Genomic DNA, 72089 nt, shown 5'->3' on the forward strand with positions numbered 1-72089 from the left:
TTTTTGGCCCAAACCTTTTATTTATTTTTATTTAATTCTTTTCTTATTTTAGCCCGAATAATAAAAGCCAGAAAAGGCCTGAAATTATCAATCGACACTTAAAAAGCCGAAAGAAATTAGGGTTAAAAATGAATTTAGACGGAAAATGGACTGGAAATTCCCGCGCCACGGCAGACTGCCACCGTGTCACGGGAATCCTTCCCGTCTGACGGTGGGACTTCCCGTGACACAGGAGGTCTGCCGTGACACGGGACATTCCGTGTCTTTTCCGCGTAAACCCTTGACGCATTTTATATCCCGTTTTCTGAAAAATTTCCCGCGTCACGCCAAAAGTATACCGTGTCACGGGAAAGTGTACCGTCTGACGGTGGGGCTTCCCGTGTCACGGTATAGTCTGACCGTGTCATGGGATACGTTTTTAGGGTTTTTATCATTTTAGGGTTCCGTGTGCTCCCTCAGCACATTTTCCCTATAAATACCCCCTCATTTCTGATGAACGGGGCACCGAGTAATTCTCTGATTTAATTTTCTCTCTTCTATGCTTTAGCCTAAACACTAGCCTACCCTTTTCACTTCAAAATTCCTTATTCAAGTACTCAAAGGAGTCCATACTTTACTCGTGGTTCTATCCTTAAGCCAAGGCGTGAAAGGTAGAATTGTTTGAGGGTTTGGCCCCAAAATCAACTTTACTTTATTTAATTTAATTTAATCGTCGTTTTATTATTTCCTTGAAGATACTAACTCGTTTATTATTTTGTAGTTGCAAACAAACAGAATCAAAGTAAGAGTCATGCTCCTTTTATTTTTATTATTTTTCTAACGATTTTATGTTGTTGGAATTGTGATTAAATGGTTTTAATATTAATGTTATTCTATTATTGATCACCATATTGCATGTTTAAAGGGAATATGTAATTGAAAATCACGCCTAAGAAGATAATTTGGACAACCGATTTAGGATCCTTTTTAATCTTGTTGTTTAATCAAGTGATCACCAATATTTTAGAATTATGTGTGCATTAATATTAAACCAATTTAGTTAAATAATAGTTTGGAGCGAATTGAATTATTGTTTGTATGCCTTTGAGATCACAGGAATGCTTTTCAATATAAGAATCGAGTAGAGGCCAATACGGGCGAATGTGACTCCATGACTCACTTCGTACCATCATCCCCGATCCTCCTTTTGTGGTTCTGAACCATATGGAGTTAGTAATCTCATGGATTATGAATGGGGTGTAACCTTCACGGGTCAATCGTTCTTGCCTTCGTTGTCCCTTATTCGTGGTTGCCTTTTATGATCCGTGAACGGTTTACAAGTTCCTTAAAAACTTGTTGGCGGCTCCCTACTTTATTTGTCCCTAATCGTAATGTCAATTCCCACTTCCTATGAGTGCCAAGCATATTCACCACATGCTTTTAACGTAGGCGCACTTCGAGCGACGCCTACAATAGTGAAGATTCTTTTCCCAAAATCCCAAGTGGTCGTGGTTTTTCTCCTTGTCATGGCCAAGGAGTTTTCCACGTAAAATCTCTCTTGCATTCTTTAGTTCCTTTAGTTAATCTTTCAGTTCCTTTAGCTAACTTAATTTTAATTCCGCAAAAAGTTTGGCTAAATTCTCATACTATAATTCAACCCCCCCTTCTTGTAGTATTCTTTAAAACAACACCTAGTCATATCATAACTTTTGTTTCTTATCAATTTCAGTCATCCAAAATTTAGTGTAGTAAAATATGGTTACATAGGAAACAATTGAGGATTGAAGTAGTTTCATGGAGTTAATTCTATTACAAATAAGAGAAATAACTCCATTTACTAACAGCACTTTTTCGTGCAGCAAGCCTCACCATGCAGGAGAGGTTAACTTAGGGCTTGTTCTCATTGACTGAACTGAACTGAAATGAGTTGAGCTGAACTGAACTGAATATTTTATAAGAGAAGGAAATTAGGAGCTGAACTGAGCTGAACTGAACTGAGCTGAACTGAACTGAATTGAACTGAGTTGAATTTCAACGTAAGAGAACAGGCCTTTAGTTTTTTTTTTACTAGGGGTTATCTGAGTTTTTCAATCAAGGATTACCTGAGTTTTTCAGTCAGGAGTTATTCGTTCAGGGGTTAGTGGATTATTAGAGATGATCGGACAGGGGTTACTTGAGGGGTTCACTCGGTTAAGGGTTACTCAGTCAAGGATTACTCGAGTTTCTCAGTCAGGGGTTACTCGATGTTCTCAGTCAGGCCGCATTTAAAAAATTGTGACTCGAGTAACCCCTGACCAAGAAACTCGAGTAACCCGTGAGAGAAACTCAAGTAACCCCTGACTGAGAAACTCAAGTAGTCCCGGAAACTCGAGTAACCCCTTACTGAGAAAACAAATAACCATGTTAAACTCAAGTAAGCCCTCACAGAGAAGCTCAAATAACCCCTGCCGCACAATACAACATGCCACATATAAAAATTTGTGATTTACTAATTTATAGACCTAGAAAAGCAAACTCATATCAAATTCCAAATATTCAACATGAAACTTGAAATCATCTAATTCAATTTAAACTAATCAAATTCGGCTTGATAATAATTTTTTTTAATTATGATTGATTCAGTAAAATAAGCGTTGTATTGGTAATTAAATGGAAAATTACACGACCCAACCTAAACTGAACGTCTTGTTAGAAAATGACCTGACCCAAATTGATCATATTCAAAATCAATCTGAATGACTTAAGTCATTGTTATTTGCTACAGTTAGTATAATCTAAGAGCATGTGTGGTTTGAGTATTTTTTAGGGTGGAAATGTTTTCAATTAAACCATTACCATTATTAAGTGTTTGGTTAGAAGATTTAGGTAACAATTACTATTATCTAGAGGTAAAGGGGAATTTTTTTGTGTTGTTGGCCACATCGTGTAACCGTGGTTACTCGGTTATGAGTTATTACCATCGTGTGTTGTTGGCCACATCCTGGCCGAGTAACCCATAACTGAGTATCTCGAGTAGCCCCTGACCGAATAACTCGAGTAGCCCCTGACCGAATAACTCGAGTAACCTCTGACCGAGTAACCCCTGACCGAGTAAACCCTCAACCCTCGAGTAACCCTGATTGTGTAAGCACTAATCAAACCCCTCGAGCAGCCCCTGATCATACCCCTCAGGTAACCTCAAACCAAAAAAAAATTCGAGTAATCTTGAATCGGAGAACTCGAGTAACCCCTAACTGAGCAACTTATGTAACACCTAACCGATTAACTTGAGTAACGCCTGTCATACGGTGTGACCAACCACATATAAAAATTAATGAGTAACTTATGTAATAACTAACCGATTAACTTGAGTAACGCCTGTCATACGATGTGGCCAACCACGTATAAAAATTTTCAAGTATTTCCTTTCTCCCTTTCATTTATTTCCTTTCAAGCTTGATTAACAAAAACTAAACTGATGATTGGTGGGGTGCGCCAGGCCCGTGCAGTAGTGCAACGCATGGGCGACGCTCGAAGACCCCAATAGCAAGCTATTGTGATGGGACTTCCCCCTTAAAAAATAAATTTAATATCGTTGTGGGCCATTGGCCCACGTATCAGATATTAAACTGATAAGAACAGATACTACACTTGATCTTAGCCAAAAGGCCGAGAAAGGTATGTTTGCAACGATGGTTCACTTCTTTTTTTATAATCTGACAACTTCTCCATCTTATTTTCTTAGCCGATGTGGGATTCATTTATATTCCGGAAATCAACATATAGCATACTGTTCTAGGTAGGCTTGCTTTGAAATAAAAATTAGTTATGTTTGCTTGATTAAGTAAAAGTACAAAGAATAGTTGTTTACACTGCCTAAGTTTTGAGTTTCGAATTGTAGATAAATGGATTATTTGATCCTCAAATTTTAGTTTTAAGTTTTCACCTCGAACGGTTATATATATTTTATCACTATATAAGCTTATTAAAATTTATTTTAGTTGTATTTTAAACTTATTAGACTTATAAGTAAAAATAAGGTGAATAAAATAGGTCTTGACATTAATGTTTTAAATCTAATTTAAAATAGGAGCTTAAGTTGGGTGCATAAAAACTTAATACACACCCTGATATAAGTGGCTAAAAAAATATTGAGAACGTAAGAAATTACGAAGTATAATTGAATTTCAGCTCAAAAAAAAAAAAAAAAAAAAAAAAAAAAAAAAAAAAAAAAAAAAACTCTATTACTCCCGTAGTATTACTGTATTAGAACTTAACAAATACTCTGTAACTATTATACATTTCAGATTCCTGTCAAATAAGCAAAAAAATTTAAAAATACATTAAATTCCCTCATCTCTCATAACAAGTTCATAACAATAGGAGAAGCACCACATTTTGTGCACCGTCCATAGTTACATAACCAATTCCGCAATGCAGAACTCAGATAGAATTGACCGAGTCACCATCACTGCTATCACTTTCACTGCTGCTACTGCCGCTACCACTTCCACTGCTGCTTCCGCTACTATCACTCCCACTGCTGCCACTTGAGCTGGAGGTGTGGTCTACCCTATCCACTGCATTTACCTGGGCTCTTAAGACCGCAGCAGCATCAACCCCGTCATCATCATTGACGTCCACATCAGCAATCTCGACATCCATGTCACTTTGCTGCGGGATGTTGATATCAATGCCAGTATGGGGTACTGCTTTTTCTTCAGCACTATCTTTGACAGGCCCTAATGCATCATCGTCATCATCATCATTCATTATGTCTAAATGCTCTTCCAGATCAAAGTCCTTTGAGTCCGGCGATGCCATAACATTTGATTGCTGAGGAGGGGTAGTGGCTGACTTGTCAACTCCAGGTTTTCCCCCTGCACCAAGACACCAGAAAATACATATGATTGAACATTGGCAAAAATGTAGCATACACGTGTCCCAATGCACAGAAAAGTGAAGCTGGGAAAAGCCTGCAATGCATCTAAACTTTTATTTCTATTTCTATTTAGTTGACACGTTCAATTTAGGCACACATATTGAGGAGAGGAGAGGAGAGGGAGTGAGAGAATGATAACGCAAGTGGGGTAGCTAGTAAATGCAAGGTATAAAACTTACCCAAAAAGGAAACGTGTCAACTAAAAAAAACTTCCTAAAAGGGAATACATGTCAACTAAAAAAAACTTCCTAAAAGGGAAAACACGTCAACTAAAAAAATGGAGGTAAGTAGTAGAGAAAGATGGTAGGAAGAGAGAGAGAGAGAGAGAGAGAGTATTTCTTCTTACCTGAATTTCCAGCATCACCAATATCGATTCGCTCAACTTCAACCTGAAGCATTGATAGACAAACACATAAAAGAAGAAGTCAGAACCTCTTAAAGGCATTCATAAATGCAGAAAGATGAACACTTAAATCTTTTTGTGAAATTTTAAATAAATGTAGATAATATAAAAACACTTCGTATAGTGAAAGAATAATTTCATTAACTCTAGGTAATCCTCAAGCAGAGCCTATCTTTGCAGAGACATTACCAAATATCAGGAGCTTATGACCCTAGACATAAAAACTGTTATGTAGTTCACTATGGCCACTCAGCAGCAAACTCCTTTTCACAATGCAGCCAAAAGAACACCCACTAAATCAATGACTCCTGAAAGCCCAATCCTCAGGGTGTTTGACCAAGCTTCTAAGGCAGTTTCTACTTTCTAGGACCCAAAAGCTAAAACTAGGCCAAACACCATGTTTTAGGGAGGTAGTTTCTAGTTTCTACTTCTTCAAAAACTCAAAATAGTTTCTAGGAGGGCTTAGAAGTAGAAGCTCCAAATTGGAGCTTCTCAAAACAAATTCCCAGGGAGCAGTTTTGCTCATTTAATGAAACTTTTACAGAGTCAATTCTACCCTCAAACAATTCATGAAATCCTCAATTACCCAAATTACAATCACCTCATGTCCTCTCTCATCTTCTTCCTCAAGTGTAAACACTCCCAAATTCCCAATTACTTCTTTTAGTGATAAGAAAAAGGAAAACTCACTAAATTCACAAAAGCACAGACTTGCTAACCCAAAACCAAATTAAACATAAGAGAAGGAAACACAGATCTACAGTCTTTGTCATTCACCGAAAGAAACCACTCTTTAGTAAAGCCACAAGCAATTTAATTGAATTACAAGCTAGATATTTGATTAAACTCCTTTTGGTGGTCATGCATGTATTCAGCGTTGTAATAGATCAAGACTGTCGATGGCAGAACATTGTTGGAGGAGAGAGGCGGAAGTGGTAATGGCGTCATGGCTGAGTTTCTTCAATAGTGAATGAAGATTTTTTTTTTTTTTTTTTTTTTTTTTGAGGGGATTGTGAATGAAGATTTCGAGCGCAAAGATATTAAAAAGAATAAACAATAGGCGAAAAAGTTAAACTGCTATTAACAAAAATGAGCCAAACAAGGTTTCTAATTTCTATTATTCAGAATCAGTTCTAGATTTATGTGGCCAAACAATTTTATTTCTCAGAAGTGTTTCTCCAAAAAACAGTTTCTAGAAAACTATTTCAAAGAAACAGAAACTGTTTTCTAAAAGCTAGGCCAAACAGACCCTTAGTCCCCATCTCCCTTCAAATCCTAGCCATGAATGGGAAAGAAAGGTAGACAACATGATAGCCAACAGACAGAGGAAATGGATCAGGCATGACCTAGAAATGTTTAGGCAACAGTTCTACAGGCACTAGCCCAACTACCTAAAAGAGGCTCTCACCCAGGAGACAGGGAAGAATGGAAGGGTGTCAGCAACATTAATATAGTGATAACATAGAGGTTTTTTCCCATCAGGAATAATTTTTTATGCACGAGACCGATGATCACAGATACAGAATAAAACTTTTTCCTATACAAGTAGATCAGTATACTTCCTTACTGCTTCTATTCTTCAGGTCAGTCCGCCATGGTTGCATCATCTATGCTATGTTTGGGTTAATAAAAAAGTTGCAGCTTTTATTCAAAAAAAATGAAATTTGCAGCTTGGTTATGCAGCCCTATTGTTTTTAAGATTTCTATTCAATGGGATATTATTGATGATTGATAGGATAATTCTAGTGTTGTTGAGGTTTATCATACAATAAAGCAATAATTAACATATAGTAGTCACTAAATTAGAGAGAAATGAATCAGAGAAATTTTCTTCCCTTATCATGGCCTTCAGGAGAAGGAGGTGTACGGTGGGGGGAAGGAGGGGATATGCTAATACCCTTCCACTTAATCAGTTGATGCTTCAAAATTATGAGTGTTCCATCCCACAACCTTATTTACATCTGTAATGTATTAACACCAATACATCCTAAGGGAGTAAGGGGGGAACTTCACTACTATGGAGTACCATATTTGTCCTACAATGTTTTGGAAATGTGGTAGCTATGAATTAGAATGGAAAATATACATAGTATCCTGGTGAATAAAAGGATTATGGTTGCCTCCTAGGACAATAGTTTGACGAGGACAAAACGATCATACAAGGGCAACAACGTTTGACAATTGATAATCCGGAATCCTCCATTGGCCCACTTAACCTTGATTACTAACTAGTACCATAGTAATTTAACAATAATTTTGGCGTATAAATATCTGGAAGCTACCAATTATACTAATGCATGTCCTTAGAAATTGATCCTAAGTCCACTTTATAGTTTATACGTCATTATATTCAGCAACTTATGATCAGCAGCAATTCAACAACGTAACACATCAAACGACCACTAATCAATCAACAAATGGCAAGAAGGGTGTTTGGGCTATCAGCATTACTAAACTCGCAAAGTCCTATACAAATTACTCCAAAATGAGAAGAACCAAAACCAGCACCTAATTGAAAGCGCACTTCAAATACATACCCCCAATCAAACATGGTCATAAAGCCTAATGATTCAGTATATAACTCATCCTCTAAATTACTAAGCACTAAACTAAACACCATTCCTTGATGGATGAAGCTAATTAAAATAGAACTGGCTTTCTTTTTAACAATGCAATTATCAATCAACCATCAATATCCCCCAACAAGCACTATGCATACGCCTCCACCATCATATTTGCACTAATTGAACACATTATCACCACACACAATATAATAATTCAACATTATAATAATTCACAACATAATTAAGCTGAAAATGGATGTTATGAGACAGAAAACTGACCGCAACAGGCGGTGCCGGAGGCGGCCGAGGAGGCGTAAACGCAGGCCGGCTAGTATACGCTTGAGGCTGATGCTGAGGCAGCACCTGAGGCTGAGCCTGAGGTTTACCTCCTCTGACTACCGGCGACGAACCACCGTCCGCGGCGGAAGATGCGGCCAACGACGCGGCGGAGGATTCGCCAGGCAAGCGATTATGGCGCAAACGCTGGACAGCATGATGAAGGCGTTCAAGGCGGAAACTATAGCCGTCAAAGAACAAAACGCCGTCGTTTTCCTTGTAATCTTCGCCAGCATTACCTTCGAAGGTAACCTTAGGTTTACCGGGTTGATTGTTGTTGAATTCTACGCTAACTTTGTTGTCCTTCGTCTTGTGCAATGCTCCTGGTTGAGTTTTATCGATCGATGCCGGCTTAAAGTCATCTGAAAAATCAAACAAATTAATTTGATTGAATCAGTAATGGAAAATGAAATTTGAAGAATAAAATTGCAGAATAAAAATTGAAGAGAGAGAAAATTGAAGAAGAAGAAGAAGATTACAGCGTAAAGTGCAGAATTTGGAAGAAGGTTGATGATCTTTGAAGGAAGAACCTAGGGTTAAAGTATACCATTGATCTGGATTTGGGGATGTGCTTGGTTCTTCTATTTTGTTCATCGACATTGAATTTTAATTATTTCAACCAATAATTTTTGCGATTTTATTACAAGTTCTTGATAATTTTATTTGTTTGAGATTTGCAGAAATTGCTTGGAGTGGAAATAGAGCTGAGCTGCTACAGAATTCAGTCATGTGTTATACACTTTTATACGAATGGATTCTGCTTTCGGCTTTGAAAGCGGTTTTGAGTTAGGATATGTTCTCTTCATCTAATTTTCAGTTTAATTCAGTTTAATTTTAATAATTTCAATTTAGTTCAATTCAACTCCAATAATTTAAGTTTAGTTCTTAACTAGATTAATCTCATACGTTGCACGGTTTAAATAGACTTTACTCCGTATTTATTTAAAATAGTTGTCAATATTCTTTATTCGATATAGTGTAATCATAATCTTATTTATTAATTTTGAAAGACATATTGTAATTGTTTAGTTTTAGAACTTAGGAGAAAAAAATGATGATGTCAAAAATAGCTTTGGCGGGAAAAATTTTCATAAGAAATTGACAAGTGTCCTCTAATGATGTCAGTATGTTTTGTTTTAGTAATAGTTAATAGATTTCATTCTCTCATAAAATATTCAGTTCGATTCAGCTCTTATAAGTTCAATTCTATTCGGCTCAATTCAGTCAATTCTATTCGGAATGTTTTTATTTGATTCAATTATTATGTATTCATTATATCTAAATCTCTTTGTAGATGTCGTATGACTTTATTTATGAATCCATTTTATTTCAAAAAAAAAAACAAGCCCTTAGGGTCGGGCTAGTGGTGAGCATAACAAGATACCTCGTTAAAATTCCTAAAATCGAAACTTGTTGAACAAGTTTTTAGAAATTGGGAACAAGAACCGATGTAACCATGTAGGTTCCGGTTCCGGTTCCGGTTTCGATTCAGGGTACCCTGTCTTGTAATATACTTACTAATTTTTTGCAAATCTTTTTGACAAAAAAATTGGTTGGCCACTAATTTATAATGTTTACAACTCGCAATAAAACAAACTAATAGTAGTTGTCTAACAAATTTAATACATATTTATAATTGTAATTTTGATATTTATTGGAATTGGTGTATAATTTGAAATTTAGTGATACTTTTATCAGGTTACATGGTACCCTACATGTTCCGGTTCCAAAAAATTTAGAATTGGAACATGTTGCATTAGGTTCTTCATTTTGCTACCTGAAACCGAAACCGAAATCTCTTGTACAGGTTTAGGTTTCGATTCTGGGTACTCTGATTTTTTTGCTCACCCCTAGTCCGGCACGTCAGTTGTATTGGGTTGTATTCATTGTGGGTACAGCGACGGTTGTTTTATTTTGTATGAAACATATACTCCCTCCTTTTTTAAATACTTGCTCCATTTCTATTTTTTGCACTATTCATTTGCGCTACTGTGACTAAAGTTTGTGATATATAAATAAGAAAAAATATAGTCTTGTGGGTATTTGTTACACTCATCTCAATGAATAGATTATTAATTTTCAATTGTTAGAAATTATACTTATTGATAATTAAAGATATTATTGACCAAAAATTAGCATCAGCATACGTGCCCACGAAAGATAGATCAAGTATTTAAAAACGAAGGGAGTAATAACTAGTACTTCCTCCGTTTTTATTTTATTGCACCATTAAGACTTTTACACAATTCACTTAATCTTCTTTGACCATCATTTGTGATTTATCCATTAGGAAAAATATAGTCATGTGGGATCTAGTTAGATTCGTCTTGAAATCTTCTTTTCAAATATCAAATTTTTATAATTTTTACAAAAGTATAATTAAAGATATTAATAGCTAAAATAATGCATTGAAAAGCGTGAAATCCCTCATGGTGCAATAAAAAAATAATGGAGGAAGTACAATATATTCATAGGGTGGCAATTTGATTAACCATATGAAAATTGGGTTGACAACAACAGATCTAGTCTGTTTAATTCGGGTATGCATGTTTGGTTAAGATTACTCTTTTAACCTATCTATCTCGGTTTGAGTTGGGTAATTTTGGGCCAAGATCTATTGCGTTAGTGTCGTTTGGATTAGGACAACTTTATATACGATTCGAATAAATTCATATTGGGTCCAAAACGGATTTGATTGGGTTAATTATTATTAGGAAGACCTTGGGTTAGGTTGATTCTGAATTGGCTAATTTCAGTTCGATTAAGTCCAATTTAGTTTTAGATCAATTCTAATTTAAATCCTTTTCAGGTTTGGATAAATTGGTCAACTTGGATGAATTTGGGTCAAGTTGACCAAATTCAATATTCAGAAAAGGTCATTTTAAAACCAAAGTAATTATTGAGTTTTTAACTTATTTTTCTCACTATCAGATCATTCATAAGTCATTTTTCATATCGTAACGCTTGTTAGTGTTCTCATTAGATTAGTTCTTGTATCAGTTTTATCTTTTGTTTAATATAGATAGTAATCTATCAATATGTCATTAGCTTCAAAACTTATCGTCTCACTTATATTGCTATATTAAGTTAGCGACAATTTAATTTTAATTATTTGGGTTATATAAAGATAAATACAAGAGCTAATCTAATGAGAAAACTAATAAGTGTTTAGATTAGGTCAACTTTAAATCAAGTACCCACTCAGGGTCTTATAAACTAAATTTATAATTCATATAATTTTGGAAATTTTCACTTTTGCTACCGGCAAAACACACGTACTTCACTTTTGTTACCGAGGAAAATTTTAATTTTATTATACTACCATACAAAAACAAGTTTGGTAAAAATTGCTACCACTTAACGGAATCCATTAGGGTTCCGTTAAGTTTATTCAAAAAATTAAAAAAAATATTTTTTTTAAATAAAGAAAAACCCAGCGACCATCCCACCACCTTCAACAGCCAGCCCCCTCCCGGTAGCCACCCTCCCCTTTCCCCCCTGCAGGTGAACGGTGCCCAAAGCGTCGCTCGGCGGCCGACGACTCCACTCCCCCTCCCCCTCCTCCACCTACACAGCCCACCCCTCCCTTACCCCTTCTCGTTGCCCCAACCCCCACCCCGAAACTGAAAAACAACCCCCTCCCCATCTCCCCACCGGAATTGGCCCCCTCCCCTTCCCCCACCCTAGATCGATCCCCCCCTTCCCCCACCCAAAATCACCACCCTTAACCCTTAAACACCAGCCTGAAACCACCCTAAACGGGATTTAGGTTTCGTTTATGGTGGTTTGGACTGGTGTTTAAGGGTTAGGGGTGGCTGTTTTGGGTGGGGGAAGGGGAGGGGGGCCGATTCCGGTGGGGGGTAGGGAGGGGGTTGTTTTCTAGTTTCGAGCTGGGGGTTGGGGCAGCGAGAAGGGGATAAGGAGGGTGGGCTGTCGCCGGCACCAATAGGGGGGCCGGGGTTCCTGGGCAGCGATGGTGGCTGGGTGTCTTTTTTTTCTTAAAAAAAAAAAAGAATTCATGGTGGGTTGAAGGTGACTGACGGGGAGGCAGTGAGGGTGTCCGCGGAGGGAGGGGTGGCAGTGAGGGTTGTTGATCTCACTAACGGAAATTGTAACTGAAAGTGTTAAGTGGTAGCAAAATTAAAATTATGTGATTTGTGTGGTAGCAAAATAAAATAAAACGTTTGATGAGTAGCAAAAGTGAAGTAGGGGTGTTTGAGTGGTAGCAAAAGTGAAATTAACCTATAATTTTTGCATTGGAAATTTATAACCTTTTTTTTTCTAATGAGTGTGCACTTGTTATACTCATTTTTACTCTATAGAATAAAAGAAAAGAGGAAAAATATATGCAAAGTCAAGGATTGAACGTAGAATTTGAGATACAAAAGATGTAATTTGAATTGTAAATTTGTAATCCAAAAGGTTAAAATAGTTTTCACCGGATACTCTAGAAAATGCTTGAATTCTGAAATGCAATTGAAAATCAATTGAAAACTACCTTAATAGATGATATTTGACCTAAAATTTAAGTCAACATGCTTACTCCCTTCGTTTCATAATACATGACACAATTTCTATTTTTATCCGTCCCATAAAACTTTACATGTTACTATGGAATGGGACCACTAATAAAAAAATATTTTCCCACATTTTCTCTCTCATCACCTATCCCACCTCACTTGTTGTTTTCTTATACTACGGAGTATAAAAATACAAAAGAAAATCTTTTATATAATAAATAAATATTTTAAATAGATCCACTTGTAATTTTCTTACACTACGTGTCCACCCCGACGTCCCAAGCATTGTAGGACGGAGTGAGTACTAATGTAGTAATGTACTATGGATGCCCAAATTAGCAAATTCTTTTGTTAGGGTGTTTGGTTAATGGGTTATTTTACCTTCTATTTTAATTTTTGTTGTCTTTTATATTACATGCATTTTACAAATTGCTTGACTAAAGATTTACACTAGAAATTGCTTGGGTAATAACTTAGATTTACAGTACATAATAGGGTTAAAACAAAAAACATACGGAGTATCAAAGTTTTTGGTTTTTTGAAACCTTTTGGGATTTGCACAAATTGATGTTGTGGTGCCCAAAATGTGTTAAAGGATAGACGTATAAAATAAATCAAGCTATATTCTTGGTATGATACTAATATCTAAGCTGCGTACATTGTACGTTACAGGATTCAGTGCCAAGCAAACTTAACCATCATCACATCGTGATGAGCGCGCCCCAGTTAACATTCCATATTGACAAAGTTGTCAATATTGATGGCAATTTCGCAATTTTGAAGCATCTTCAATTATTTTAATGTTTTTATGTGTTGTAGCTGACATGGCAGTTAACTTAACATTAGAACAAGGTTAACGGTAAGTCTGAACACCCCGTTTTCTAGAAATCACATGCTCTTTCCCACCCCGTTGAATTTGAGAACACGATCCTCATTTGCTCCTAGAAATCAATTTGGTCCTGTGATCCTCATTTGCAACACTTTAAAATTTGGCGGAGTTTGAGACAGTGAGTTACGCAATTCATGTTTTGACTTCGGAGCCCTCAACCCAGATGATGTGAGCTAACCTTACGAAACCCTAGCCTGACCTCTTACAAACAACACTGAATTTGCCGCCCGACCTCCAACTGCAACTTCAGTGTTGCAATTCGACTGATACTGCAATTTAACTCCACAACATTTGATGCTTGCTCAACCAATTAGCGCTACTAGGATCTGGAGACTCCAGGATCTGCAATTGGAATGGGGGGGGGGGGGGAGATGGAATGGGGGGAAAGCTGAAGTTGAAAGAGGGGAATTGCCAACGGGGTCAACAAAATCAGGAACGGGATGTCAGACAGTTAAGAATTGACGTTGCTACAGAATCGTTAAGGGGCAAATTCACGTTGACGAGTGTACCCTTACTTTAGCTGGGAAAATGACGCTATTGGCTTCATATAAACGACCTCTGTTAACATGACATATTAACAGAGATTTTCTCCATAGTGATATTGTCTAATTGAGCCTTAAATTATGAGTGGTAGCTGTTTGGCGAAAAATCTCCTAAGCCAGTCATTACACATATGACATATCAGTACATATTACTTGTACAAAATAACAACGTACCAAAAAAAATAGTCATTTTTAAGAAGTTACTTAGGCCAAGAATCAAAATCTTATACCAAAGGTCAATATTACAAGACAAAATGATAAGCAGAGAACGACTAATTAATCACATTAACTCAATTTCAATATACACTGCTAATAAAAAAAATACAATTACATACCAAAACATGTTACATATTTCCACACAAGCCTGCTGGAGGATCAAAGGAGAATAAATTGAAGAATCGTGCAATTGCAAAAGCAGAGAAAACCTCTTTAGAACACACAAGACACAGCAGTAAATCAGAAGAAGTTGCTGAATTGATCAGAGAGAGACTTCCGTAAATTGGAATACAAGCCAAATAGTGAATATTGCCGTAGGTTCTGCACTTCATACCAAGAATTAAGAACTGAATAATGCTTATCTGTACCAGAAAAGGCTAATTGTATGCCAAGGCTGCAATCCATAGATCCACCTCGATTCTTGCAGTCGCTCATTCTGATTGCACAATCCACATTGTTCAGGCAGACAAACTTAGACTTGCCTTTACATGATGCACAACCATCCCTTTTCCAAAACAAATTTTGTAGTCGGCCTTGCTTAAATTCTAGAATCTGCTTCCACAAGAGCAATATATAAGCCGTTTAAAGAGGAATAAGAAACAGAAAAAGAAAACCATGTGATTTATTCAAAAAAAAAAAAGAAAACCATGTGATCTCTGATATCCTTACCAGAGTAAAACTTGTCACTATGTGGGTGCTATTTGCAACAAATGTAGGAATGGATCTTGCAGCATATTTTGAGCCAGCAAACGCCACCATATAACCACCGGCTGAATCCTGAAAATTCAACATCCCACCAAAGTTTAGGATAGTCCTATTTAGAAACAGGTATCTCACTCGGCAAAAGAAAGAAATAAGATTATGTAGATGTAGGACCATTTTGCTTAACATCTCTGTCACTACAAAGTCAAGCAGCTCCAACAGATGATATCATCAACGAACACTTGAATGACTATTAATTATTAGATACACAGCAACAAAAGTTGAGTACTAACATGCCAGTAGAGGATATATGGCACAATCATCTTAAGTTAGAGAAGAAGATTAACATGTCAGGATCAACTAGCATAATCAGAAGTCGAGCAAGTTTATGAGATGAAGCAGGATGAAACTAATATATTAATAAAGTGGTCACCACATTTACGCTTGAATTAAGACCTGTAGAAGTGTAGATATCTAGTCTGAATCTAATTGATCACATACAAATACACAATGCCCTTGCATTGGGAATTGGGAACCTTGATGTATATACTATACTGTGAAAGAAAAAGGTACCTGAACCTGGGAAGTATATAAATTATAAAGTGAAGATTAGGGAAGAGTTTCTGCATGATTTGATTCAATCAGAGGCCAGAGCTACCAAATTTTCATTTCTCCAAAAGGACTTACAGGTATAAGGTGTACATATACAGTGCTAGGAGAAAGATGTCCATGAAAGCCCAAAAGAGAGGCAAATGGATCATGAGAGATTAGTTTAGCCGTTTAGGGGAAAGAAGTAAGAGTTATAATAATTATATATGCAAGCATTGAAGCCTCTATAGAAGGATTAAGATAAATAAATAAAAAATTGTTTCATAGACGTGGGAGAAACCCACCTAATGCAACGGAGGGCTTGGAACTTTTTTCTGCTTCAGAGAAAATTTCAAGGCATTAGTTCCTTTCAAAGATTTGTGGAGGCCAATGTGCCACAAAGGAAAATGCATTTCATATGCACTAAGCTCACTCCTCTTTATCCCCTCTCTCCTTTGATCTTAATAAAATAATAAAGGGCAGGGCATTTAGTCCTTGTCAAAACGCTAGCATATGTAGGCTGACAAGTCAAAGTCGGTAAACAATCATTCTTACATGTGCTAGCTCTCTTTTTCTAAATTCTAGTCTTGGACGCCTTGGTATATATACATATATATATATATATATGGCCAATTCTAAACTAGTAAACTACAGGAAGTGCAAACACTACACAATAACTGAAAGAGCAAAACAGCACTTGCAACCTTAGTTGCAGAAGGCCATATAAAGCAACTTTTCAGCAGCCTGCCCATTCAGAAGTATGCATCCCTCTCTAACACAAACTTAAAATAGCTAAAATAGCATTTCTCGAGGCAGTTTATTGACTTTATTCTCCTTAATACCCCAAAGACTTAAGTACCAAATACTTGGTCAAACTCGTGCCCTTAAATATTAGGCGGCTATCATGTAGCTACATTTCCACTCTCCACGTATCAGTCATCAGAAAAACTCATTCAGCAGAAGTTTGGTTCACAAGCTACTTTAGGTTTTGAATAAGGACTTTAGGGCAGTATGGGTTGTGTCTAATTTTGTTTGATGATGAACTTTTCTCTTTAAACCCCATAACTTGGAGGATGAATATAGTGGGATAAATTATAATTAGTAATTTTTCTAAAACAAACACAAGGTATGGGTTAAACAAACCAACACCTCATACCTGAATTGCAGAAAGCAAGCACCCTGAAGCTAAGGCCTAAATTCCAACAAGAGAGAACTGTAAAAAATCATCTTTTGTATATCACAACTAGATCACGGACCAAATTCTTGTCCACCAAAACATCCATCCAGGCATGTGAGTGATGAGACATACATAAGGCTTGGTGTTTAAAAAAAAAAAACACTAGGAAAAAAGCTAAGAAAACAACATACATTAAAAGTGCATGCCTAAGGAAATTGGGGAGCGGGAGAGAGCACGATAATTTTACATGTGGGGGTGTTCTGAAATTCCAAGCTCAATAAGCTGAACAGTCTATGTTGACTTTCCCTAAATCAAAATTCATGGGGATGAGAGCTTCAATTCACTATGTTGTGGATCTATGGAATTTCTGAAACAGAAAATGTACTAATGCAACAATGTAGCTTAGATTTTGGACGATGAATCTCGAAATACTTGCTCCTCTTATATGGTTTTTAGATGTAACACAAGGGGGTGACACAGATTTATGCAATTTCAATGACTTGCCTTTGCTTTAATGAGAATAATACGACTAAAGAAAGGAATTAAAAATATATCTTTCATCAGCCACCAAAACTTCCAACGCAACTAATCCACCTCCACGGCTCTGCCGTACATTGTCCAACCACCACCACCACTGAAATTGCACTACTTGGTGGGCGCCTGAAAACAGTATCCAGAAACTCTTTTGGCACCTGATTTTCTGGCTTCTAGTGATGCTTGATTTTCTGGTACCATTGAAGGTGGGTGCTTTATTGAATTTTATAAGTTGTTCTCTTTTAAAACTCTCTTATTTTTCTTGAATGTTCTCTCTTTTTATCACTTTACTCAACCTTTTTTTCAAACTCATTTAACAGATTATCTTGTTATGTCCCTTTTTATATCATACGGTTCCTTACGACAATTCATGTTAGCCGACCCCCCCCCCCCCCCCTTTTTTTTCTTTTTTTTTTTTGTTGTTGTTGTTGTTGTACTAAAGGTGGGTGCTGATGGTGGGCAGCGAGTGGAGGTGGTGGGTTTTCATGAAGGTGAAGGTAGGGATTGGCAGATGCTTGATAATAGAAAGGATGACAATGGTGGATGGCCATGGCTTGCAAAGAAAACCGGAAGCTTGGAGATGATAAAGATCATGGTGGGCTGGACACTGTGGACAAGAGGATCGGGGGAACAAAAGCTGGTAGGGACACAGGGTATTACTACAGTATTTATTTGAGGAACCAGTATAGCGAATCCAAATATCCAATAATAAAGAAAACTAAGGATATTTGATACTTCTTTCACAAGAATGCTTTTGTTACGGCTTGTCAACTAGTCCACTATCATACTTGTACAGCAATTAATATACTGGGTAATACTATGAAAGCCACCACCACCATCCCCCTTCCCTGGAGCGTCATCGAGGACTATTTAGGAGAGCTAGAGCGCGTAAAACAATACTTATAATAAAATTGAAATAATGAGCATATGAGAGCTATTGCATTTCTTGATCAACTTAAAAGATAACATAGTCAAACGAGCACCCAATAGCAAGTATTGGACGCATAATGGTCTTACCAAGTGTTAGGAAAGGAGTTACTAAAAGTCAAAGGAAATATATAAACTCTAGGTACAGCTTAACTGGTGACAGAATCATACAGCTCAAACAATAGAACGACATCACCTAGACAAACCAATTGAACTACAGAATCCAAGTCCCAAACTAAAAAATCTCAAGCCTTGCAGAGTATGAATGGCTTAGTGCCACAAAAATCACAATAAGTGGCTGTTGAACAACGGTAAGACTACAGCATTAAGAACAAACATGTTAGCTTGTGGGTCTATAGACTACCTTAAGTAAGGACATGACTATAATGCCCACTCTCACTGAACAAGAATCTTCAAACACATCAAAAGAGAAGAGAAAAAAGGTTTGGGGGGGGGGGGGGGGGGGAAGGTGGGTCATTTGTAGTACATCAGCATGAAAAAAGACCAAAATTTGCATTTAATCATTGTAGAATACAAAGTAAACAATGTGTTTCAAGATCTTCTTTTCCACCTTAATAAAATACGTTTCAGGAATAATAAGTTTAGATAAAGAGCACTAAGCCCAAGTAAGGAAAATTAGTTTAGAAAAATTCATATAAGGGCCAGTGTACTAAGTTTACATAAACTCATACCAGGGAATACAAGGTGCAAAGAAAATACACCAATTAAATAAATATCAAATGAATCGAACCACCAAACTGAAAATCTAAGACAAACATGAACCGAGCTGAATTATTGGGACGAAACCTACTAGAATGGACCTGAATGGACTGAACAAAAAAATATGCTCAAAATAACAATCCTAACTCTAGCCACAACACCAAGGTCATGTCTTTCAATGCCAATAAATTCAAGAGACAACTCAGCGTCCTTTTGATTTACAAAGAACTTCTCAATCTATCACCGGTCACCTATACATAAGGTTCAAATATAAAACATACAAAGCACCTAGTTTGACCTATAATAAGACAATAAGTACACTCTAGTCGAGCAAAAGAACACCCCATATCTTTCAATAACATATGGCCCATGAACATCTAGCAATTGAAAGGATCCCAAAACATCAACTGCTGTCACAAAATATAGAAAAATTCTCTCACAGCTTACGATAGCTCTCACTCACTTCACATTTAATAATCAAAATCCTATTGCCTTGTATTTGGAGGAGAAAGAGAACTTTGGAGCACCAGAAACTTTGTGAAATGTTTTCAGTGATACATGGCTCGAGAAACACTCAGTACCATAGTAAAATAAGCAAGCTTAGATTCTGATGCATTGGCAATATTGCTGATGGGGGCATCAAGATTGCTAAAGGATCCTTTCTCAGTAACTTCAACAGGAAATTGGCACGGCCCATAATATACAGTGTGCCCAAGTTGCAAAGATGACTACAGAATGAAACAACAGTGATTTAAAGGCATAATACCCGATAATCTTTGTTCCAGCTGAAATGTTTTTGATGAATCCAACCAATCATAGAGTACAGATCCCAAGGTTTACTCATTTTTTACATCCTAAATCCCTACAAAACGCCTTCCAACAGCATTTTGGCACTAAATTATTAAATCACATTCATCGCTTGATATCGCTACATCAATACAAGCCAAGATTAAATAAAAACCACAGTCGACAACCCGTTCCTTAGATTATAATACATTAATCCAATGACACCACATATCATATAGACAACCTTATCCCAGTAACTAAAGATATACAATCTGCTCAACAATTAGGTTAAGCACTCAAATGTATGTCTACCAAAACAAAACCCAAAAAATAGAAAATTTTCATAGTTCAAACAAATTGAAATACACTAGCCATACTCAAATCAATACGATCCGATCTCACAATAAAATCAAACAACACTTCCGAATTCAACCAAACAAATTCAAAACCCCAATAAAAACAAGCCCTAATTCAACAGCTATAAACGATAATCAAAACCCTAATTTCAAAAATCGGGGAAAAAGAAAGAAGGAAGAGTAACATACCGGGCTGAAAGAAGAAGCATTGATGGTGAGAAGAGAGATCTCATCAACCTTAGGTCGGAAAAGCGCGATTTGAGAGCTACTGGAGGAGAGAGAAAGTCGTCGATCGCAAGGAGAAAGCTGAAGCGAGGCATTATTGTTGAAGAAGAAAGAAGTTTTGGAAGAGAAAGCAAGGCCGAAGGTGAAGCCATCGTCGCGCTGAACTGTAGTGTCACGGCAAGGGGAGTAGACATGGTTGTTGTCGCCTGCTTGAACTGAGATTGTTGTAATGGCGAGGATGAAGATGGCGAAGGTGAAGGTCCACCTTGAAGGTCCTCCCATGGCGGAAGAATGTTCTGGAAACTGGAGTTTGTGGGGTTTGTTTTTCCGGTGAGAGGGTGATGGAAGAAGTGGAAATAACGTGGGTGATGTGATAAAAATTGGTGGAGTATCCAACTTTGGACAGTTGGATTTACAAGTTTGAATTAGGATTTTTGAATTACCATTTGTTTATACTCTCTCCGTATTTTTTTAAGTGTTACACCTATTAAATCTAGTCGTGTTTTAATAAGTATTACACTATCCTTTTTAGCAAAAATTTATCTTAAAATATTATATCTCTCTGCTCTCATGTTCCCCACTCAAACCCACTACTACATCAATTTCGGCCGTCTTTTAATAAGTATTACACTTTCTTTTTTAGCAAAAACCTACATTAAAATATTACTTCATCCGTTTTCTTTTAGATGTAACACACCCTTTAGTGCGGTAATTAAGAAAGGTGGGGTTTACAACTTTACATGATATAATAAACTTTAAAATAGGATGAGTGGTTGTTAAGAGTGTAATTTTGTGGGTCATGTGCTTTAATAAGGGATATAGTATAGTTTTTTTTTAAAGTACTTTCCTTTTATAGTGTATTGCAAGTATTGTGACATTTTCTCTTTAGGAAAGTGTTGCAAGTAAAAGAAAACGGAGAAAGTATATATCTCTCCTCTCATGGTCCCCACTCAAACCCACTACTACATTTTTTATTATATCTCTCCCCTCATATTCATTACTTTTCAATGAACTATTAACCCCACTATTTTTCTTTTACAGTTTTTTGATACTCCAACTACTCCACTTACCTCTTATTTTATTTAAGCCAACTAAATTGTCTACAACTATGTACCAGTCAAAGTGTAACACTTAAAAAACACAAAGGGAGTATTTAATGAACTGATTTGAACTAAATTGATTGGAGCTGAATTGAACTGAATATAGCTGAAATGAATATTTTATGAGAGAAGAAAATTAGGAGTTGAACTAAACTAAATCGAACTGAACTGAACTGAAATTAAAATCTCAATTTTCTTAGTAAAAATTGCAGATAATAATACGTAGTACAATATTTGGCCCATTATTTATTTTAATAATACAACTTCTGAATTATGTATTAACTAGGGAAGCCTACGCGTGTGATGCGCACGATAACCTAGCCATCGTAGGAGAGTTATAAATTCAAACCTCAAAGTTTACGTACTTTGAGTTGCTGTTGAATTATACTTGTCTTAGGTCGATTATATCTTAATTTATTTAATTGTAGAAACATGTTTTGTGTTATGATTATTTATTTTGAAAATGATCATATATATTATAACTCGTCAATATACATATTACTATATAAAAAGGCAATCAAAGCTATTGCATCATTCTATAACAACAATAGGAGTGTTATGGAGAGGACAAAACCCTCATTGAACACCCTGGCACAAAGGATATGAGAATTAGTACATTTCCCTGCAATTAGATAGTGTTTGGACCATATAATGGAGGAGATAGCATTTATGACCTACGAGTATTTAATTGATGATGTATGAGTACATCTTAACTCTTTCCTATAATCATAAACTATAAGCTTTTCCTAGGATAAAAATCGAGTCAATAACACAGTAACTAAAGCAAAATACATCTTCAAATAGGCTCTTAATCAAAAGCATAAGACCATAGTACCTCCTATGTGAGACATAACTGCTACATTCCGTAGAAGACTCATCAAAAGAGTTGCTTTGTTTGACTCCCCTGTAAACACAACTAAAAGAGATTACAGCAAAAGTATTACTCTTATTTTTATCAATCATTTTAATGGTATCCAAGCAATTACACTCCACCACTACGAAGGTACCATTATTGCATTCACCGGTCAACTCCGCCAATCTTGAGTTGTCCCCAACTCCAACTGGATTCGGGCGTCTTCGAATAGCATGCTTATTCACCTCTTCGTATAACATAACCAAATAGATGGCACAAACTTTACATTTCCTTTAGTATAAAATAAACAACCAGCGGGGTCATCATCTTTATAGAATTATCGTGGTGGTGGGTGGTCGTGTCCGGGGGTACCAGAATGGAAACTGACATGTTAGCAGTATTTTCCAGCAACCATAAAAGGAGTTCGTGAGAAAAGAGGAAATTGAGAAATGAGGAGTTTTGGCCTTTTCGGTGGAATGATAAGGAGGAAGATAAACAAAAGAAATATAGCACAAAAATATGAAAGGTTAAATACTTAAAGGAAAAATACACTTAAATAATCCCAACTATGGGCGATTTACCTACAATAATCCCAACTATCGTTTATTCTACAATAATCCCAACTATTAGGTGAGTTTTCCTCCAGCAGTCCCAAAAACCGGTTACCTGCTGAAAAGGTAAACTTTTTTTTTTGTTTCTTAAATGACACATGTCAATGCATGAGTAGCCTAATATTACAATAAAAAAAAAAGGGAAAAAAAAAAACAAAAACCATCCCAACCACCCCTAGCCCACCGGAAACCACCACCAACCCTTAGCCAAACCTCCAGACCAACGGAAAATGGTCGGCAAATCCGCAGACCACCGGAAAACAGCCGGCGGGCCCTCCCAATCCCCAACAGCACCAACCAAGATCCACCCCAACCCCAATTGCTCCTCCCGCACGACCAGCGATGCCAATTACTCCGATCCTCCCGCACGGCTCTACGCAACCACGACCCCTCCTCTCTCCTTCTCGTGCCTCTTTCTCTCTCCTCCGCTGACGAACACCCACAAACACCCACGAACACCGACGAACAACCACCGAATTCTCACGAACACCCACGAATACCCACCGGATTCTCACGAACACCCACGCTGACGATTTGGGTGTGATTTTGGTGCGATTTGGGGCTGCGATTTTGGTGCCTTTTGGTGCAATTTGGGGCTGGTGGTGGTTTCTCGGGCAAGGGTTAGGTGTTTAGGTCTATTTCGGGGGTGCGGCTGGTCGTGGGAGTCGTTTCCGACTTGGGTGGCTGGTGAAGGTGGTGTTTTAGGGTTGTGGCAGGAGGTGGAGGTGGTGGTTATGGGCTTATGGCTGGCATGGTGGCTGTCAGAATTTCCTTTTTGGTTTTTTTTTTTTTTATTTTTTTTATTATTTTGGAACCACTCACATAGTGACATGTGTCAAACAACCTACAATAACAGGTTATTGACTTTTGTTGACCGGTTTGGAACTGTCGGAGGAAAACTCACCTAATAGTTGGGATTATTGTAGAATAAACGATAGTTGGGATTATTGTAGGTAAATCGCCCATAGTTGGGATTATTGAAGTGTATTTTTCCATACTTAAATGCATCAAAATTAATTTTAATTAGGGGTAAATATGTCAATTAAATTTTTTAAGGGCATAATAGTCTTCACACTATTCATAAGAGTATTCTCCCACTTTTTATAAGGTAGGGATATTACAACATTGGAAGGGTGTTTTGGAGGGTTATCATAACACGTGTCGTTGTTTTATTGGTTTTGTCAATTTAGGAAATTTTGACTTTTACCACCAAAAAATTTGGACAAATTGTTTTTTACCACCTACTATTTTAAAAGTTGTATTTTACCACCAAATAAAACTCAAAAAATTGTTTTTTACCACCTACCGTTTAGAAAACCGTTAAATCTAACGGAATTTTTTAAAATTCTTCAATTTTCGTGCCCAAAATATGTTCTTCATAGGTTTAGGGGGGCATTTTGGCCCTACGGGTCCATTTTGAGGTCAAAATTGATATAAAAATGATCGGAAATACCTCGTTTTGCGTGTTTAAAAATACATCGAATTGCGTGAACACGCAAAATGAGGTATTTCCGATCATTTTTTTTATCAATTTTGACCTCAAATTGGACCCGTAGGGCCAAAATGCCCCCCTAAACCTATAAAAAACATATTTCGGGCACGAAAATCAAAGAATGTTTTTTAACACCATTAGATTTAACGGTTTTCTTAACGGTAGGTGGTGAAAAACAATTTTTAGAACATTATTTGTTGGTAAAATACAACTTTTAAAATAGTAGGTGGTAAAAAACAATTTGTCCAAATTTTTTGGTGGTAAAAGTCAAAATTTCCGTCAATTTAATTTGATTTTTAAAAATTTAATTAACGTTTTTATTAATAAATGTAAAAATATATAAATTATTGCTATTATTATTATTATTACTAAAAATGATCACCCAACCACCTCCCATACCGGTGGTAATCTACATGCCCCTACACTGAACCTGATATCTTCGTGGATCCTGCCGAAGCTCGGCCGCGGCCACGGCCAACAGCGCAGCCATGCAAAGCGCCCAACCACGTCAACCATCTTGGGCAGCAACTAAACCGCAGCCTTTGCACGTTTCAACCACCGCCCATGAAGGAGTTGTGTCTTCGATAAGTGCAATTACTAGATATATCAAGGATCACTATTATGGAGATAATAAGTTCATTCTCTTGGGGTGTCATCATCTGTTGCTAGACTATGAGAGATGATATTTGGACTAGTCAAATAGTCCAAAGCCCGCTAGAATGGATCCTATGAGGTCACACACAAGGGTATTGGGTTAAGCAAGTTAGAGGGCCATTAATGGGTCTCATGAGCATTTAACTAATCATGAAATGGATTGGTCTAGCATAGTTAGATTGGAATTAGGTTTTGGGATTTTGACATGGGCTCTTATTTAGAGATGAGATCTATAAATAAAATTCATGCCTAGGGTTGCAAGTAAGCAGTCATAATTCACACACAGTGTATTTTGACATGAAGGCAACCAATCCCAAAACCCTAATTCCTCTCTCTATCTCACGGCTATCTCTCTCCTCCCCTCGTCCGTACAGCCGCTCATCCTTGGTGGCGCGTGTGGTTGGTTCGTTGCTCGCTCTTATCCATAGAAGGTCAATTGAAGGGTTTAATTGCAACTAACTAGCATTAGTGGAGGTCTTAATCTGTACCCGTGGACCAAGTAGAGGAATCACGCTTGAGGTTCTTTATCTCCCATTGTTCTTGCTCGATCGCACGTGGAATCACGCTTCAAAGGTACGATTATATGTTCTTTATGTGTTATGCATTAGATCTTGGGATTATGTACTGTACGAATTGATTCATGTTTTTCCGCTGCGTAGTACCTATAAACTCCTACAGCGGTATCAGTTAGCCTATTGCATTTACGCATATTGACTATAATTTTTTGATAGTCCACAATTTTAATTCAATTAGGAGGGAGATTAATTTAATTATGGGTCAATTGTTATATTAAATGTGATTTAACTCTTGGAATTGATTAAATGCAATTTAATAATGCTCAAAGTAGCCATGAAGAGATCCGAATTTTTCCCTATATCACTCAAAAATTTCGACCCCCAAACCCTAATTTCGAAAATTTCAAAACCCTAACCCTAAATTATGAATTTTTTGTTTTGGTTTTGATTTAATTCGTTTACTATGTAATTAATGATTTTAATCTATTTGATTTCATGACAAATTATGAATTTTTCATGATCAAATCATTTAATTTAAGAGTTAAATTAAATTGGGGATTAATTTCATGAAGAACCCTAATTTCAAGATTGAATATGATTTAATTATGAAATTGATTGGACCACATTAACATTAATTTAATTTTACAAAATATGTTTTGTTTTATTTAAATAAGGTTTTTAGCAGCGGCAACCGCGGCTAGGTGGCGCAGCCACGACGACTGCCGCTGTAGGTGGTCCGGAGGGAGGGGCGGGTGGGACAGGAGGACGGGTCAGCAAAGGCAGCAACAACAGCACCGTGAAAGGGTTGCGCGGCACTGCTGTGCACCGCTGCAGTGCAGCGTACACCTCACGGTGTACGACCACACCACGGTGGCTGGTGCACGGTTTTAAAAAATATATATTTTATTTTAAAAATATTTCAAGATAAATATGATTTATTTTGAATAAGATAAAATATTTTAAAAATATGATCTTTTATTTTGAAAGATATATTCGGTTTTATTTGGATAAAATCTTTTATTTTAAGGTAAAATCAAATCTTTCTGAGAGGTTGGTAAAATATTTGATATTATCCATATTTGATATTATCTATATTTAAAATATTTTATATTTAAGGTAAAATATTTGATATTATCCATATTTAAAGTTGTTAAATTGGTAATTATCCATAATTAAAGTGGTTAATTTTGGATAATATTGATTAGGTTATTCTGAGCATATTGCAAACGAATAATAATTGATTTAAATAATGTGATTATCCCATAATTAATTTTGGGTATAATTGATTTAAAATTTTGTGATTGGCTAGTAATTAGGATAGAATTTCCTAACATTGTTAGGATAATCTTTGAGGATAAATATGATTTATCTTTTAAGATTAAAATAAGATTTGATTCTATCTCATGACTAATTTAAAATATATGATATTTTATTGATGTCCATGAATAATAAATGATATTATCTAATTGCATTAATTATAATATGAGATATTTAGATGCCATGTTTCCTTAATTGTGAACATTCGATGTTGTAGTTTAGGAAAGCATGATGAGTGATTTATTATGTGGCAATTTTATAATATATGATGTTGTTTATTGCTATATAATGACTAGTGTGGCCTAGTAGATTGCTAAATACGATCTGCGCATCGTGATGTATTTTTGTAATCTTAGTACGGTGTACGTACCGATAAAGTATTTTTGTAATTTTATTTCATTTTATTTAAGTAGTAGATAGAATAGAGTAAAATTACAAGTTGCGGTTAATCCAAGAAGCCCATGAATTGAAGGCCCGAAGGAGCAAGGTGGATGAGATCCATGATGATTCAAGTGGGAGCATTTACTTTATTAGTTTTTCTTAGGATTAGGGGTCATGCTATGTCTTGTTTATGCATTTAGTATTTTATACATGTTAGATTTTATTGATGTTTTGTGATGATGCGCTAGAGTTCACTATTTAATCACAACATAATAAATCTAGGTCCCAGTAATATTGAGGTTGCTTTTCCAATCAAAAACCCGATGAAACCTTCGATATTTATGATGGGATCATGCCAAAGCAGGGTGTCATATTATATCTTAGGGGAGTGGGGGTAAAACAAATTTTACACTTTTGATTGGTTATACTCAACAAGGTTACCTAAAGAGTTTAGAACCTTGAAGCTAAGGGTAATAATTAAACATGTGATGGTTAATTATTCAACCAAGAATTACAAAGAGTTGTAATCAGTAAAGAGTTTACTCACCTTGAAAATGTAATGGTTGATGGTAGGGTCAAAGTTCGGTCAATCATTGCACAAATAAAGGATCTTGGAATCATTTTATTCAATAGAGATCAATTAAAATTGAATAAATGCTTTAAAGTTACCAGTTTTAAAACCGCTTATGGTGCTTTAAATTTTTTATTAAACATAATTGAATTTTGCGTTTACTTTTAAGTAACATGTCGTTCTAATTTTATTATTATATATAATATCCTCGATTGAAAATAAAGTTGAGAAACGTTCTAAAAAAGGTTTAAAGATAATCCATAAACCTATATTCCAATTTTGCTAAGATGGTTCTAAAAGTAAAGTTTTAGAAACCCATGTCACATGTCTAAGTTGGTTTTATTCAAAATGTTTGAGTAAAATACCAACACATTTTCATTTTGAAAAGTGTTTCAAGGGATATAATGAGATGAGAGGTACAAACCCTCTAAAAGACAAGTATAGAAGTCCAATAAAATCTCTTGTCTTCAATATGATTGAATATAAGAAAGTGATTGAAAATCTCTGTGATCAAAAGTTGATTAAATGACGTTATTCTTCATCCATTTTATATATGAGTTAAATAGTTGATTAAACTCTAACATGAATGATGATTGAATAGACTTAGCAAAATCATGAAATGTGCTTAAAGTAGTTAAGCAAAGCATCATTTTGAACCTAAGAGAAGTGTTCTAAGTAGCTCAAATGGGAAAGGTTTAGGAATATATGAGGATTGCATTAAGAAGTTATAGGCCAAAATATGCAAACAAGTTGCTACTTCTCAAACCTAGAACTACTTATATGCTAAAAGTTGTTATGAACGACAAATGTTTCTAATTAAATGAACCAATTCCAATTGATTAGAAACTAGCTCATATAGTTGGAAGGTAAAAGAATGGAAATGTTCCAATTTAAGAAGTACATTATAGAAATTGATTTAGCACATTGCTACTTCTTGGACATATGATGTATTGTTTAGTTCTCTCTCATTGAGAATGAGGATTAACTAAAGGAAGAAGTGATAGCTAAGGGAGAAATAAATCTACAAGTCTAGAAGCAAATGTTGCTACTTCACAAGTAGAATCTACAAGTTTGGAAGCAAAAGTTGCAACTTTACAAGTAGGACCTATATTTCACCTTACCTAGTTATTGGCTAGAATTAAATAAATGTTATTCATTCTTGCCATTATCAAAACACCATTCAATGTTAGTAATGACTAAGCATCGAAGATTCAAAAACGTAGAATAAATATTATTCCATGTTTTATTGAGCCGCGGTGTGTTTTGAATTGCTAAATAGATTTAAAGTTCTATATGATAGAAATTATTTAACCATTTCTATATATATAAATTGTCTCTAATATGTCAATTAATTCGAATGAAAAATGAACATTGCATGCGCAAGATCCAAATTGGTGGACTTTCAATATCATTGGATTATGAATCTATTGATATATGTAAATATCATTCTAATTTGAAAGTATTGACAAAGTCACCATTTAGAGAAATGATGATGCAAACTCAAGGTTGAATACGTATCGATGTAAGAAAACCAAAGGTTCAAAGGCTAGAGACGGAAAATGAAACTTCATTTGTGATATGATCACTATTTATGCTTAGTTGAAGCATGGAAGTGAAAATTTTGAAAAGTTCAAAATGTTCAGTATGAAGTTCAGTATCAACTTGACAAGATAATGATTACATTACAATATGATTGTAATTGTGAAAATTTAAGTCAAGACATATACTTGGCAACACATTCAAAGTAGTGCGATATGATCGTAATAATGAGAATTTAAGTCAAGACCTTGATGAACATCCAAGAGTTGTGAAATCGTTTTACGACAAACTCCGAAAGAAAACCTTGTGAAGTGTTTATGACGGGAGCTATCAATCTATATAAGATATATTTTGATAATGGATGAAAATTACCTATCTTCCAACCATTGTTCAAGGGATATACTTTTAAGATAAGCTACAAAACTAAACAAACTATATATGTCAAATAAAAATGTAGTAAAGGTTTCATATGTGATATGGATAAGAAAAGTTCTTATTAAGTCTTTCTACAAAGCAAGGAATAAATGTTGTATTAAATCATTTAATGCACTATCAATTCCTATACAGAGTACGGGGTACTACTACACAAATCATACTTAGCACAAAATGTTTGTTGCTCAAGTAGGTGTCCTTATGGAAATTGTTCCAAAAGGTCAAATGGGAGTAGTATAAATCTCGAAAGAGTTCGAGAAAAGCAACAAACAAACATGGCTCAAACCATGGTTGGTTCACCCTATGCTAAATATGCATCCTCAAAAAGGCAATTGGGAGTATAAGAATCTCAAAAAGTTTGGAAGCCTTGAAAGAGTTCAAGAAAAGTGATTCGAAAATCTTGAAGAAATTTGAGAAGTAATCGAATCAAAGTAACAATATGAGCATGATTCACCTCATGTTACAAGTGACAACGCGTGGTCTCATTAAGTGTAATGGGAATAATAACTATGAGTCGAAGGTAGTACATTCAAAGTGCAAATCCTCTATTGTCGTTTCTCATTGAAAGCTAAACAAAGTTGTATGAGTTTCAATTGTTGCATCAAACCCACAATGATGACTAGCATATGTAAAACTTAGTCAAGGAAATATGATTTCATGTTGACTAAGAGTTCTAAAATATTCATTTTGGAACATGATGATTATGCAAGTAACAAAGATGATTTGACAAGTTATAACTCCAAGTGGTTTAAAAACTAGGAAATCTAAAATAGATTATTTATTCTAAGTCTGTAAGCAAGTGTATGACACTTGAATAATTTGCTTAATTGGGTGAGACCATTATAAGCAAAACAGACAAGATAGGAAAGTGTTTTCTAACTAAAGCAAAGAATTGTTAATGGATTCAAAAAATTCATAGTATGACTATGATTACGAAGAAACCTCTACATTAGTCATGTTGCAAAGATCTATTAAAGATATTTTAGATTTTTAGTGATTACTACCTTATAAGATTTGGTAAATGGATTTCAAAACGCTTTCTTGAAATTGTTCATGAAATAAGATTTGTATATGATACAATCAAAATTTTGAAGATCCAATAATCCTAGGGATGCATAGCATCATGGAGTTAGTGTTCTTAATTTTGTGAGTTAATCAAATCGTTTGATGTTCTCGTAAAATGAAGAAAATGTCTTGTGTGTACAAGATGTTTAGTGGGAGCTATGAAGTCTTCTTGGTCTAGTATAAAGAGCAAATTATTCATTGCTTGAAGAGTCAAGTGGTGGGTAGTGCATTTTGTATGTAAAACCTTGAAGAGGATGATGAGTACATTTGGGATTCAAGATCTATAGTGATAGGTCTCGAAGGATGTTTGAGTTTGGTTAAGAAGCTTATATTGATAAAATTCTTATAAGGTTCAACATTATATTGAAAGGAGTTTCAATCCCATGTAACATGACACGTTGCTTAATGATTCAATGTTTTGAGAAAGGTTAATGAAATTAAGGTTTTGAGTGATGATCCTTATGCAATTCGCAAAGGATGCATCATGCATGCTGTTTAGGGTAAAAATACCCTAGACATGTGAACCAATGAGAGGAGGCCACGTGGCGAGTTCAGGATGGCCGAAGTGGCCCAATACCCTCTTGACACGTGGCCCCTTCAGATAAGCCCCTGAAATGGCGGCCTTTAAGGGCCCAAATCCCAAGAAGCGTCGTAAAACGGCGCAACACACTAAAATCTAGGTCAAGTGACCTAGATAGGGGCACACTTTCCAACATCCCTATAAATAGGGAGATATTTCCTCATTTTGGGGACACATTGAATCATTTATTACACCTACTTTCTCTCTCATCAGAGAAACACCTGAGCTTGAAATCCGAGCAGATCCCCACCTAAATTTCCGCACTCTTTATTCTTCTTCAAGTTACTAACTTGATCGTCGGAGGCGGAGCTCCACCACCCGGGGTCTCCGTTGTTTTTGCAGGTACAGCTCAGCCGGACCAATCTTTGTGACGTAACTCTCCCCAGGGACAAAAACACCCAAAACATTTGGCGCCGTCTGTGGGGAGAGTACCTCAAGGATGGTTCAAGAGTCTGTACCACCTCCTAAGCGTCCAATCGACGAACTAGAAGTCTTCACTGACCAAGAGGGTGATGATCCTCAGGTTGAAACTTATATAGCTAGTGATGGCTCCCTGATAACCAAGCGCATTCGGCCCAGAGACACTCTGGAGCGGGGTGCCAGCCAGGCGGGTACAAAACGACCCCCTGGACAGCCGGAAGGGGAAACCCATACGGCTAGCGGATCAGCTACCGTCACTCGAGACGAACTCATGAAGTTCATGACAAGTTTCAAGGGTGAAATTAAAGATCTGATCACGAAGAGCCAGGCTGGCCCAAGCAGGGGTCAGTCGGCAAAAAAGACTCCTCTGGAGAAGGGGAAGTCAGTTAGAGATCGGTAGCCAACTCCTCATCCAAAGGAGAAGGCAGCCGGGACCATTGATTGGTCAAAGATTCTTCTGCCTAAGAGGAATATCAACAATCCCCGCCGGACTCAACAGCCGGTGGGAAACAAAAAATCAACTCTTGACGCCCGGGAGATTATCACCCTCAAGAGAAATCAGCAGCTGTCTGAGTCAGCTTCTACATCGAGCTTTCCAGACAGCTTCAAGAACATATCTGCAGAGGATGTACCTTCCTTGTATGTGAGCCATACAGGCGATAATACCATCCATTCCGGTCCTCAGATGATTGGGGCTGCACCGTATGTACTGTCTCTGGTCTACGGTCCGTATTCTCCCCATTTCATGCAGCCGACCCTCTTCGGAGGTCAGGCGGCATACAACAATGTCCGGCCACTGGACTGGTAGCTTTGTCTGCTCCGCCTGGGTGAACAACCTTCTGCGTTCACGCGCGAGATAACCAAGGCAGCACAGCCAGCCAAGGTTAAAAATGTGATGGTAGGCACCTATGATGGTACCTCCAATCCGGAAGATCACCTCATGGCTTACACCAACCTCATGTACTTACAGGGGTTGGATGATGCCACTTGGTGTCGATACTTCCCGGCTACATTGAAGGGAGTTGCCCAACAATGGTTTGACAACTTGCCAGCCGGGTCCATCGATAGTTTCTGGAAGCTTGCCTTCCTTTTTGCTTCCAACCTCTCGATGAACATCCCTGCGAAGAAAACAAGTCTTGACTTGAGCACCATTAAGCAGGGAGAGAGAGAAGGATTGCGCTCCTATGTCAGGCGGTTCAATCTGATTAGAATTCAGATTCAAGGACTGTCCGATAAGGTAGCTTTTACAGACTTTTTTAAGGGTCTGAGAGACGGGTCGACTTTTAAGTTCGACCTAGTCAGAAAAGGGGCTTTCACTTTACAGGCGGCCCTCAGGGAGGCGGAAAGCTATATTCAAGCAACCGACCTCTGCTCGCCTGGTAACCAGTTGGACTCAAAGAAGTCTGACAGGCAGAAAGACAGCCGACCAAGAAAAAAGAAGAGAGCAAGAAGAGAAAAGAAGTCTGAGCGGTTAGCCAGTCGTCTCAGAAGAAGAAGAAAGAATTTAAACTGTACGTTCCTAGGTACGAGTTTAACAAGGACTGCAACTCCATCCTCATGGAGATCAAGGACCGACCGTCTCTAGAGAGGCCGAATCCAATGAAAAGTTCCATTCAATCAAGGAAGAAAAATAAATTCTGCCAATACCATGAGGAGGTTGGCCATGACACCAACGACTGCTTCAGCCTTCAACGGGCGTTGGACCGTCTGGCTGACAAGGGGATGTTAAAGTCCTATATTTCTAAGTCCAAAGGGACTAATAAGAAGAACCCGGAGCAGTTGTCTAAGACACCCCATCCTGCTAGTAGTTCGGATACTGATAAGGAGCCGGTCTACACCATAGCAGGCGGGTTCTCATGTGGTGGCCCTACCATCCGGGACACCAAGAGCCATCTTCAAAAGATGGACAATGATGATGATGATGATGATCAGGCAGGAAGTTCCTCCTTCCCAGACGTTTTGATCACTGAGAAGGATAGGGGCATTGTCCGGCGTCCGCATGATGACCCGGTTGTCATTGAATGCAAGGTCGCCAACCAACTGGTTGAACGAATCCTTATTGACACCAGCAACTCATCAGACATCATCAGTCTCCGGTGCTTGCAAAAGTTGAATTACAATCTCAGCAGCATGCATCCAGTTACCCACCCCTTGGTTGGTTTTGGGGGTGGGATGGTGTACCCAGTCGGTAGGATTGATTTACCAATCTGGCAAGGTGAAAAAGGAAAGGGACGACATTTGGTCGTCAAGTTCTTGGTCGTTGAGGAACTGACCGCCTATAACATTATCCTAGGCCGGCCAACCCTCAACAAAGCCAAGGCTGTAATCATCCTCTCATGCTCATCAAGTATAAGAGGGATGATGGTTCTGTTGGTTCCTTAAATGGGGATCAAAAGACGGCCCGGGAGTATTACCTCTCATCCGTCAAGGATACGGTGGCCCCAGACGGGAAAGCCCCGAAACCGATAGACCTTGACAATGTCAAGGATGCCGCCCCAGCCCCACCAGCAGCCGGGAAGAAAAGAAAGGCTCCCCTGCTGGTGGAGGTGAAAAAAGAGAAAAAATAGCAATCACTGACCGGGGAGCGGTCAGCTGAGCTCAGTCCCCAGCCGGATGGAGACCATATTGATATACCTCTGGATGACAGCCGTCCAGAGCGTACTGTTAGGGTTGGGACAGCTGCTTATGCTAAGCTGGGTGTAGACCAGCACCTATTGCTGAAAGAATTCAAAGACATCTTTGCCTTTGAAGTGGAAGAGATGTCAGGCGTCAGCCCGGATCTTGCTGTCCACAAACTCGCCGTGGATCCAAAAAAGAAGCCCATCTAGTAAAAGAAAAGAAACCACGGCGAGGAAAGAAGTCAGGCGGCAACTGCCAAAGTAAAAAAGCTGTGAGAAGCCAAGTTCATTCAGCCATGTAATTTTCCCGACTGGGTGGCGAATGTTGTGCTTGTAAAGAAGCCAAATGGTACCTGGCGTATGTGTGTTGATTACACATACCTCAACAAGGCATGTCCCAAGGACAGTTACCCGCTACCAAAGATCGACAGTCTGGTCGATTCGACAGCTGGTCATGCCTTGATGAGTTTCATGGATGCCTACTCCGGCTTCCATCAGATACCCCTGTGGAAAAAAAGATCAAGAGAAGACGACCTTCGTCACTGATCAGGGGTTATTCTGTTACACTGTGATGCTATTTGGCTTGAAAAATGCGCCTGCTACATTCTAACATTCAAATTGGGAGGAATGTGGAGGCGTACATTGATGATATGATAGTCAAATCCAAGCAGTAGGTGGATCACCTTGCTGATCTCCTAGAAACCTTCACCACACTCAGGCAACATAAGGTTATGTTAAATCCTAAGAAATGCGTCTTTGGTGTTGAGTTTGGGAAGTTTTTCGGGTTCTGGATTGATTAAAGGGGGATAGAGGCTAACCCCGAGAAGATACAGGCGGCCTTTCAAAAGCTGAAAGAACATCTGCACTCTTTGCCAAGGCTTGTTAGCCCTCTGCCCAAAGAGACGTTATTTATGTACCTAGCCGTCTCAGATCATGCTCTCAGTGCTGTTCTCCTTGCTGAGAGAGACGACGTTCAGCTCCCGGTCTATTTCATTAGCCATGTGCTAAAAAATGCTGAACTCCGGTACCCCATGGTTGAAAAATTTGGCCTTTCTCTATATATGGCCTTTTAGAAATTAAAGCCGTACTTTCTGGCTCATCCGGTGGTAATCCACACCGATCAACCCCTCAAGCGGCCAATGTCTACCTTGGAGTCATCCGGCAGAATGCTGAAATGGGCTATTGAAATGCAAAGTCTTGAAATCACTTTTGAACCTAGAAAGGCAGTGAAAGGTCAGGTGTTTGCCGACTTCATTGTTAAAATGACACGACCGGTCTCACCGGATAACATTGATCAGGTTTGGAAAGTGTATGTAGATGGGAGCTTGACGAAGAACGGCTGCGGTGCAGGAATTATATATGAGTCTCCTAAGGGAGACAAATTTGAATATGCACTACGATTTAAGTTTCAAGCCTCAAATAACGAGGCGGAATATGAAGCCCTGCTAGCCGGAATACGCATGTGTAAGGCAGAAGGAGCAACAAAAATTGACGCCTACTCTGATTCACAGTTGGTCGTAAGCCAGTATGAGGGAAAATATGAGGCAACTCATCCGGCTATGATCAAGTATCTTCAAGCAGTCAAAGAAGAGGCCAGGGCACTTAAGGAATTCCGTCTGAGCCAAGTGCCCAGGTCAGATAACAACCAGGCGGATGCGTTATCCAAATTGGCATCTTCCGCCTGTTGTGATACGCCTCGGTCAGTCTTTTAGGAATTTCTTGAAAAGAAAGTATATATGAAGAGCCCATTGGAATCCTGGAACGAAGCTCTACCTGGATGGATGGCATCCGGGCATATTTAACAGACGACACACTTCATGATTCACCACAGGAGGCAGCCGTCATGAAGAAGCGAGCAGCAAATTTCGAGATGAGAAATGGAGAGCTCTTTAAGGCGGGTTTCCTTAAACCTCTATTGAAGTGCATTACCCCAGAAAAGGGGAAAGAAGTTCTTGAAGAATTGCATGCTGGATACTGCACCTCTCATATAGGCGGCAGGTCCCTAGCCGTTAGAGCTAGGCGGCATTACTTTTGGCCTACTCTTGAAGCAGACGCTAAAGAGTTGGTGAAGAGGTGTGACAAATGCCAGAGGTTTGGCAATCTTATTCACCACCCGACTACTGATCTGACGACAATCCACAGCCCAGTCCCGTTTGCTAAGTGGGGCATGTATATCCTGGGTCCTTATACGCCTGCTCCAGGCGGAAAACGTTATATTTTGGTGACTGTGGATTATTTTACCAAATGGGTAGAGGTTGAGCCGGTCAAGAACATCAAGAGAAAGGATGTCATCTCTTTCATTTGGAAGAACATCATCACCCGGTTTAGGGTACCTATGTCTATGGTGTTTAATAATGGCCCTCAGTTTGAAACACCTTACCTTAAGACTTGGTTGGGAGATCAGGGTATCTCACATTGTTTTGCATCAGTCAGTCGACCCCAAGCAAACGGCCAAGTTGAAGCCTTCAACAAGCTTATATCAGACGGCATAAAATGGAAAATTGAAAGAGTCGGTGGCTTATAGGCAGAAGAGCTTATTCATGTCCTATGGGCCATCCGGACAACCGCCAAAGGGGCAACCGGTGAAACCCCATTTCTTATGGTATACGGTGCTGAAGCCGTCTTGCCCATTGAACATTACGAGCCGACTTTCAGAGTCATGCTTTATGATGAAGAGGCAAATTAGGAGGCCATGCGGCTAGCATTGGACTCCCTCCCGGAACGCAGGGGCAATACTGCCCTGCGCCATGAGATATACCGTCTGAGAATGACGAGAGCCTACAACAAGAAAGTACGCAAGCGTCCTTTGAAAGTTGGAGACTTTGTGTTACGAAAAATGGAGGCAACCGGTAGGGCCAATGAGGCTGGAAAACTAACTCCTAATTGGGAAGGCCCCTACCGGATCTATGAAGAGGTCAGGGATGGCACTTACCGTCTGGAAACTCCATACGACAAGCGTCTACCTCGAACTTGGAATGTAGATAACTTAAAAAAGTACTACTTCTAAGTAATGTAAATTTTTTGTAAACAGTGAGACCATCAATGATAAATCAGGCTTTGTTTGCAAAATTGTTTTGTTATCTTTATAATTACTTATCCGCCTGGGTTATGCTCAGACGGGACTTTTGCTTAACTATCTAAGTTTGACACTTAGTGTAGATTCATAGATATAATTACTTGTCTACTTGGGTAATACTCGGACAGACTATTTGTTTAACCAACTAAGTTTGATACTTAGTGCAATTTAATGTTATAATTACATGTCCGCCCGGGAAATAACCAGACGGACTAATTGCTTAACCAACTAAATTCGACATTTAGTGTAACTTCAACGTTATAAAAACTAAGCACAAAAACGCTTAGTGGCTAACCGGTCTAAATAAAAGACCAAAGGCCAATGGCCGGATGGTTGCTTATTTTATAAAACCGCCTGTCCCAATATGGACGATGGCGTCCGGCGACACCCCTCGGGGTGCAATCGTCGCAGAGAGCAGACTCTTTGTCAGTTCTACGTACCTATGCAGATGACAAAGATTGAACGACCAAACTGGTCAACTCATAGCCGTCTGACCAGAATAATCTATGAGAACGATTAAGTCTTCGAATACCGGATGCCCTGTGGCATCAGTCGGTTACCGGATGAAGTTTTCTTTTGGATTATTTATTCCAAAGTTACACTCTCTCTCCCAATTGGGGCAAAACAGTTTGTGTAATGGCTATGCAATAATCCCAGACGGAATATTACCGCCTGGGTAAGAGGCTCGAAGCACTCGTTCTAATGGCTGGTTGTGCACTTGGTTTGGGGCAATCACCATTGTGATTGATTGGCCTAAAAACACCTCATACTTCTCCAAGTATCAAGTGTTTTCAAGCCAATCAATCAATTTGAAATAAAACCAACCACCCAGCTGTCCCGGGGCAAGAGTAGCCGGATTGCAAATTGCCGCATGCTTTTTTAAGTTAGGCTAAATATTAAAGAATTGTAGTATATACGGAAAAATTTCAAATCGAAAAAAATTTAAACACAATATATATAAACAACCGACTGAGTCAGATTACTTCATAAATATTTGAAAAGGCACAAAGGCCAGAATAAATTGTTAACCGGAATCACATCCGGTGAAGAAGCAAAATAAATTGTTTACCCAACTATTTACCCAACTCCATAGTTGGTAAAAATACAATGTTACTCGACATACAAGCCGGCAAAGAAAAGAGTTGGCATACTGCCGCTGAATTGGGGAGGCTGATTCAAGGCTGAAGGGGAGGCTGCTTCTCCGGCTGGTCCTGACCGGTTGGGAGGGCTTCAAATTGGCCATCAACCACTTGAGGCTGGTCACCTTCATTTTGCTCTTCCTCCACCGGCTCCTCATTGTCTAAGACTTCATATCCTAGCTCTGCAGCCCAATCTTGGAAGCGAGGCAGAGCAGCCTCACCCAGCACTTGGGCATCATACACCACTGTGGCGTAATCATACCTAAGTTTGTAGACCTCAAAGTCTACATCCAGGTAGAGGATCCCCCAGGCTATCTTCAGGCGGGCTGCATTGTCTCGCTCATTCTCTTCCATCAGCCGCTTTTGCTCCTAGGCGATCTCATCCGACTGCTTGTTCCGTAGATTGACGATCTTTACCCCTAGTAGGGAGACGTCTGCCCGGAGTTTGGTGTTCTCCTTGTCAACATCTTCTAATGCCTTGAGTTCAGATTGAGCATCCTTCAGTTTTTGCTCAAGGTCATTAGCCCGGCTGGTGGCTTCATCATTTGCAGCCGTCAAGCTCCGGATCAGCTCCTCCTGTTTCAACTCTACTACTTTAATCTCTAAATCACACATATAATTAGTATATTCAGCAGAGTTGAGGTTTTCAAGGGCCCTCCGTTTGGCATCATTTACCTCTTCTTGCTTCCGCTTGAAGGGGCCTCGAAGCCCGTCTACTCTAAGCATTACCTGAGAAAATAGCAGCCGAATTATGACATACTTAGTAAAAATGAAGAAAAAATATCATAATTAAGGTTAGGATTCTTTACCTTAGCTAGATGGCCCATTATCCGGTCAAAGTCCACTACCTGCAGATCAGGTATGAAATTTTTTTCCGATCGGGTGAGGGTCCTCACCATCCGTTTGGCGAAACCAACAAGATCCGGCTTGTCGAATGTAAGATCTGCACCAAAAGTAGAAGTATTATGTGAGAAGGAAGCAGCATAGTTGGCATTCATCCGTTGTCGGTTGTTGACTGAACCCTTGGAGGGGTCTACCTTAGTCTTGACTCTCATGAAGTCAAGTGGCCAAGGTATTTCAATCTTTCCCTTACCTTGGGTATCCGGATGGGGTGTGGGAATCCCCTTCCCAGTTGTTGCCGCACCGGCTGCAACATTAGATGGCTGGCCACCCTTCGATGCCGTAGAGGCATCCGGCGCATTCTTCTTCGAGCGCTCTGGCTCAGAATCTTCATTGTAGAAGGGGACTTGCCACCGGTCGTGGGACGATCGGTCTTGGCAGTAGAAGTTGACTAGGGGGGTCCCTCTTGGCGGCCTTGGCAGCTGGGACCTTTTCCAGATCCTCCCCTTGCCTTTTGAAAAGCTTGGAGAAGGATCGAGGCACGCCTTTTACAGAGTCCTGCAAATTAAGAAGTTAAATATACCCAACCGGCAAACTGGCTTTGAAAAAAAATATATACTAAGTCAGGCGGTCTTACCCCGCCTTTCTTGGACTCTTTGGCTTCAACGGCTGCTTTCTTTGCAATAGCAGCTTCTTTGCACAGTAGCGCCGCTGACTTAGCCGGAGTTTTGTCTGGGTCAACCATCTTCAAGGCGTCGGCTGCATGAAGAAAATACAAGTTAGAAAAAATTATGAAAAGTTTGTAGTATAAAAATAAAATTACAAACATTCCGGATGCAAGTGGATCTACCCTTGGGAAACATGGGACTTAACCCACAGGCGGACAAGAAGCATTCGTCCTTGAAGTAGTCCGGATGGGGGATCCAGTTTTTTGGAACAATAATATGAGCCCATCCCCTATGGGCTCAGTAGTGATTTCAAAGAAACCCGACTCCATTATTTGCTCCCGGGCCCTAATGAAGAGCACCGGGGGGGGCATTTCCTGCCAGAAGAACCGGTTCCTGGTTGTACCAGCGCAGTGTCCGGTTGTGTCTCAGGGTTGGCAAAGAGATTAAGTAGAACTTGTCTTTCCACCCTGTCCACTTGGACACCTTGTCCAAACTCATTAACTATTGGGGCAAGGTAGAAAGAGTATACCATGCCCCATGACCGCTTGGGGCCTTGCTCAAGTAATGCATATGAGCGAAGACGGAGAAGCTGGGAGCTAAGTTCTGGAGCTCGCAGGCGGTAATGTAACTTAAAATGTTCACCCATGAGTTAGGGGTGAGCTGCCAAACTCCCAGATCATACCCCTTTAGGATTTTCCTAATCCCGGTATGGAGGGGGAACCGGAGGCCGGCTTCTATAACCGCCTCGTAGTAGACGAAATAGTGGTCTGCATTATCAATGTCATCGTCCCATGCCATTGCTGCATCAGCAGGCGGGACGATAATATCCCACTCCTTTCCAAAGGGGTGTTTCTCTTTGAAAGCCCTGAAACCGCTCTTTAACAGGGCTATGTCACCCGGAAGCATCCTAATCCTTTTCGGGTTGGGGTTGTCAGCGACCTTCGCCGGCTACTGATAGTCAGCCACGAAATTATCCTGATCAGAGCCAGAAGTTTCGGCCCTCAATCTTTCATCGGCCTCATCACCGCCGGATCCATTAGAGGAGGCGACTTCTTCACCGCCTACCTCCCGTACATCAAAGCTCCCGGAGGAAGAGGGAGCCTCTTCATCAGAGTTGCTGCTCTCCTCCAAATCCTCATGTTCCCCATTCGGAACAACCTCATCGGCTGGCACTTCCATAGTGCGCCGGATCCTAGACTTTCTGTCCGTCTGTATGACTTTGGCCATTGTGTCCTACAAAGACACAAAGAGGGAGGAATTCGGAGATGAGCAAAGCAATTCCGACAGTCCAAAAAAGGCACCCCCTGTTCTAGACTCAGCCGTTCCGGCAGACCGGCTGAGTGTCCTAGGCAGTGCCGAGTGTGTGGATTGACAACTCATTTTATTTCTAAAACTATATATACAGGCGGAAAAAGAATGTATACTAGTTGAAAAAGGAAAACTAAAGATGGTACAGGCGGTTACCTAGCTTTAGCTCTGAAAAATCTGAAAACAGCTACAGTCGGTGTACCGGGTGTTGCAAAGTTAGCACACGGGAATCCTGAAAAATCTGATGCAGACGGAAGCAGAGAATCTCTCTCTAAAATTCTCCTTTTTCTCTCTCTAGAAAAGTCAAATGAAAGTGAAGTGAGAGAAGGGGGGGGGGAAACTTCTATTTATAGAAGGTGAAAATGGGGGCATCCCCGTTTGAATTTCAAATATCACTATCTGTTGTTACTGTTCACCCTTGATGGATGGACACGTGTCACAAGCGTCACGTGACATGCGCGTGACCCCTGTGAGGGGCAAATGGCAAATGTTTAGGGTAAAAATACCCTACACATGTGGACCAATGAGAGGAGGCCACGTGGCAAGTTCAGGATGGCCCAAGTGGCCCAATACCCTCTTGACACGTGGCCCCTTTGATAAGCCCCTGAAATGGCGGCCTTCAAGGGCCCAGATCCCAAGAAGCGCCGTAAAACGGCGCAGCCCACTAAAATCTAGGTCAAGCGACCTAGACACACTTTCCAACAACCCTATAAATAGGGAGATATTTCTCCATTTTGGGGACACATTGAATCATTTATTACACCTACTTTCTCTCTCATTAGAGAAACACCTGAGCTGGAATCCGAGCAGATCCCCACCTAAATTTCTGCACTCTTTATTCTTCTTCAAGTTACTAACTTGATCGTCGGAGGCGGAGCTCCACCATCCGGGGTCTTCGTTGTTTTTGCAGGTACAGCTCAGCCGGACCAATCTTTGTGACGTAACTCTCCCGAGGGACAAAAACACCCAAAACACATGCCATAGACTATACTCGTCTATTTGAATCACGTGTTTTTAGAACAAGTGATAATAGGTTTCAATAGAAATCCAATGTGATGTTGGAATACAAATTAGAAATTACTAAGTTCCTTGCGAAAGGGCGAAGGAAAATTCGTAGTGTATGGAGGTGAATATTATTATAAAATTTAGAAATTGCAAAAATTCATGTTTATGAGAATGTCTCATGAACTCTACTTACTAAACCCCTTCCATAACCAATGTATGAGAGTCATACTAAAGTTCTTGGATTGAAGCAAATTATGTAATTTAAGTTGTGTATGTTTTGAGAAAACATATTACATAAGTAATACATTAACTTGCAGAATTATGTTTATCAATTGAAAAAAAGTTTCAATTTTATTTAATCGTGGTTTCAATATTAAATAAAATGTCCAAAATAATTATGAATTGATGGGCTCATCAGGTTGATGACCTGTTGAATGAAACCCCACATGTGAACTAAATTCATACATTATTTAAGTTCCTAGTTCGGAATCATTAAACTGGACATAAATGATTTCTAATAATGGACTAGCATGTTAAGATAGATTGGATACGCAGTTTCATGGGCTATAAGAGTGTAGTGAAGCTCGGTCATTCACATGGATATGCATAAATGATGCATGATCGAACTATAGACCTACTTTGAAGTTCAAGTATAGAGCTTCCGGATATATTAGTGGATTCCTTTGACATGAGTGGAACACTTATTCCATTCAATGGCTGATTTGACTATGGTACATTCAAACTTCTGCCCGTAACTAGAGATTATAAAGGATGTTTCTCGGTTAATTCACAAGTTGAGTGGGAGCTTTGGTTGCCACAAGATTGAATTGAGTCTACCTATTTAATTAGGAATGTGTCTTGGCCCCTTGAAGAGGGAGAATTCAGAAAATGCATGGCCGTGCTCAAATGCATTACATAGTAATCATTTGTTCTGTGAATCTAACTCAGTTTTTCAAGAAAAGATTTGTAGACTAATATGATCACGACATGAGATGCAATCATCTTATCAAATTGACACACATTGACTTAAGGAATTTGAATATTGCGCACTTTTCTCAGACAAGTGGGAGATTGAAGGAGTTGTGTCTTCGATAAGTGCAATTACTAGATATATCAAGGATCACTATTATGGAGGTAATAAGTTCATTCTCTTGGGGCGTCATCATATGTTGCTAGACTATGAGAGATGATATTTGGACTAGTCAAATAGTCCAAAGCCCGCTAGAATGGATCCTATGAGGTCACACACAAGGGTATTGGGTTAAGCAAGTTAGAGGCCCATTAATGGGACTCATGAGCATTTAACTAATCATGAAATGGATTGGGCTAGCATAGTTAGATTGGAATTAGGTTTTGGGATTTTGACATGGGATCTTATTTAGAGATGAGATCCATAAATAAAATTCATGCCTAGGGTTGCAAGTAAGCAGTCATAATTCACTCACAGTGTATTTTGACATGAAGGCAACCAATCCCAAAATCCTAATTCCTCTCTCTATCTCACGGCTATCTCTCTCCTCCCCTCGTCCGTACGGCTGGCCACCCTTGGTGGCGCGTGTGGTGGTTCGTGGTTGGTTCGTTGCTCGCTCTTCTCCATAGAAGGTCAATGGAAGGGTTCAATTGCAACTAAGTAGCATTAGTGGAGGTATTAATCTGTACCCGTGGACCAAGTAGAGGAATCACACTTGGGGTTCTTTATCTCCCATTATTCTTGCTCGATCGCACGTGGAATCACGCTTCAAAGGTACGATTATATGTTCTTTATGTGTTACGCATTAGATCTTGGGATTAGGTACTGTATGAATATGATTCATGTTTTTCCGCTGCGTAGTACCTATAAACTCCAACAGCCCATCCCTAAAAGGTTGCCCAACTCCAGCCCAAATCCTAACCCCTCCTCCCTCATTTCCCAACCCGACACCCATCCTCGCCCTAAACCAACCCAAAAATCGACCCCTTTCTTGTTATTCGGCCCCCATAAAACCTATTTCCCCCCCCCCCCAAAAAAAAGGAAAAAACCACCAAAGATTCGTATAACCCAAAAAACCTGAAACCCTAGAAACGATTTTTCTAGGTTAAACGGATTATGGTGGTAGGGGATTTGGTTTTTGTGGTGGGGATGGGTGTAATTTTTGGGTTTGGCCGGCGCTGGCGAAGACAAATCGTTGGCAGCCAGCTGCCGGGGTGAGGCAGGAAGGCTGTTGATAGTTGTTTTTTTTATTTGTTAAAAAAGGATTATTAATTAAAAACATAATTAGAATTTAATTAAAGTGAAATGATTTTATAAAAAAATAAAAAATAATTAGACCAATTACATGACAACACGTGTCATAAGTAACCTGTTTAATAGGTTACAAGTTTTTTTGTCCGTTAAAAATGAACACCCCCAAAGGTTGTAATATTAATTTATAATCCAAAGGGGTTATTATTAATAATAATAATAAAAAAAAAAAAAAACGAGCCAAATGTTGTATTATTATTTGCAATTTATTTTTTTTTACACAAATTTTCGTACGGTCGACCTTTTATCATCTAATTAATAAAGCTTTGCATTGCTTAAAAAAAAAAGAGATTGGATCCCATTACTCGTAAAAGGAGAATAAAAAATAGCGATGCTATCACATTTTGACTGTACCATTGGAATTTTTATTTAAGTACTACTAAGATGCATTTAGTACCATTAAAAGCATTTGTAGTAGACACCCTTTTAAAAAAAAAAAAAATTCAAGTGTACAATCAATATATTGTACATCCGTTTTAAAGTTGCCTTTTTTTATAGGAAAAGCATGAACTTAGACTAATTCAACGAGATTGAATCCATTAATGCATATGGGGGAAATATCACCCACACAATGATTTTTCCAAACTTGATCCACCCCAAACGGAATTAACTTAGCTAGATGGTGAGTGGCAAAATTTCCCTCCCGCTTTAAATGAGACCAGCTAAAAAAATCAAAAGAAAAGCTAATAAACAAAACATCATCAGGGGCATTATCCAAATATGTAAAATACTTCGAAGCATTATGAAGCCTAGTGATGAGGAGCTGGAAGTCCGTCTCGAAAACCACCTTCTTGAACTCGTATTTCTGGCCCAAGCGTGCAGTGAACTGCAGGGCTATCCCCTCCGCCACTTCAAGAGGCCAATAGCTCCTCAACCTTCTGACTCCTGCAAACAAAACCTCACCCCTATTTTCTCGTGCCACAGCTCCAAAGCCTATCTAACCCTCCAGACTCATACAAGTCTCACAATCAATCTTTATTTTCTCACCTAGTGGGGGTAGCCACTTCTTCGAACTACGGGCAGCAATAGAGGCTGTGAGCCTGTGACATTTTCGTAGACTTTCTCTGTTTATGCATTGTAATCAGTCACAGGTCAAGAAGCTCTGTTAATTATGAGGCCATGAGGAATATCCACATTGCTAAAAACTTTATCATTGTGCCTATTCCATGTATATACCACAAAAGAGCGGCACCTCTTTGATGCAAAAGACCATCCGCTTTTTTCCACGAAGCTAGTAGCTCTAGAGAAGACATGGACTCAACATTATCAACTAGCATCTCACATCCCATCTCAACCCTTAAGTTAGATACAGTTGTGCAAGAGAAGAGGGCATGATGCAAAGTTTCCTGGTTGCACCAAGGACAAGAATCCTCATCTAACTTCCAAAGATCCACCCAAGTCTGATGAAAATCATCAAGGGTACAAAATTTTCCCTAAATATAAGTGGATTAAACATAGATGTCGTTGTTAGAGAAGACCCAAGTGCTACAGAACTCAGCAGGTTCACACAAGCTCCAGGGAATGTAACACATTTCATGTTCCGTTCACTAAATGCCGAGGAAATCAGCTCGAAATTCCATTGCTTTGTTATCAGGTCAATCAAATCCTTTACCACTTTCATATCGTCAAACCTCTCACTCAAAATGAATCGGCCCATATCATCAGGGATCAGCCCTGACATTAATGTGAGCACCATCTCCAAGTCGCCAAAGCAAGCCCTACTTCACCAAAGCCTTTGAGCTCCAAATGCTATTATAGGATTAGCCTGCACTACCCAAATAAGATTCAAGGAAATAAGATTTAGACAATACTTACTTTTAAAAACTCAGCCAAACAAAGAGTTTGAAGCTTGTAGGAGACGACATGCTTACTTTCCCAAGAGTTTTATGTTAAAAAATGTTATGTCTTTGAACCCCAAGCCACTTAAGCATTTCGGAGTACACATTGAATCCTAACTCTTCTTGTGAACTCAACCCCCACTTCTAAAATTACCTTACCAAAACCTTGCAGTCATGGACCTAACTTCATCCAAAATACCACAAGGAATCCTGTAAACACCCATAAGGTAAGTGGGAATTACTTGAATAACCGCTTTAAGGAGGATTTCTTTCCCGGCTTGAGATAACAGCTTCTCCTTCCAACCTTGAAGTTATTTTCTAAATACAGTCTTTCTGCAAAAATAGATTTTTTTGAATCATCCAATAATTGTCAAAACGCCAAAAATATTTCTCATGGACATCAACTTTCTTCATATTTAACAAATCTATCAACTCTAATTGCTTCAACTCACTAACTTCTTTGCTAAAGGAGACCTCTGACTTATCATAGTTAATTTTATTCCCGGAAGCTACATCGTATAAGTTGAGAATTTCAACTTTCTTTTAGCATTCCAATCGGGTAGCTCTAGCAAAGAGAAGAGTGTCATCAACAAAAAACAAGTGATAAATAATTAGACCACCCCGGCTCGCTCAAGCTCCATGGATCAAATTAAAAGTTACCTTAAAATAAATAAAAGTTACTCTTGTTTCAAAAAAAAAAATTACCCTAATATATAAAAGTTACAAATGTTTAAAGTTACACGTGACTTAGAATCAAATCAATGTGATTGAGAATTAAATAATAAGTAATTATATAAACCTTATAAAACTTATCCCGCTACTTATTTATATTAAAATCACATAAACTTTAAAGTAACCAAAAATATCTTAAAGTTACCCTAAATTCGGTAAAAATTACCCAAACACTGCTCGATGTATACATTAAAATTATTGTGAAATCGAGTGTACGTTTATACAAAAGATTTTGTTTACAGTATCGTTGAATATACAATGTTATTATTTGACAACTCGATGAGGAGCACACTCTATTTATACTACTAGAAGCTTATACAATACCATAGAGAGTGTATCTAATACCACGTACTACAAGCATAAGTAATACCACTAGGTGTCTAGAGATATACAATTGTACTATTTGATCACTCAATGATACTGAAATTTTGCGCAATTTAAAGTGTAATGACTGCACTGGCCCTCGTTATGTATTTATAAATGCCTCAAATCCCTTAGTCTCACAATGTGGTTGGGTTACTCTGTCGGTTAGAGATTACTTGTTTAATGGTTACTCGGTCAAGGGTTTTTCACTTTTTTTTTTTTTTGAGGGCGTCAAGGTTTATTCACTTGTTTAAGGGTTTTCGGCCTATGTTTTTGGTGTGTGTCAGCTTGCTGCACGGTGTCGCTGGCCACACCAAAATTAAAATGTCATAGTCTATATTTAAATTTTCTAAACTATGTTTGTTTTAGTCTGAATTTTCTGATATGATCAATCTTATCTTTTTTTTATTATTTTTAATAAAATTTTAACCATAATTGTTTAAGAAATAATATCATTAAACGTGAGGTACGTCTCAACTTGTATATTTAAATATACATAATTTTAATACTTCCTCCAATTCTTTTTTTGGAAAAATTGCTCCCATTAATCTGAACTTTGTCTCGTCCGCCGAAAACAATCCCAACTTTCGTTTATTATCTATCACTCCCAACTTTAGGGGGTATTAATTTTTGTTGCATCCAACAGGTCATCTAACCTGATGTCGCAGGTTACCTAGACACGTGTCAACGTATGATTGGCTTAAATTTGTTTAAAAAAAAACAAAAAAAACCCCACAAACCACCCATGCCCAACGGCTGCCACCACACCCCATCCCCACCTCGCCGGAAAATCACCCCCACCCCCGAAAAACCCTCCCCTGTTGCCGGAAACCGCCGCCCAGCCTTCCCATTCCCTCGAAACCTACCCCTTCCCTTCCCCCACCCCCGAAAACCCCTCCGTCGTTCCCGGAAACTACCTTGCAACACTCCCCCTTCCCTCGAAACTCACCCCTTCCCTTCCCCCACCCCCGGAAACCCCTCCCCCGTTGCCGAAAAATGGCGCTCATCCTTCCCCCACCCTCAAAACCCATCTCTTTTCCTTCCCTCACCCTCAATTTCACCCCCTTTCCCGACAATTAGCCACGAAAACGACACCCCCTTCCCCGTCAATTAGCCACGAAAATGGTTGTGCTGGGTTGTTTCCAGGGACTGGGATGGGTGGTGGAGGAAGGTCGGTGGTTTTTAGTGGAAGTCGGTGGTTGACCGGTGAAATTGAGGGCTGGGGTTAAGGTTCCGGTGTGATTGAGGGTGGTGGAAGTTGTTGTGTGTGGTTATGTTTTTTTTTTTTTTAAACCTATCATGATGCGACACGTGTGCAACAAATTACAAGTCAGCAGTGTTTACCTGATTAACCAGTTACAAGTCATTTGGGTGCAATAGAAATTAATACCCCTTAAAGTTGGGAGTGATAGATAATAAACGAAAGTTGGGATTATTTTCGGCGGACGAGGCAAAGTTCAAATTAATGGGAGCAATTTTTCCTTCTTTTTTTATTGCACCATGAGGGATTTCACGCTTGCCAATGCATTACTTTAGCTATTAATATCTTTAATTATATTTTTTCTAAAAATGATATTTGTAAAGTATATTTCAAGACGAATTTAATGAGATCCCACATAACCATGGTTTTCCTGGATAAATCACAAAAGATGGTCAAATAAGATTCAGTGAATAGTGTTAAAGTCCTTATGATGCAATAAAAGAAAAACGGAGGAAGTAGTTACAATATTAAAGATAAACTCTCCCCTCTATTTTATATATATATATATATATATATATATATATATATATATATATATATATGTAACCAAGTTATAATGAGAACCAAGGCTAAAATAAGAACTAGGAACTAATCTAGGCCCTTAGATCATGTTAATCCGACGGCTCACATGCTTCCCGTGTCATTAATGGAAATTTTGTAATATTTGAATGTTACAAACTGATTCCCAGTCTCATTTCAAAAAATAAATAAAAAGTTAGTAAAAGTAAATGAAATCAGTCATAAAGTAAATGAAATTGCCTTAAAAGTTTAAAAACTGGAAAAAAGTTGCAAAAAAACACATAATTACGAAAATGTCATTAATGAATGCGGGTGAAACGTGAGCCATCAGATTGAGTGCGATCAATGGATGAGATTGATTCTTAGTTCCTATTATTCACCTTGGTTCTCACATGATCTCAATTCTATATTATTCACCTTGGCTCATCTCAATTCGATAAAATACTAATATTTCAGATGTACAAATTGAATTACAATTTTATTCAAAAAATTATTAGATTATAATTCTAAAAAATTATCATATAAATTTATTTTTTATATCATAATATTTTTTTTTAGCAAAGCAAGTAGTTCAAAGCATAAAACATTCATTTATAATCTATACTAATCGGTTAAAATAATATACTTCACAATCTAATAGAATTTCATTACAATGTAGACCTGTCAATTAGGGTCGGGTCATGATGAGCCATCTTGGATTGGGTCACTTCAAGTTACGAGCAAAGAAATGTTCAACCCTTGCCCAAAGTTTTGGGTTCGGGTCAATCCAACGGGTAATGAACATTTATTTTATTTAATTTATTTTTTTGCTAATTTTTTTTTTAAATATATTAAATCGAATATTTCCACCAACATTATTATTATTCATTACATGCCTACAAACACCTCAATTTCTAACTAATTTTGTATCAACGATATATTTTAAAATTTGACATATAAATTAAAAATTTATTTTAAAATTCAATAAACAACCCTAGCATTGCATGAGACACAAAACTTTATATATATATATGACTGTCAGGTCTAACAAGAAACATACCTTAACGAACGTGAAAGATCTAAATTGAACCGCACTCAAGCAATTTTTCTCTCCTTTGCCATTTTCTCTCTCCTCAAGCGCTCTCTCTCCTCTGCAAACTAGATCACCGCCATTAATCTCCTTCCTCAAGCACTATTTCTTTCCTCCACGAATTAGAAAACCTCCATAAAGTATCGATATCTAAAACAAGTATCTCGTTTAAATTTTTCTTGATTTTGTTTTTATATTTTAGCTACTTTTAATGAATTTTCTAGTTCGAATTTTGCGAATTTTCAACCATTTTGTGGATGAGGTGCGAATAGTTAGGATTTTTGAATTTCAGCCTCAATTAAGTCATTCTCATACTATATTTGTACGATTATTTAGATGAGCAAAAATTACTAATCTATACTGGTTTTTATTTCTAATGTGTTCAGATTAGGTTTTCGAGTTTGATGTTCAGGTTTATTGATTTAGTTTTCTAATTTTAAGACTAATCTAATTTTAATTTCAAAGGTAAATTAATTAAACTCAAAAGTAAAATGAATTCAGCTATAGTTAGCGTTAGTTAAAAGTAATTGTAATTATACATAAAGTGAATGGAATAAAGTTAGATGATTACAACTTATTATAAGTTCCAAAAATGTGGTGATGGCTTAATTGAAAATTTGTTGCATATTTTGTTCCAAGATATGTGAGTTGTTTGCCACCTGTGTTCTTAAGTCTTTTTGTCTATATAGTTCTGAATCTTTTGAGTGTTTCTCGACATATTTGGAATTAAAAAAAAAAAAACAAACAAACAAATTAGTTGGTGTTTCTGGTTTGTTTGTCCTTGTAGAGATTGATATCCTTTTAATTGGTTTGCAGAATGTATGCATGAAACTGGCTAGACACATATATGGGTTGAAGAGCAAAAATATTGTATTGCTTTGCGTTTTTCTTTCTCTAGGATTTGAATTGGAGCTTTACTACTCAAATGAGTATTGCATGGTATACAGGTACCCCTTTATGTCATACACTCATATGATTAAGCTGGCTGATATGTCTATTTTATATAGTGTTTTATCCCCGTCTCTTGGTCGTTATTAGTAGTGTTTTTGGCTCTTTCGGGCCACTTTTATTACTAATTTGTGTGTTCTAGTGTTTTCGTAGTTTTAGTTGTATTTTACAGGAAATTGCACTCTTGGAGCATTTTCCCGGGCCTTATTGGATCGACTACGGAAGCTAGAAGGACACGACCACTTTTGGAGCCCAAGATTGGTGAGAGCAGGTGATTAAGGGCTCGGTAATTGGGATCACGAGGCATTTGGACCAAGTATTCGAGACCCGAGGGGAAATCCGGATTGGGCCGAGAAATCTAGCTCAATCGAAGTTCAAGCCTCGAAGAAGAAGACCGGGCCCGATCGGGCAAGCATACGCCCGATCGGGCGGCTGCGCGCATAAGGGCCCTCAAGGAAGAGGCGCGCCCGATCGGGTGAGCTAAGCTCGATCGGGAGCGGCACATCAGTAGGGCATTGTAAAAAAGGCGGGCCCGATCGGGCGCGTGTTTTCTTAGAAGCTGATTAGTTTAGTTTTAATTCTTGTTTTAGGAGAGGTTTAAATACGTTTTGTACGGAATTATTAGTTACTTTCTTTCTTAGACTTTCTCTCTCTACTTAGTATTTTTCTCTCTCTTAAATTCTCTCTAAACTTTTGTTCTTAATACTTCCTTGAATTCCAGATTTATTCTTGGTACAATTTCTTCCCTTTTAATTTCAGCTATTTTAATTGCTTTCTTGATTATGCTTTTAATTATTTACTTGATTGGCTTAGTTATGATGATTAGTGAGTAGTTCCATTCTAGGGTTTATGGGGATCCATAATTAATATGAAGGGATAGTTTGTTATTATTGATTATTGATATTGCATGATAATTTCCTATTGAATTGTTTTAATTCTTTGCAATTAGATTATGAATCGAGCAGATGTAATTTGATTGTAAATGTTTAGCAATATTGAATTGATGAATCGAGCAGATGTTGATTTAATATTAAAGGCTATTTTTAATAGGAACTTAGGTTTAGTAAATTGCGAGAGCCTGTTAGATCTATGTTGATTAATAAATTGCGAGAGCCTGTTAATCATGTTATTATTGGTGAACCTGTGACCCTAGGTTTCCTTATTATTGATTCTTTTCTCCCTAAACTTATCCTTCGTAGTATAGAATTCATACCTAAAAACATTGGTTACTTAGATAATTTAGAGTATAATAATTAATTAGAATTAAAAAGACTTGTTTCCCTGTGGAGTTCGACCCTACTTCTCTATCTACCTTAGTTAGTGATTTAGGTAATTATTTTTGATTAGGGGATACGACTTTACCCTATCACTGGCAGAGAAAACATACATTTGAAGTAGCTTTCTGCCACTGACTCAGGTGAGCTTACTCCTTAAACGAGGATTGGATTTGCATCAATCGATGGTATGTTGTACCTTTGGTTGCTTAAGGCTTTTTGCTAAAGCATGCCAAAAAAAAATATATGGAATGTTTTTAAATATGTGTCTTAAAGTAAACTAATAAGGACTTTTTGATGTTTGTATGTGTCTTTGGTGTTGGGTGAGTGATCTAATATGAACTTTGTTGTGTTTAATGAGCAATGACAGAATTATATTGGGATGTTGGAGTCATGGGGTATATTTGATTGGTAGGTGATTATTAAAACTACATTGATAGGTATTCAAGGATAGCTAGGGGAGAGTTTAAATGGGCAGCTGCTAAGAGTTCTTGGGTGTCACCTATAGCTAGCAGAGTTCGTGTCAAAACACACTAAAGTAACTTAAAATTTTTATGAAGTAAAGCAAAATAACTATAAAGTAAATAAAATTAGCTTTAAAAAATTAATAGCAGTAGCAGGCAGAAACCATTTTTGAAACTGTTAAAAAGCAGCAGTAGCAGTCAAAATAACATATGCTCCTTTGGTATGATTTGAGGTTTGAGGACTTTGTTTACGTTTATGTCAATGTTAGCCTAATGACTTTAAAGAGTGATGTTGGCCCTAGTGGGTGTGATGCTTACCTGTGCAATAATGTAAAAAATTATTTCGTTAAACAATCGGTTTAGAATGCTATGTGTTTGTACTAGTGTGCGAACGTGAGTTTCTTGGGGTAGATATGATGTGCATTTACAAGATTGTTTTGTGTTATATATGTTTTGTTTTTGGTGTGTGCAAGCTTGATATTTGGATTTGGGGCAGTTTTTTTAAAGCTTTGAGAGTTGGGGGGGGGGGGGGGGAAGAAGGGTGTGTTCAGATTTATGCTACTTTGACTCTCTGAGGTAAGTTCTGTAAACTTTTAAAAAGTAAATAAATCGATATAATAAGTAGATAATAATGTATCAAAAGTACATTAAAAAACAAAACTCAAAAAATTGGATAGTTCACATTGAACGTGGTGAATAAATTGCTGTCAGGTGTGCTAAAAACCTATTAGCTCAAATGGTAGAGCATAATGCAATTGTATAAGGGTGTGGGCTCAATTCTTACATAGGTTATCTTTAAAATAAATCTAAAACCATGTAAGGGAGAGTTTGGTATAGAAATTTTAGATGTAGGAAACGGATTCATTTAAGTGTTTCCATTTCTAGTTGTTTGATATGGGTTAAAAGTAACAAATGTCGTTTTCTAAGGGTAACAAAATCCCCCTATTTGTTACCCTTGACAAACTAATGGAAACAAAATACGTTTTCTTACTCAATCACAATCTATTTAAATTGTTTTCATTCCACTAGAATACCAAACATATAGTAAAGGTAACGTTTATCATAACCCTTTCCTCTATTTATTTAAATCATTTCCATTTAATTAACAGTGTTTATACCAAACACACCCTAAAGTTATTCAAAATACCTTAAAAGTAAATCAAATTATCTCTTAGGTATACATACAACTAACTGACTTGTAAATTTTAATGACATTGAAAACTTTGTTACTTTGCTATAGCACATAGAGTATGAGTCAATTACTATCATATCCTTAAAGATGAGTCAATGAGTTATATGTAGCTCAATGTAAAGGTTTGCAAATTTAAAGTAAATAAATAATACCAAAAGTAGATTAAAAAAAAGTAAATATTTTTTCTAATTTTTTTAAAGCATATATGAGGATATATGAGCGTAGCAAACTGAGTCATTGACTTTTATATTACGGTAAGATGAGCCAAGTAATAAACTACTTTACAAAGTGAAAAATATTTAATTTAAAATAAGCATATGAGGTTAAAGTAAAAGTTTTCAAATAAAAAGTTAATTAAACAATACAAAAAGTAAAAAAAAAAAGTTTGCACAAATGAACCTACGTGGGATTTAAACTCATATCTTTGTGCAATTACACAATACTCTATCAATTGAGCTAGTAGACTAGTGTATATAAAAAAAACCTCAAAAGTAAATGAAAAAGATATCAAAAGTAAATCCAAGCATCTATATAGTATATAGTATACGTAGTACAATTTCTGCTCTCTTCCTTACAGCAAAATCATATGGTGACCGACAATTTTAGCCACCATCTCCAATTGATTCCTAACGCAATCATTTAGCTATGTGTTTGTTCATATTGCATATTTAATACCACACATTACTTCTAAATTCACTACTATTTTAAAATATCAATAATAACTGTGTATCAAATTATCTTCTAACAGGTTCATTCATGAAGAAAAAAAACTTTAGATAGAAAGTAGGAAGATAGAAGTAGGAAGTTATTGCTGCCACGAATCACATGAAATAAGACCTTCAAGCTATAGAATAATATCCACGTGCTAATAATTGGTGTACGGTTGACTACATACAACTTTATCCGGATTCCATTAGCCTAAAAAGACAACTATCAATAAAAATCACATATATGGGCAAACAAGCAAATTAAGGGGCAAATGTGCACACAGAAAATGTAAACAATTGCATAAAACAAGAATGAACAATAAGTATAGGAATATGCTAGCACCTGCAATCCATATAAGGCTCAAGATGAATATATTCCTTAAAGCCAACATGGCCATTCAATTTACACAGAAACCTAGCTATGATTCTTGCATCTTTTATTGTTTAAAGTTAGGCATTGTTGAAGTAAGCATAATAACTCCATTTTCCTTACTCCAAACAGAAACCCCCACACAACCATTAACATACATCACAACCACGCAACCAAATACTCAACTTAACAACTACAATCAATTTAAAAGTAAATAATATAAACTCCCATACCCATCAAATATTCAACTCAACAACTACATTCAAAATGCACCGACACCCATACCTATCAAATTATCAAATACAAAACTAAAATCAATATTATCACAAACAAATTCCAGATCTTGCTAAACTAAAATCGTATCGTATTCAATCTAAATTCAGTCAAGAACACACAACCAAACTAAAAAGAAAAAATCTAATAAACGAAATTGAATAAAGAGCGCAAATAGTAATCGAATCAATAACCCTAATAAAATCAATCACACAAATCAAACAACTGTATAAATAAAAAAGAATAGAAAAACCGTAATAAATAGAAAAACTCAATTAAAAAAATCAAAAATTTACCTCTGCAAAAATGGTCGATTCACACTAAATACAACAACGTGACGAATGAAATTAAAGAATTCGTCAAAATAGATGAGCAAAGTCGAAGAAATAGATTAGCGAAATTGAAGAACAAATTCGCCATTTAGAGAATTAGAAGGTAGAGAGATAAAGATAGAAGAAGAGAAAGTGAAGCCCTGCTAGCCGGTATCCGTATGTGTAAGGCGGCAGGGGCAATGAAAATTGACGCCTCTCTGATTCACAGTTGGTCGTTAGCCAATATGAGGGAAAATTTGAAGCAACTCATCCGGCTATGATCAAGTATCTTCAAGCAGTCAAAGAAGAGGCCAGGGCACTTAAGGAATTCCGTCTAAGCCAAGTGCCCAGGTCAGATAACAACCAGGCGTAATGTAGACCGTCAGATCTATCGCGATAGACGGCTCAGATTAGTTCGCAGTTTGTATTATTCAAGCTAGTTCGCACATGTTGTATTTTAGTTTTTCGCCAAGTGTGAGATAAATAGGTATTATTGTGACACATATGATGCTAAGTAAGCGATTTTTGGATAGATTTTTTAAGATAAAATTGCTACATAGAGTTTTATATCGATAAAATTTTAATATTTTATGTATACAAAATTAATCATAACTTTTAATACATATGTTATAACTCAATTCTATTTCCATCATTAAATTTGTTTAAAAAAATTCTTTACTATAAGATCCATTTATAATATATTTAATCACAAACTTTTATGCGTAGCTTGTCAATTCGCACTACTAGAATTAAGGCCATTTTCGACGCAAAATTTCCCTCCGTCGAAAATCGTGTTTCTGACGGAAATCTGTCGAAAAGTGGCGTTGTAAAAGTGTTGGTAGGAAATTCGACCTCTTCCGACGAAATTTCCGTCGAAAACACTTTTCCAACGGAATTTCCGTCGGTAGAGGTTTTTCAGGCCCGGAAAAGTCTGTCGGAAATTCACGATGGATATTCCGTAAAAAATCTTGTAAAAAAAAAAAAAAAAAGTCTGCGCTACCCCACACCACCACCAGCCCCACCGCAAAACCACCACCTCCACCGCAATAAATAAAATTAAATAAACTCCTCAAATATTCCCCTCAATCACCATCCACCACCCCAATCAACCCACCACAACCCACCTAAATCTAAATCTGACCCGAATCCACCCAGCAAAACCACCTACACCTAAAACTAACCCTAACCCACCCACCTAAAACTGACCCTAACTAACCCACCTAAAGTTAACCTTAACCTACCCACCTAAAACTAGGGATGTTAGTGGGGCGGGTCAAGTAGGAGACCCGCCCTATCCCCGGCCCAGTGGGGCGGAGATGGGTCTTGGTTTGGCGGGTGGTGGGGCGGGGATGGGGATAAAAATATACCCACCATGGGTGATGGGGCGAGGGTGGATTTTACATTGTACCCGCCCCATCCCTGGCCCGCTCCACCCGCCTTATCCCCACCTCACACCCACATCTATATATTTTATAAAACAACGTTATATACTTTTATACTATTTTATATATATATAAAAATATGTAAAATAAAATAGTAGATATAATAATTTGTAATACACTAATTTTATAACTAAAAAAAGTGTGTAATATTAATAATAACTTTATTTGTTGTAATTTATACGTAGTATTAAATATGTTGGATTGTGTATTGGGAGGTGGGTCTTAGGTGGGGATTAAGTGGGGATGGATATCCAAGTGGGGGGTGGGGCGGGGATGGTTTTGGAATTGTACCCGCGCGGGGCGGGGATGGGGATGAAAATTTTAGGTGGGGATGGGGATGGGAAGGCCAACATCCGCCCCGACCCGCCCCATTGACATCCCTACCTAAAACCAACCCTGACCCATCCACCACCCCAATCGACCCACCACAACCCACCTAAAACATAAAACCGTCCCAGACCCACCCACTACAACCCACCTATACCTAACACCGACTCAGATCCACCCACCACAAGCAACCCCCCTAAAACCAACCAAGATGGTCCACCACACAGTTTTATACAAAAATTTAAAATTTAAAAATTAAAGACACAAAAACATACCTCAAAATTTGAAATTGGTTCAAACTTCACCTCAAACTTGGTTAATAAGGCCAAATTCGACCAAGAAAACTCTAAATATAGACTTTTTTTTGGTTGAAATTGACCTTAAAAATCTTAAAATATGAAAATGACATAAAGGGAAGAGCGAAGCGGCAGCGGGTGTAGCAGTTGCAGCTGCGGCAGACGGTGGATGAGAGAGTAGAGAAAAGGAGTAGTTGAAATAGATTGAGTAGAGAGGAGAAACGAGAAGGAAAAGATATGTGAAATGAGGAGAAGGAGAAGGAGAAGATAAGAAAATGAAAGAGAAGGGAAAGCACGAGAAGGAAGGAGAAGAGAGAGAGGGGGAGAGAAGATAGAGAGGAGAAAGTGATATGAAGGGGAATAAGAGGGGGCGGCTGTTGATGTAGGGTTTTGGATATTTTTTAAAAAATGGTAATTATGTCAGAAATCATTAAAATTCCGTCGGAAATTTCCTACAGATTTTATTTCCTTCGGAAATTATTTACTTTGTGACGGAAAATTTGTCGAAAATTAAGAAATTTTCGACGGTAAACAAAAATTCTTTGGAAATTTCCGATAGAATTTAAATTCGTCGGAAATTTTGTTTTTTCTGACGGATTTTTGTGTCTGTCGAACCACATCCGTCAGAAATGGACCTTTTTCTAGTAGTGTCGTGTCACCAATTATTACAATATCAAAGTTACTTCGTTAGTACTATAACGGTTACATGGTAAGTGTTATAAGTGTTACAAATAGGGGTTACTTAGTCAGTGTTAAAAGTTACTCAGTTAGTATTACAGGGGTTACTCAATCAGTTTTATAGAGGTCACTTTGTCCATCCAGATGGTGTGGTGCATATAAGATGTATTGTACGTTATTTAATTATTTAGAATAATATTGAAGAATCAGTAAAATAAGTTTTAATTTGTAAAAATAATTAGTTTGACGTGGTAAAATATTTTCACATCAGTTAAAATAATTTAAGTTCAAAAAAAATAATTTCAAGTCTATAATAACATAGATATCTATTAACAAACAAAACTATATAAAGTACACTTCTTATGATATCGTATGTCTAAATATCCTACATTATTAGAAAGATTCATTTAACTGAATATAACATTCAAGTAAAAATGTTATCTTAAAATTTTATCAACAACGATCTAGACATCGCCCCGGCACAAAACTATAGATTTTTTAAGATAAAATTGTTGTATAGAGTTTTATTATCGATATAATTCTAATATTTCATATATACAAAATTAATCATAACTTTAAATTAATATTTTATAACTCAATTTTATTTCCATCACCAATTCGTTTTATAAAGTTCTTTAAAATAATATCTATTTATAATATATTTAATTATAAACTTTTATACGTAATTGGCCAAGCCTTATCATCAACTATTATAAGAGTTATTTCGTTAGTGCTATAGGGGTTACTTGGTTAGTGCTACATTTGTTACTCAATCAGTGTTATAAATAGGGGTTACTTAGTCAATGTTAGAGGTTACTCAGTATTACAAGGTTTACTCGGATAGCTTTATATATAGAGGATACTTTGTCCGACCAGATGGTGTGGCTAGTCGTATACAAAATGCATTGTTATTAATGTATTTTAAAAATATTGACTCAATAGTAAAAATAAGTTTTAGTTAGTAAAATAATTTCAGCTTGGTAAAAATAATTTCAAGTCAATAATAGCATAGATATATATTTATAAACAAAACTACAAAAAGTACTCTATTATATAAATATAAGTCATAAGATATCGCATGTCTAAATATCCTACACTAACATAATAGAATGAATTATTTGACCGTATTTAACATTCAAGTAAAAATATTATCTTAAAATTTTATCAACTATCTGGCTATCGTCCAGGCACAAAACTAGTATATACTAGCTTAAGGCCGTGCCATGCACGGTAAGTCTAATTTTTATAAGAAAATTAATTATATCCAACAAATAAAATTTGATAAAACATACAAATCAAATATATAGAAATTATAATGTCATAATCTATATTCATAGGCAAAGCAACAAATTATCTAAAAAATAGATTTGTTAGTATGCCCGAACTCGACAATTTTTCAGGCGAGGCTTCATTAGGTCTAGTGGCTATATTAGTGAATACTTATTTATAAATGCATTTTTAATAAACATCAAAAATCAATCAAACAACAAACTAAAATATCCACTAAAATTATTAGCAAAAGTGCAAACATACACAAAGTTACAAAGAATATATATATCACCTTTATATCTAAAAAATCATTTGTTAAACACAACATTTATTTCATAGTAGTAAAATTTCATAAACAAAATTGTAATTAACTTGAAATAAAATTTCATAAACAAAATTGTAATTAACTTGAATATATAGTTATATAAAATTAAAATTGAAATAAAATATTAGCTAGAGGTATTTGAAATAAAAAAAAAAAAAAAAATTAAGTGATGTTTTAAAGTGATTTCTTTAACATCTATTATATGAATCAATTTATTATAACTTTTTGGCAAAATCTAATAATACTCCATTTAAAAGATAGTTAAAAAGGAGTTGATATAGGGCGTGTTCGGCGCTAGCATTTGAGTAGTTTTTAGTGGTTTGACTTGGTCAAACCACTACTTAACAAAAAATGTAAGTGTTTTGCAAAGTAGTGATTAGAGTAGCTTTTAGTGGTGAAGGTAGTTTTTATGAAAAGTTAGAAATATTAGCTTTTGAAATTAGATGTAGCTGTTAAAAATTTAATCTATAGTATTAAATATAAAATATGATTTTTAAATGTAACAGCTAGTCAACCGCTACTTTATAGAATCCATACCTAAATTATCTATCTTCACAGCTAACAGCTTGTTGACATCTAAAAGCTATCTACGAGCTGACGGCTACCTTCACAGTTATATTTTGTCGAACACGCCCTATTTTTTTTTTTTAAAGAAGTTGAAATAATTATTTAGGTAAATGTATATAGAATAATTATGAACACCAAATAAAAAGATATATATATTTGTCATAAAGAAAATATAAAGAGTTTGGAATGATATTATTATAAAATCAAATATTAAAAAAAAAGGTTGAAAAGGGAAGGGGGTTTAGGAGGGGAAAAACAACACCAGGATGTGACACGTGTCACTCCCGGTGTATATTTTAGTATTAAGCTATTGATATAGAGTAGACATTTTTCGGGAGCATTCAGCGTGCCACATAAGAAAAGGTATAATTACGACCAAATAAAATTTCACAAATGAGATTTAAGAATTTTGCCACGTAGGTAAAAACAACGAATAGTACTTTAGAATTTTACTTTTCAAATTTTTATATATGGCTAGCCACACTGTATGGCCAGTCATCATAGGGATTAGTTTGTTAGTGTTAAAGGGGTTACTAGGTCAGTGTTAAAGGGGTTCCTTCGTCCGTGTTAAAGGTTTCTCAGTTAGTGTTATAATAGCGGTTACTCAGTTAGTATTACAGGAGTTACTTGGTCAGTGTTGTACGAGTTACTTTATTCTTTTATAAGTGGTCACACGGTGTGACAAGCCACACATAAGACGAGTTATTACTTGGCCAGTGTTATACGAGTTACTTTATTCTTTTATAAGTGGTCACACGGTGTGACCAGCCACACACAAAACGGGGTTTTTTTTTTTGGGACACAAAACGGGTTAATTTAAATTATTTAAGAAAACTAAAAATTATCTTATTTGTTTTTTTCAAAGAAATAAAACTTAGATATTAGGATTTAAATTATTTAAAAACTAAAAGAAAAAATTTAAATTTTTTTTACGTACTAAATAAAAAATTAGTAATTTATAATTAAAATTTATCTATATAATAAAACTAATACTTATATAAAAAAAATTATCAATAACCACATAATTATCATTTAAAAAATATCTACATATGGAAGATTGAAAAAAAATCAACATAAATTACGTTCAAATTTTCATTTAAAAAAATTATTGAAATGAAAATTGTGAAACATAAATGTTAATAATTTGTCATTAAAATTTATTCAAATTTATCAATAGCTATAGAATAATTATTTAAGTTTCATATATATAAAAATATTGAAAAATAATAAACATAAATATGTTCAATTTTTTTTTTTTTTTTTTTATAAAAACTTATTAAAATGAAAATTTTGAAACATAAACATTAAAAATTGACACTAAAATTTATACGAAGTACAAATTTATCAATAACCATACAATGATCAGTTAAGTTTAATATTTATAAAAAAAAATACTGAAAAATAATAAATTTAAAATACTCTCTAATTAAAAATCTATTGAAAAAAGAGACGATAAAATATGAAAAGTAATAAAAATGGATATACGATTGTCTTAAAATTTAATCTATATATAAAAAAACCTATCAGGTTTAAATTTTATCAATGGAAAAAATTGAAAAAGCTTTTACATAAAATATATCCAATTTAAAAATTAAAAAAATTGAGTAATGTAAATGTTGGTTTTTCTTAACAAAGATTTTTAAATTAGTTAATGTTCAAATTAAATACCTAAAATTTATCTTATTTTACTATCTATCTAGTAATCTCATTTTAATGTTTGACGAATGAGATTCATGAGAAATATATAAAAACTTAATTTAATGAAAGAATTGTAATTGAATTTAGAATTAAAATATTCAATTGTGCAAAAAAATAAAAATAAAATAAAATAAAATCAAATAAATAAATCAAATAAGCGAGAATTTATATAACTTAGATTAATAAAAAAATATTGGTTATAAATTTATAAAAAGTAATATTGATATAATGGATATTATCCAAAAATCTTTATAAAAGAAAATTTTATAACTTTGAATTTATTAAAAACCGTGCATCGCACTGTAGGGAACTTTTCAAACATCAACTTTGAGCCCCACTGTGATCATATTTTTAGTCATGATGGCGTCCAAAGGGAAGGAAGCTAGAGATAACAGAGTCGCCAACAATTTTTGAAAAATTATAAACCGTTCACCGGCGTGAAGGTTACACCCCATTCACGATCACGGATATCGCAACTCCATAGTGGTCCGGAACCATGACTGGATATTCGGGGATGAAGGTACAAATCCATCCTAAATGAGATTAAACTTGCCCTAAATCGGCCTCTACTTAATTCTTATGATATTCATGTGCGCTTTTCGATCAACACATACAATCAATTAATCCTGAGTATATTTAATCTACATTGGTTTATTATAAATGCACAAATAAATAGTTATTGGTGATCACTTGAAATAAAATCATATTATTAGCATAAATCAAATTATTAATTATCTTTTTAACCATGATTTCAAGTACAAATCTCCTTGAAACCTGCGGAAAGGGCGTGATCAAGCAGTAAAATAAATCATGAATAATCAAGCAACATATAATTGACACAACCATCATCATCATCATCATCATATATAATATCCTCAAAACATAATTAATAGCAAGATCCTAGGCATGATATATACTAAACAAATTAATAACAAACCCTATCATGTCACTAATAACAAAGATTAAAGCTTTATCCTAAACATGATATTAGAAATCAACATAACATTAGAAATAGGAAAAATTGCAAATATTAATACAACCTTTGACCGGATCTAACCTAATAATACAACCTTTCGATTATTATTTAATATTACAACCTTTAGGGGGTGTTGAATTTTAACAGGCAAAACCCGTTTGATAACCTATTTTTACAAGTTACCATACCACGTGTTGTTGTTTGATTGGTTTTGTCAATTTAATTTGATTTTTAAAATTTATTTAATTTATTTTAATTTTTTTAATTTTTAAAATATATAAAATTACTTTTATTTTTATTATTATAAACATAAAACACCACACTTGCCACCACCGACACCACCATCCTGCCACCATCCCTTCTCCCCCCCTACACGAAACTCCCCTATCCCCTAGCCCGAAAACCGGCCTGCCGGCGTCAGGCTGACCCAATGTCGCCGACCCACCTCCTGTAAGCCCGACCTCCCCTACATGTCGCACCACCCATCCAAACGAACCCTAACCCGCGAAAACTGCTACCAACCTCCACCTTCACGAGTTCCGATTCAAGCCGTTCCCGACCACCGCAGCCCAAAACCACCCCCTCCCTTGTTTTTCGGCCCCTACAAACCCTATTCCCCCATCCAAAACCACCAAAAATCGATTTAACCCAGAAAACCCAAAACCCTAGGAAACGGATGTTCTGGGTTAGAAGTAAAGCCCAAAAGGGGCTGCAGTGGTGGTAGTGAAGTGGCGGTGAATCGGGGGCGGGGTTTGAACCAATTGGTGCGCGTGGAAGCAGCGACGGGAGCAGGGTGGTGCTAATTGTGGCTGATATGGTAGTGCGTGTGGGAGCAGCGAATGGGAGTGGGAGGTTCTTGGAGGTGGCGCTGATTGTCGTTGTTCTGGTTGCAGTGAAGGAGCAAGGTTGTGAGTGAGGTTCGATGCTGCTATTGTTGGTTGGGCGGTGGTGGCAGGGGTTGAGCAGAGGAGGGGGAGAGGTTGTGGTGGCAGGGTGGTGGTTGGGTGGGTGGATTTGTTTTAATTAATTTTTATTTTATCAAAAATTAAAAATAATTATAAGTTAATTAAATGTTAAACAATTTTAATTAAAATTTAAAATCTAATTTTATATATATATATATATATATATATATATATATATATATATATATATATATATATATATATTAATAGTTTAAACCAATTACATGACAACACGTGTCATGGTAACCGGTTCCACAGGTTATAAGTTTTTGTGCCTGTTAAAATTCAACACCCCCTAAAGGTTGTAATATTATAGAATAATCGAAAGGTTATATTATTAGAAAAGAACCAGCCAAAGGTTGTATTATCATTTGCAATTTTTCCTTAAAAATATTAAATAACTCCTTAAACATGATACTAGAATCATAAAAACATCCTCACATGATACTAGGAATTAAAATCTATCTATCTATATTCTATATATTATACTAAAAGACAAGCGTCCAATGTGAGGATGACAAATGTCACTCTCTCATTGGCTTGTCTTATGTATAAAATATATCTATATAATTACTGTTTACATATTCAAGCATAGTTATTTTTGTTCAACTTTAAACAATAAAAACAAGTTTCTATACATGCATAAGATTTTCATGATTTCCTAACATAAATATTGATTTAATTTTTAATAATAAATTATATACTTTCCAATACTACAAATAATCCATAACGTCTTTCCAATCTTTATTTGTAGTCAATTTAGAGAATAATAACTAATTTGAAGCAATATGATTAAAGTGGCATAATTAAGGAAACAAATATTTCGTATTTTGAAAGGATAATATTGTTTTTTTTTTTATGAAAATTAAATAATATCAATAGAATTTAGTTTGACGTCAATTATGAAATCAATACAAACATTTTTTTTAAAAAATTAGATGTACAATAAAATATTGTGCACCTATTATAAAAGCTACCCTAAAATGAATGAAAGTTATTTATGCTTTATTGATAAAAGTTACCCAAAATAGTCTATAAATTATCCTAAACTCAATGCAAGTTATCAGATGAATACAAAAGTTATTGATAAAAATACAAAATAGTGTAAAAATTATTTTTATCGTTTTTTGTACTCCTTGACAAATACTGAATGCTGAGCCGAAATGTTGTCTTGGAAAAAAATATATAATCTTGAACATAAATTTAATTTTAATCGACCTTTCATTTTCTATACAATGCCTTTTACAATTACCTTTGTTTACATTAAAAAAAAAATTGAACCAAAAACCAATCTAAACAAGAAGAATAAAAGTTAAATTGAATTAGACATTTGAATAGATATAAAATGTATTATAACTATTACTCGTGTTTAAAATTGTAATATTCGTATTAAGTATTAACAATGCTATTACTTATGAATTTTTTTTAGAAAAACTAACCTTTTGATTTAAAAATTGTGCCCATTTACCATACTAGATATACAACAATTATGTTCAATAATTTATGTTGTTTTATATATAATAATACTTTTAACTATAATTTAGACTTTCAAATCAACATTTTATAATAAAAAAAAATATACATGTCATTTTTATTACACCTAAACATTATATAATAAGTCATATTGTTAAAGTACTAATTATATAATTGAAATGTAGGTATGATACTATTTTCATGTACTTTACATTCTATGTAATTAAGTATAGTATGAAAGTTAATATATTTCGTGTAAAATAGTATGTGTAAATGATATAATATTTTTTATAATATAAAAAAGTATATGTATATAATATAATATTTTATAACATGGGTCCTCCATACCAAGTGTACAGGTTGTTGGTGTAGTGGTGATTGAGACTACAGTTGGTAGGGAGGACCCGTATTCGATCCCCTGCAACAACAATCGGAAGGGGAGTGGAACCTAACAATCCAGAACTGATCCTCGAATCTGGATTAGCCCAAAGGGTGAATTGGATAGAACACCCAAAAAAATGATTGAGCAACTCAATGCATATATGACGGGAATTAACTTATCCTTTATCTATCTTATACAAAACTCCAAAGTCTATATTTTTTTTTTAAAATATAATAATAACATTTGTAAATTTTTGTTAATATGAAAGATATAAACCTATCAAAATATATATGTAGTTCAATTGTTTAATAACTTATATCAAATGCATAATTTTACATTTTATTAAAATTATTTGCATGTAGTCATTAAATGTGTTGGATGTTGTGTAGCTATGCAATGTTCAAAACTTTAGTTGAGCTACTTTGTTAGTGATTGTACGGTAAAAAGATATTGAATTCAATCTTGAAATATAATAGTCTAATAAATTCTAAATAGAAAAATTAAAATAAAAGGAAATTAAAATAGTAAATGGCTTTAAATATTGAAATAAACATAACCTTTAAAATCAATTTAGCGAATTCAAGAGACAATTTTAAGGCTTTTAAAATTAAATGGGAGAAATATATGTAAAAGAACAATTTCAGAGATATAAATGTTCATGCACTATTATAAGAGTTTTGTTAACCTTTTTATAATTAAGATAGTGATAAATCTTAATATATACTCCGTATATTTTATTTATATAAATCCATACCTATATACGAAGTATTTGTGTTGTATAGTATATTTAATCAGATGTTGGTTATATGACTATTATATACTACCTCCGTTTCTTTTTAGTTGACACATATTCTTTTTTAGGAGGTTTTTTTTTTAGTTGACACGTTCCTTTTGGGGTAACTTTTTTACCTTACATTTACGAGCTACCCCACTTGCTTTTTCATTCTCTCTCACTTTCTCTCCTCTCCTTAATATATGTGCCTAAGGGCCTGTTCACATTTACTGAACTGAGCTGAACTGAATTGAACTAAACTGATTGGAACTGAACTGATTAGAGCTGAACTGAACTGAATTGAATTGAGCTGAAATAAATATTTTATGAGAGAGAGAAATTAAGAGCTGAACTGAACTGAACTGAACTGAACTGAAATTAAGTAAATGTGAACAGGCCCTAAATCAAACGCGTCAACTAAATAGAAACGGAGGAAGTAATATATAGTTTTTGGCACAATGCTTAACTTAGGAAAATATATGTACTTGTAGGTCAAGTATAGGGCTATTATATTATTGTGTCTATAGATTTGGTGAGTGTGTGACGGGTAAATAAAACATGTATATATTAGATTGATTGTAGCTACTGATGCGGATAGTATGATAAGATAATTTAAGTTTTTTTGTCAACGGGAGATATAAATGAATTATTCCACTTATCTATGTAGTTTTTTTTTTTTTAATTTTTAAATTTTTTATTTAATTTTTACGAGCACTTCTCTTATATAGTTATGTGGAGTATTATTCAATTATTTTTCAATTATTAAAATAACATTATAAAAAATTAAAAAAAAAAATCAAATAACATAAAATAATGTTCAAATAACATTCCTTTAATTTGTTTTTATTGACCATCAGTAACCAAGTCCTTTATTAGTAATTGAATTACCTTTGTTTTTATTTTTCCTACGGGTTCAATAATTTGATTTATAAACCGTACATCGCACGGGCACTATGCTAGTAATATTCTAAACATAATTTCAGTATCAAAAGAATAATTAAGTAGTTGAATTACTCACTTTGATTCCTCGTATCTCTTTCTATCAAAACAATACATGTATGTGTATACCAAACACTCAGAATTAAATCAAACAAATATATCAAATAATAATTGAAATATAGATTTGGGACCAAACACTCTGAATTATAAACCTTTCACGCCGAGGTCGAAAGACAACTTCGAGATTGGCTTGGAGTATTCGAGGGTTGAGAAGGAGGTATAGTGTTTGATTAGGAAAGTATTGAAGGATGTGTGTTTGGATGTGTTTAGGCTAAGGCTAGGCTAAGAATTCAAGAGAGAGAGAGAGAGATAATAAGCTTTACTTAGAGAGAGGATTTAAATGGTTGTTGGTGATCAAGCTTGTTGATGATTGAAAACGGGGTGAAAGGACCTCTATTTATAGGGAAGAAAGAGGGTCAAAGGATAAGAAAAAAGCCAGAATATGACTCAGAGTAAAACAGATAGGCCTATCACGCCGTGATAGTTTTAGAAGATAGAATCCGTACGGCATCCGACTTCCAATCAAATTGGGTTATCGAATTTCCATATGTATTCTAATTTTATCAGAATTTAAAACAAGTATCTTATCCGATGTAAAATCCTTAACTCTTCATCTTTTCAAAAACAGGATAAACTAGAACCTTCTTGAAGATTCTAGAAGATAATAATAAATCCTAAGTATTTAAGACCTAAAAAAACCTTCTAGAGCTTGTCAAAAAAAAAAAAAAAAAACCAACCTTCTAGAGAACTCTAGAAACTTGTAATAAATCCTAATGGATTTAGGAATGAGGTTAAGGTTAATGGACCCTTCACATGGTCATTAGTCACAGATAAGACTCGGTTTAGTATTTTGGCCATAACTTTTTCGTTATAACTCAGATTTGGCCTTATAATATATTGTTGGAAATCTTTTTTCAAACTCATCTAATTACTCAATTATCTGACCCAGATTATGGACCAAAATAGACTGGTTTGGACGATTTTATAAAGAGGACACGAAATGAATTATTTTCTAAGACACGAAATGAATGATTTTGGGTTTAAAGGCTCGAAATAAATGACTATGGATAAAAACTTTTAAGAAAAGGTTAAAAATGGTCAAGGCTAAAGGGAATTGAAATTCACGTGACTCTTTAACTTTTCACCTAACTCGATAATCAAATATGTGAAAGGTACTCATCACTAGGTTTGGTTTTTAGAGAGGCACAATCAGGTGTCTACACGCACAGACTTACATCTGTGGAAAAATATTTTAACGCCTTACGTTAGCCAATGTACGTTTGGCATCATTTAGATAATTTTTATGACAGATGTTAGAGTAAAATAGGAATAGGACTTAATAAGGGTAAAAAACAATGAGGGTATAAAAATCTTTTTATATATCTTAATAATTATGAAAATATGAAATATGACAAATATTTAGAGGCATCCAAAATGATAAAAGTGACAAATAAAAAGAGATGGAATGAGTAATATTATGAAAATTAGATCGAGTAACCATTTGGGAGTAATAAAATAATTATTGATGATGTCCGTTAGCAAGTCAGCTCTATACGGTAGTCAAACACCAATAGTTTTATACTTTTATGATACTTATATAATGGGAAAATTTGCAAATTGCAGCCATTTAAAGTTAATATTTTGCAAATTGCAGCTATTTAAAAAAAATGCAAATTACAGCCCAAAAGTTCGTAAAAATTGTAAATTACAGCCCGATTCAATTTTTTCATCGGTTAACATGTCGAAAAATGTTTGGTTAAAGTTTTAGGGGCCATTTTACTCTTTAAAGGTCCGAATTGATCTCGGAATTAGCAAAAAAAATAACGTTAGTGTCTCGTTTTGTGTAACAAAAAATGTATCGATTAATTAAAAACTGTTAAAATGAGACACTTAGGTTATTTTTTTGTTAATTCCGAGCTCAATTCGGTCCCTTAAGATCTAAAATGACCCTTAAAACCTTTAGCGAAGATTTATTTTGACATATAAATCGATGAAAAAGCTGAATCGAACTGCAATTTATACGAACTTTTGGGCCGTAATTTGCAACTTTTTAAAAAAAATGGCTAGAATTTGCAAAAATACGAACTTTAAATGGCTGCAATTTGCAAATTTTGCAATTTTTTTTAATAGCAAAAATATTTCATTAATTAAAAGTCATACGACATCTACAATAGAGATTCGACATTAACACATACATAAGATATTGAATCAAATAGAATTTTCCTTCATAAAAACTACGATCATCGAGTAGATCTTGCATTGCGGAGCATCTCCCGCTTATATCGCTGAAAATTACAGTCTTGTTGGAGAGACAATCTAATGAGTAATTATTGATAATGTACGTTAGCAAGTGTAGCTTTATGAATTATGATACTATTAAGTGCCAACATACATCATCAATAAATACTAGTATCATAAAGCTATACTTGCCAACGTACATCATCAATGATTTATTGGTGTTTGGAAATTATTTGGGAGTAATTCACGAGGAAGTAGTAAGGGAGGTTAGTTATGCATTTGCAAATGCATAACAAATACTAAAATATTAAAAAGCACATGGGGGTGAGTAAAAGGAGGAGAGAGATGGGTAAGTGTGACCACTTTTTAAATATACCGTTGAAAGTTTAGATAGTACCATTGACTATGTAGTGATACTATTTCTACTGTAGTGATACTATTTCTACACGTAGCGAGTATCACTGAATGAATATATAGTACCATTACATACATAAATAGTACCACTGAAATGTTCAATGATACCATTTAATCATCTAATGATACAATTGATCACCCAGTGGTACTACTCTAAATTCAGAAATGCATTTACGTGAAATGACCCACATGCCCCTCGTTATGCATTTACTCATACATAACTAACCTCCCTTTGGAAGGCCTCCCATGATACACTAATGACCGTACAAAAAATAGGACAAAGAAAGTATGAATTATACTTTTTGCATAATAAAACCGAGAATATACTAGTTTATTAATCATTACTCCCTCCGTGTTTTTTTTAAGTGTTACACTTTTCATTTCCGGCCGTGTTTTTTTAAGTGTTACATTTCCTTTTTTTTTGGCAAAAAGTTATATTAAAAATTATATCTCTCTCCTCTCATGTTCTCCATCCAAACCTACAACTCCCTCCGTCCCTAAATTACATTCCTCCTTTCTATTTTGGGTATTCCAAAATTACATTCCACCTTTCTATTTTTAGTAAGGTTTTTTTTTTTTTTTTCTAAATATCCCAAATACACTCTCTTTTTTAGTTGTACTTTTAATGTATAATTAATGTATTTACATTCCACTTTTAATGTTTAGTTGGCTAATGTACTTTTTCAGCCTTTAATTTTTCAAAATCCTTGTGCCAAATTACAATGAATATGATTGGTTAAATTTTTTTAATTAGGAGCATGTGATTGGTCTTTTTTTTTTTTTTTTTTTTTTTTTCTTTTTGCAAAGGATTGATGACATGTTATGAGTAATCACTAGTCTATTTTTGTTTTACTCAAAAACATTATTTAATGTTTTGTACTTCCCATTGCATTATCTAATTATTGTTATTTGTCTTATTCTTTCCTCCTTAATTCTCGTGTAAATTTTCAAACAGGAATGTAATTTAGGGACGAAGGAGTACTACTTTTTTATTATATCTTTTCTCTCACATTCATTACTTTTCAATAAACTATTAACTTCACTATCTTTCTTTTACAATTTTTTAATACTCCAACTACCCCACTTACCTCTTATTT

At 36.1% G+C, this 72089-nt stretch overlaps 2 protein-coding genes and 1 non-coding gene across 3 annotated transcripts; all 3 read right to left on the reverse strand.

The window, feature by feature from the left end:
- Positions 1-3443: 3443 nt before the first annotated feature.
- On the reverse strand, positions 3444-3640 carry LOC145608797 (U2 spliceosomal RNA). The gene has a single exon (XR_014105897.1). It is a non-coding gene; the product is annotated as a U2 spliceosomal RNA (small nuclear RNA).
- A 541-nt stretch (positions 3641-4181) lies between these two features.
- Positions 4182-8940, reverse strand: LOC145583913 (uncharacterized). Its single transcript, XM_081640865.1, has 4 exons — positions 8683-8940; positions 8147-8565; positions 5247-5289; positions 4182-4838 (listed from the first exon to the last, which is right to left on the reverse strand). Exons 1-4 carry the CDS (start codon positions 8801-8803, stop codon positions 4402-4404), a joined length of 1020 nt encoding a protein of 339 aa, XP_081496991.1. The 5' UTR covers positions 8804-8940; the 3' UTR covers positions 4182-4401.
- Positions 8941-14319: 5379 nt separating this feature from the next.
- Positions 14320-20804, reverse strand: LOC145583921 (uncharacterized). Its single transcript, XM_081640871.1, has 3 exons — positions 20350-20804; positions 15040-15147; positions 14320-14922 (listed from the first exon to the last, which is right to left on the reverse strand). The coding sequence occupies exons 1-3, from the start codon at positions 20665-20667 to the stop codon at positions 14611-14613; spliced, it is 738 nt and encodes a 245-aa protein (XP_081496997.1). The 5' UTR covers positions 20668-20804; the 3' UTR covers positions 14320-14610.
- Between the last annotated feature and the right edge of the window lie 51285 nt (positions 20805-72089).

The sequence above is a fragment of the Chenopodium album genome, chromosome 2, assembly GCF_948465745.1.
Source record: "Chenopodium album chromosome 2, dcCheAlbu1.1, whole genome shotgun sequence".
In the NCBI taxonomy this organism is placed as follows: Eukaryota; Viridiplantae; Streptophyta; class Magnoliopsida; order Caryophyllales; family Amaranthaceae; genus Chenopodium; species Chenopodium album.

Excerpts from the sequence above, each read along its gene's own strand:
- LOC145583913 (XM_081640865.1), bottom strand. The coding sequence starts at position 8,803 with ATGTCGATGAACAAAATAGAAGAACCAAGCACATCCCCAAATCCAGAT. Across the intron at positions 5,290-8,146 it reads CTCCGGCACCGCCTGTTGCG|GTTGAAGTTGAGCGAATCGA; the intron begins GTCAGTTTTCTG and ends TCAATGCTTCAG. Across the intron at positions 4,839-5,246 it reads TGGTGATGCTGGAAATTCAG|GGGGAAAACCTGGAGTTGAC; the intron begins GTAAGAAGAAAT and ends GTCTTGGTGCAG.
- LOC145583921 (XM_081640871.1), bottom strand. The coding sequence starts at position 20,667 with ATGGGAGGACCTTCAAGGTGGACCTTCACCTTCGCCATCTTCATCCTC. Across the intron at positions 15,148-20,349 it reads ATGCTTCTTCTTTCAGCCCG|GATTCAGCCGGTGGTTATAT; the intron begins GTATGTTACTCT and ends TTGAATTTTCAG. Across the intron at positions 14,923-15,039 it reads TAGTGACAAGTTTTACTCTG|ATTCTAGAATTTAAGCAAGG; the intron begins GTAAGGATATCA and ends TTGTGGAAGCAG.